This window comes from Primulina eburnea, chromosome 4 (assembly GCF_022965805.1).
Source record: "Primulina eburnea isolate SZY01 chromosome 4, ASM2296580v1, whole genome shotgun sequence".
Classification (NCBI taxonomy): domain Eukaryota; kingdom Viridiplantae; phylum Streptophyta; class Magnoliopsida; order Lamiales; family Gesneriaceae; genus Primulina; species Primulina eburnea.
Window position 1 is genome coordinate 13,541,457 of NC_133104.1, and position 72,089 is coordinate 13,613,545.

Below are 72,089 nucleotides of genomic sequence, written 5' to 3' on the forward strand. Positions count from 1 at the left end.
TTTGAGGATGACAAGTAGTAGAAAACAACAATTTTGTGCCAAGTTTAGCCCATAAATTATTCCAAAAGTAACTCAAAAATTTAACATTGCGACGAGAAACAATAGTCCTAGGCATGCCATGCAACCTAGCGACTTCTCTAAAGAACAAATCCGCCATGTTTGAAGCATCATCGGTTTCATGACAATCTATAAAATGTGCCATCTTAGAGAATCTATCCACAACTACAAAAATAGAATCCCTCCTCTTCTTAGGCCTAGGCAACCCCAAACCAAAGTCCATAGAAATCTCAATCCAAGTTCTTTTTAAGAATAGCACGCAAAAGTGTTCCCAAAGTTTTATTGACAACTTCAGTTTGTCCATCTGTTTGAGAATGACAAGTAGTAGAAAACAACAATTTTGTGCCAAGTTTAGCCCGTAAATTTTTCCAAAAGTAACTCAAAAATGTAACATTGCGACGAGAAACAATAGTCCTAGGCATGCCATGCAACCTAGCGAATTCTATAAAGAACAAATCCGCAATGTTTGAAGCATCATCGGTTTCATGACAAGCTATAAAATGTGTCATCTTAGAGAATCTATCCACAACTACAAAAATAGAATCCCTCCTCTTCTTAGGCCTAGGCAACCCCAACTAAAGTCCATAGAAATGTCAATCCAAGTTCTTTTTAAGAATAGCACGCAAAAGTGTTCCCAAAGTTTTATTGACAACTTCAGTTTGTCCATCTGTTTGAGAATGACAAGTAGTAGAAAACAACAATTTTGTGCCAAGTTTAGACCATAAATTATTCCAAAAGTAACTCAAAAATCTAACATTGCGACGAGAAACAACAGTCCTAGGCATGCCATGCAACCTAGCGACTTCTCTAAAGAACAAATCCGCAATGTTTGAAGCATCATCGGTTTTATGACAAGCTATAAAATGTGCCATCTTAGATAATCTATCCACAACAACCCCAAAATAAAGTCCATAGAAATGTCAATCCAAGTTCTTTTTAAGAATAGCACGCAAAAGTGTTCCCAAAGTTATATTGACAACTTCAGTTTGTCCATCTGTTTGAGGATGACAAGTAGTAGAAAACAACAATTTTGTGCCAAGTTTAGCACATAAATTATTCCAAAAGTAACTCAAAAATTTAACATTGCGACGAGAAACAATAGTCCTAGGCATGCCATGCAACCTAGCGACTTCTCTAAAGAACAAATCCGTAATGTTTGAAGCATCATCGGTTTCATGACAAGCTATAAAATTTGTCATCTTAGAGAATCTATCCACAACTACAAATATAGAATCCCTCCTCTTCTTAGGCCTAGGCAACTCCAAAATAAAGTCCAAAGAAATGTCAATCCAAGTTCTTTTTAAGAATAGCACGCAAAAGTGTTCCCAAAGTTCTATTGACAACTTCAGTTTGTCCATCCGTTTGAGGATGACAAGTAGTAGAAAACAACAATTTTGTGCCAAGTTTAGCCCATAAATTATTCCAAAAGTAACTCAAAAATCTAACATTGCGACGAGAAACAATAGTCCTAGACATGCCATGCAACCTAGCGACTTCTCTAAAGAACAAATCCGCAATGTTTGAAGCATCATCGGTTTTATGACAAGCTATAAAATGTGCCATCTTAGAGAATCTATCCACAACAACCCCAAAATAAAGTCCATAGAAATGTCAATCCAAGTTCTTTTTAAGAATAGCACGCAAAAGTGTTCCCAAAGTTATATTGTCAACTTCAGTTTGTCCATCTGTTTGAGGATGACAAGTAGTAGAAAACAACAATTTTGTGCCAAGTTGATGAGCCCATAAATTATTCCAAAAGTAACTCAAAAATTTAACATTGCGACGAGAAACAATAGTCCTAGGCATGTCATGCAACCTAGCGACTTCTCTAAAGAACAAATCCGTATTGTTTGAAGCATCATCGGTTTCATGACAAGCTATAAAATGTGCCATCTTAGAGAATCTATCCACAACTACAAAAATAGAATCCCTCCTCTTCTGAGGCCTCGGCAACTCCTAAATAAAGTCCAGAGATATGTCAATCCAAGTTCTTTTTAAGAATAGCACGCAGAAGTGTTCCCAAAGTTCTATTGACAACTTCAGTTTGTCCATCCGTTTGAGGATGACAAGTAGTAGAAAACAACAATTTTGTGCCAAGTTTAGCCCATAAATTATTCCAAAAGTAACTCAAAAATCTAACATTGCGACGATAAACAATAGTCCTAGGCATGCCATGCAACCTAGCGACTTCTCTAACGAACAAATCCGCAATGTTTGAAGCATCATCGGTTTTATGACAAGCTATAAAATGTGCCATCTTAGAGAATCTATCCACAACAACCCCAAAATAAAGTCCATAGAAATGTCAATCCAAGTTCTTTTTAAGAATAGCACGCAAGAGTGTTCCCAAAGTTATATTGACAACTTCAGTTTGTCCATCTGTTTGAGGATGACAAGTAGTAGAAAACAACAATTTTGTGCCAAGTTTAGCCCATAAATTATTCCAAAAGTAACTCAAAAATCTAACATTGCGACGAGAAACAATAGTCCTAGGCATGCCATGCAACCTAGCGACTTCTCTAAAGAACAAATCCGCAATGTTTGAAGCATCATCGGTTTCATGACAATCTATAAAAGTGCCATCTTAGAGAATCTATCCACAACTACAAAAATAGAATCCCTTCTCTTCTTAGGCCTAGGCAACCCCAAACTAAAGTCCATAGAAATGTCAATCCAAGTTCTTTTTAAGAATAGCACGCAAAAGTGTTCCCAAAGTTTTATTGACAACTTCAGTTTGTCCATCTGTTTGAGAATGACAAGTAGTAGAAAACAACAATTTTGTGCCAAGTTTAGCCCGTAAATTTTTCCAAAAGTAACTCAAAAATTTAACATTGCGACGAGAAACAATAGTCCTAGGCATTCCATGCAACCTAGCGAATTCTCTAAAGAACAAATCCGCAATGTTTGAAGCATCATCGGTTTCATGACAAGCTATAAAATGTGTCATCTTAGAGAATCTATCCACAACTACAAAAATAGAATCCCTCCTCTTCTTAGGCCTAGGCAACCCCAACTAAAGTCCATAGAAATGTCAATCCAAGTTCTTTTTAAGAATAGCACGCAAAAGTGTTCCCAAAGTTTTATTGACAACTTCAGTTTGTCCATCTGTTTGAGAATGACAAGTAGTAGAAAACAACAATTTTGTGCCAAGTTTAGCCCATAAATTATTCCAAAAGTAACTCAAAAATTTAACATTGCGACGAGAAACAATAGTCCTAGGCATGCCATGCAACCTAGCGACTTCTCTAAAGAACAAATCCGTAATGTTTGAAGCATCATCGGTTTCATGACAAGCTATAAAATGTGCCATCTTTGAGAATCTATCCACAACTACAAAAATAGAATCCCTCATCTTCTTAGGCCTAGGCAACTCCAAAATAAAGTCTAGAGAAATGTCAATCCAAGTTCTTTTTAAGAATAGCACGCAAAAGTGTTCCCAAAGTTCTATTGACAACTTCAGTTTGTCCATCCGTTTGAGGATGACAAGTAGTAGAAAACAACAATTTTGTGCCAAGTTTAGCCCATAAATTATTCCAAAAGTAACTCAAAAATCTAACATTGCGACGAGAAACAATAGTCCTAGGCATGCCATGCAACCTAGCGACTTCTCTAAAGAACAAATCCGCAATGTTTGAAGCATCATCGGTTTTATGACAAGCTATAAAATGTGCCATCTTAGAGAATCTATCCACAACAACCCCAAAATAAAGTCCATAGAAATGTCAATCCAAGTTCTTTTTAAGAATAGCACGCAAAAGCGTTCCCAAAGTTATATTGACAACTTCAGTTTGTCCATCTGTTTGAGGATGACAAGTAGTAGAAAACAACAATTTTGTGCCAAGTTTAGCCCATAATTATTCCAAAAGTAACTCAAAAATTTAACATTGCGACGAGAAACAATAGTCCTAGGCATGCCATGCAACCTAGCGACTTCTCTAAAGAACAAATCCGTAATGTTTGAAGCATCATCGGTTTCATGACAAGCTATAAAATTTGCCATCTTAGAGAATCTATCCACAACTACAAATATAGAATCCCTCCTCTTCTTAGGCCTAGGCAACTCCAAAATAAAGTCCAGAGAAATGTCAATCCAAGTTCTTTTTAAGAATAGCACGCAAAAGTGTTCCCAAAGTTCTATTGACAACTTCAGTTTGTCCATCCGTTTGAGGATGACAAGTAGTAGAAAACAACATTTTTGTGCCAAGTTTAGCCCATAAATTATTCCAAAAGTAACTCAAAAATCTAACATTGCGACGAGAAACAATAGTCCTAGACATGCCATGCAACCTAGCGACTTCTCTAAATAACAAATCCGCAATGTTTGAAGCATCATCGGTTTTATGACAAGCTATAAAATGTGCCATCTTAGAGAATCTATCCACAACAACCCCAAAATAAAGTCCATAGAAATGTCAATCCAAGTTCTTTTTAAGAATAGCACGCAAAAGTGTTCCCAAAGTTATATTGTCAACTTCAGTTTGTCCATCTGTTTGAGGATGACAAGTAGTAGAAAACAACAATTTTGTGCCAAGTTGATGAGCCCATAAATTATTCCAAAAGTAACTCAAAAATTTAACATTGCGACGAGAAACAATAGTCCTAGGCATGTCATGCAACCTAGCGACTTCTCTAAAGAACAAATCCGTATTGTTTGAAGCATCATCGGTTTCATGACAAGCTATAAAATGTGCCATCTTAGAGAATCTATCCACAACTACAAAAATAGAATCCCTCCTCTTCTGAGGCCTCGGCAACTCCAAAATAAAGTTTAGAGAAATATCAATCCAAGTTCTTTTTAAGAATAGCACGCAGAAGTGTTCCCAAAGTTCTATTGACAACTTCAGTTTGTCCATCCGTTTGAGGATGACAAGTAGTAGAAAACAACAATTTTTTGCCAAGTTTAGCCCATAAATTATTCCAAAAGTAACTCAAAAATCTAACATTGCGACGATAAACAATAGTCCTAGGCATGCCATGCAACCTAGCGACTTCTCTAACGAACAAATCCGCAATGTTTGAAGCATCATCGGTTTTATGACAAGCTATAAAATGTGCCATCTTAGAGAATCTATCCACAACAACCCCAAAATAAAGTCCATAGAAATGTCAATCCAAGTTCTTTTTAAGAATAGCACGCAAGAGTGTTCCCAAAGTTATATTGACAACTTCAGTTTGTCCATCTGTTTGAGGATGACAAGTAGTAGAAAACAACAATTTTGTGCCAAGTTTAGCCCATAAATTATTCCAAAAGTAACTCAAAAATTTAACATTGCGACGAGAAACAATAGTCCTAGGCATGCCATGCAACCTAGCGACTTCTCTAAAGAACAAATCCGCAATGTTTGAAGCATCATCGGTTTCATGACAATCTATAAAATGTGCCATCTTAGAGAATCTATCCACAACTACAAAAATAGAATCCCTCCTCTTCTTAGGCCTAGGCAACCCCAAACTAAAGTCCATAGAAATGTCAATCCAAGTTCTTTTTAAGAATATCACGCAAAAGTGTTCCCAAAGTTTTATTGACAACTTCAGTTTGTCCATTTGTTTGAGAATGACAAGTAGTAGAAAACAACAATTTTGTGCCAAGTTTAGCCCGTAAATTTTTCCAAAAGTAACTCAAAAATTTAACATTGCGACGAGAAACAATAGTCCTAGGCATGCCATGCAACCTAGCGAATACTCTAAAGAACAAATCCGCAATGTTTGAAGCATCATCGGTTTCATGACAAGCTATAAAATGTGTCATCTTAGAGAATCTATCCACAACTACAAAAATAGAATCCCTCCTCTTCTTAGGCCTAGGCAACCCCAACTAAAGTCCATAGAAATGTCAATCCAAGTTCTTTTTAAGAATAGCACGCAAAAGTGTTCCCAAAGTTTTATTGACAACTTCAGTTTGTCCATCTGTTTGAGAATGACAAGTAGTAGAAAACAACAATTTTTTGCCAAGTTTAGCCAATAAATTATTCCAAAAGTAACTCAAAAATTTAACATTGCGACGAGAAACAATAGTCCTAGGCATGCCATGCAACCTAGCGACTTCTCTAAAGAACAAATCCGCCATGTTTGAAGCATCATCGGTTTCATGACAATCTATAAAATGTGCCATCTTAGAGAATCTATCCACAACTACAAAAATAGAATCCCTCCTCTTCTTAGGCCTAGGCAACCCCAACTAAAGTCCATAGAAATGTCAATCCAAGTTCTTTTTAAGAATAGCACGCAAAAGTGTTCCCAAAGTTTTATTGACAACTTCAGTTTGTCCATCTGTTTGAGAATGACAAGTAGTAGAAAACAACAATTTTTTGCCAAGTTTAGCCAATAAATTATTCCAAAAGTAACTCAAAAATTTAACATTGCGAAGAGAAACAATAGTCCTAGGCATGCCATGCAACCTAGCGACTTCTCTAAAGAACAAATCCGCAATGTTTGAAGCATCATCGGTTTTATGACAAGCTATAAAATGTGCCATCTTAGAGATTCTATCCACAACAACCTCAAAATAAAGTCCATAGAAATGTCAATCCAAGTTCTTTTTAAGAATAGCACGCAAAAGTGTTCCCAAAGTTATATTGACAACTTCAGTTTGTCCATCTGTTTGAGGATGACAAGTAGTAGAAAACAACAATTTTGTGCCAAGTTTAGCCCATAAATTATTCCAAAAGTAACTCAAAAATCTAACATTGCGACGATAAACAATAGTCCTAGGCATGCCATGCAACCTAGCGACTTCTCTAACGAACAAATCCGCAATGTTTGAAGCATCATCGGTTTTATGACAAGCTATAAAATGTGCCATCTTAGAGAATCTATCCACAACAACCCCAAAATAAAGTCCATAGAAATGTCAATCCAAGTTCTTTTTAAGAATAGCACGCAAGAGTGTTCCCAAAGTTATATTGACAACTTCAGTTTGTCCATCTGTTTGAGGATGACAAGTAGTAGAAAACAACAATTTTGTGCCAAGTTTAGCCCATAAATTATTCCAAAAGTAACTCAAAAATCTAACATTGCGACGAGAAACAATAGTCCTAGGCATGCCATGCAACCTAGCGACTTCTCTAAAGAACAAATCCGCAATGTTTGAAGCATCATCGGTTTCATGACAATCTATAAAAGTGCCATCTTAGAGAATCTATCCACAACTACAAAAATAGAATCCCTTCTCTTCTTAGGCCTAGGCAACCCCAAACTAAAGTCCATAGAAATGTCAATCCAAGTTCTTTTTAAGAATAGCACGCAAAAGTGTTCCCAAAGTTTTATTGACAACTTCAGTTTGTCCATCTGTTTGAGAATGACAAGTAGTAGAAAACAACAATTTTGTGCCAAGTTTAGCCCGTAAATTTTTCCAAAAGTAACTCAAAAATTTAACATTGCGACGAGAAACAATAGTCCTAGGCATTCCATGCAACCTAGCGAATTCTCTAAAGAACAAATCCGCAATGTTTGAAGCATCATCGGTTTCATGACAAGCTATAAAATGTGTCATCTTAGAGAATCTATCCACAACTACAAAAATAGAATCCCTCCTCTTCTTAGGCCTAGGCAACCCCAACTAAAGTCCATAGAAATGTCAATCCAAGTTCTTTTTAAGAATAGCACGCAAAAGTGTTCCCAAAGTTTTATTGACAACTTCAGTTTGTCCATCTGTTTGAGAATGACAAGTAGTAGAAAACAACAATTTTGTGCCAAGTTTAGCCCATAAATTATTCCAAAAGTAACTCAAAAATTTAACATTGCGACGAGAAACAATAGTCCTAGGCATGCCATGCAACCTAGCGACTTCTCTAAAGAACAAATCCGTAATGTTTGAAGCATCATCGGTTTCATGACAAGCTATAAAATGTGCCATCTTTGAGAATCTATCCACAACTACAAAAATAGAATCCCTCATCTTCTTAGGCCTAGGCAACTCCAAAATAAAGTCCAGAGAAATGTCAATCCAAGTTCTTTTTAAGAATAGCACGCAAAAGTGTTCCCAAAGTTCTATTGACAACTTCAGTTTGTCCATCCGTTTGAGGATGACAAGTAGTAGAAAACAACAATTTTGTGCCAAGTTTAGCCCATAAATTATTCCAAAAGTAACTCAAAAATCTAACATTGCGACGAGAAACAATAGTCCTAGGCATGCCATGCAACCTAGCGACTTCTCTAAAGAACAAATCCGCAATGTTTGAAGCATCATCGGTTTTATGACAAGCTATAAAATGTGCCATCTTAGAGAATCTATCCACAACAACCCCAAAATAAAGTCCATAGAAATGTCAATCCAAGTTCTTTTTAAGAATAGCACGCAAAAGCGTTCCCAAAGTTATATTGACAACTTCAGTTTGTCCATCTGTTTGAGGATGACAAGTAGTAGAAAACAACAATTTTGTGCCAAGTTTAGCCCATAATTATTCCAAAAGTAACTCAAAAATTTAACATTGCGACGAGAAACAATAGTCCTAGGCATGCCATGCAACCTAGCGACTTCTCTAAAGAACAAATCCGTAATGTTTGAAGCATCATCGGTTTCATGACAAGCTATAAAATTTGCCATCTTAGAGAATCTATCCACAACTACAAATATAGAATCCCTCCTCTTCTTAGGCCTAGGCAACTCCAAAATAAAGTCCAGAGAAATGTCAATCCAAGTTCTTTTTAAGAATAGCACGCAAAAGTGTTCCCAAAGTTCTATTGACAACTTCAGTTTGTCCATCCGTTTGAGGATGACAAGTAGTAGAAAACAACATTTTTGTGCCAAGTTTAGCCCATAAATTATTCCAAAAGTAACTCAAAAATCTAACATTGCGACGAGAAACAATAGTCCTAGACATGCCATGCAACCTAGCGACTTCTCTAAAGAACAAATCCGCAATGTTTGAAGCATCATCGGTTTTATGACAAGCTATAAAATGTGCCATCTTAGAGAATCTATCCACAACAACCCCAAAATAAAGTCCATAGAAATGTCAATCCAAGTTCTTTTTAAGAATAGCACGCAAAAGTGTTCCCAAAGTTATATTGTCAACTTCAGTTTGTCCATCTGTTTGAGGATGACAAGTAGTAGAAAACAACAATTTTGTGCCAAGTTGATGAGCCCATAAATTATTCCAAAAGTAACTCAAAAATTTAACATTGCGACGAGAAACAATAGTCCTAGGCATGTCATGCAACCTAGCGACTTCTCTAAAGAACAAATCCGTATTGTTTGAAGCATCATCGGTTTCATGACAAGCTATAAAATGTGCCATCTTAGAGAATCTATCCACAACTACAAAAATAGAATCCCTCCTCTTCTGAGGCCTCGGCAACTCCAAAATAAAGTTTAGAGAAATATCAATCCAAGTTCTTTTTAAGAATAGCACGCAGAAGTGTTCCCAAAGTTCTATTGACAACTTCAGTTTGTCCATCCGTTTGAGGATGACAAGTAGTAGAAAACAACAATTTTGTGCCAAGTTTAGCCCATAAATTATTCCAAAAGTAACTCAAAAATCTAACATTGCGACGATAAACAATAGTCCTAGGCATGCCATGCAACCTAGCGACTTCTCTAACGAACAAATCCGCAATGTTTGAAGCATCATCGGTTTTATGACAAGCTATAAAATGTGCCATCTTAGAGAATCTATCCACAACAACCCCAAAATAAAGTCCATAGAAATGTCAATCCAAGTTCTTTTTAAGAATAGCACGCAAGAGTGTTCCCAAAGTTATATTGACAACTTCAGTTTGTCCATCTGTTTGAGGATGACAAGTAGTAGAAAACAACAATTTTGTTCCAAGTTTAGCCCATAAATTATTCCAAAAGTAACTCAAAAATTTAACATTGCGACGAGAAACAATAGTCCTAGGCATGCCATGCAACCTAGCGACTTCTCTAAAGAACAAATCCGCAATGTTTGAAGCATCATCGGTTTCATGACAATCTATAAAATGTGCCATCTTAGAGAATCTATCCACAACTACAAAAATAGAATCCCTCCTCTTCTTAGGCCTAGGCAACCCCAAACTAAAGTCCATAGAAATGTCAATCCAAGTTCTTTTTAAGAATAGCACGCAAAAGTGTTCCCAAAGTTTTATTGACAACTTCAGTTTGTCCATTTGTTTGAGAATGACAAGTAGTAGAAAACAACAATTTTGTGCCAAGTTTAGCCCGTAAATTTTTCCAAAAGTAACTCAAAAATTTAACATTGCGACGAGAAACAATAGTCCTAGGCATGCCATGCAACCTAGCGAATACTCTAAAGAACAAATCCGCAATGTTTGAAGCATCATCGGTTTCATGACAAGCTATAAAATGTGTCATCTTAGAGAATCTATCCACAACTACAAAAATAGAATCCCTCCTCTTCTTAGGCCTAGGCAACCCCAACTAAAGTCCATAGAAATGTCAATCCAAGTTCTTTTTAAGAATAGCACGCAAAAGTGTTCCCAAAGTTTTATTGACAACTTCAGTTTGTCCATCTGTTTGAGAATGACAAGTAGTAGAAAACAACAATTTTTTGCCAAGTTTAGCCAATAAATTATTCCAAAAGTAACTCAAAAATTTAACATTGCGACGAGAAACAATAGTCCTAGGCATGCCATGCAACCTAGCGACTTCTCTAAAGAACAAATCCGCCATGTTTGAAGCATCATCGGTTTCATGACAATCTATAAAATGTGCCATCTTAGAGAATCTATCCACAACTACAAAAATAGAATCCCTCCTCTTCTTAGGCCTAGGCAACCCCAAACCAAAGTCCATAGAAATGTCAATCCAAGTTCTTTTTAAGAATAGCACGCAAAAGTGTTCCCAAAGTTTTATTGACAACTTCAGTTTGTCCATCTGTTTGAGAATGACAAGTAGTAGAAAACAACAATTTTGTGCCAAGTTTAGCCCGTAAATTTTTCCAAAAGTAACTCAAAAATGTAGCATTGCGACGAGAAACAATAGTCCTAGGCATGCCATGCAACCTAGTGAATTCTCTAAAGAACAAATCCGCAATGTTTGAAGCATCATCGGTTTCATGACAAGCTATAAAATGTGTCATCTTAGAGAATCTATCCACAACTACAAAAATAGAATCCCTCCTCTTCTGAGGCCTCGGCAACTCCAAAATAAAGTCCAGAGAAATGTCAATCCAAGTTCTTTTTAAGAATAGCACGCAGAAGTGTTCCCAAAGTTCTATTGACAACTTCAGTTTGTCCATCCGTTTGAGGATGACAAGTAGTAGAAAACAACAATTTTGTGCCAAGTTTAGCCCATAAATTATTCCAAAAGTAACTCAAAAATCTAACATTGCGACGATAAACAATAGTCCTAGGCATGCCATGCAACCTAGCGACTTCTCTAACGTACAAATCCGCAATGTTTGAAGCATCATCGGTTTTATGACAAGCTATAAAATGTGCCATCTTAGAGAATCTATCCACAACAACCCCAAAATAAAGTCCATAGAAATGTCAATCCAAGATCTTTTTAAGAATAGCACGCAAGAGTGTTCCCAAAGTTATATTGACAACTTCAGTTTGTCCATCTGTTTGAGGATGACAAGTAGTAGAAAACAACAATTTTGTGCCAAGTTTAGCCCATAAATTATTCCAAAAGTAACTCAAAAATTTAACATTGCGACGAGAAACAATAGTCCTAGGCATGCCATGCAACCTAGCGACTTCTCTAAAGAACAAATCCGCAATGTTTGAAGCATCATCGGTTTCATGACAATCTATAAAATGTGCCATCTTAGAGAATCTATCCACAACTACAAAAATAGAACCCTCCTCTTCTTAGGCCTAGGCAACCCCAAACTAAAGTCCATAGAAATGTCAATCCAAGTTCTTTTTAAGAATAGCACGCAAAAGTGTTCCCAAAGTTTTATTGACAACTTCAGTTTGTCCATCTGTTTGAGAATGACAAGTAGTAGAAAACAACAATTTTGTGCCAAGTTTAGCCCGTAAATTTTTCCAAAAGTAACTCAAAAATTTAACATTGCGATGAGAAACAATAGTCCTAGGCATGCCATGCAACCTAGCGAATTCTCTAAAGAACAAATCCGCAATGTTTGAAGCATCATCGGTTTCATGACAAGCTATAAAATGTGTCATCTTAGAGAATCTATCCACAACTACAAAAATAGAATCCCTCCTCTTCTTAGGCCTAGGCAACCCCAACTAAAGTCCATAGAAATGTCAATCCAAGTTCTTTTTAAGAATAGCACGCAAAAGTGTTCCCAAAGTTTTATTGACAACTTCAGTTTTTCCATCTGTTTGAGAATGACAAGTAGTAGAAAACAACAATTTTTTGCCAAGTTTAGCCAATAAATTATTCCAAAAGTAACTCAAAAATTTAACATTGCGACGAGAAACAATAGTCCTAGGCATGCCATGCAACCTAGCGACTTCTCTAAAGAACAAATCCGTAATGTTCGAAGCATCATCGGTTTCATGACAAGCTATAAAATGTGCCATCTTTGAGAATATATCCACAACTACAAAAATAGAATCCCTCATCTTCTTAGGCCTAGGCAACTCCAAAATAAAGTCCAGAGAAATGTCAATCCAAGTTCTTTTTAAGAATAGCACGCAAAAGTGTTCCCAAAGTTCTATTGACAACTTCAGTTTGTCCATCCGTTTGAGGATGACAAGTAGTAGAAAACAACAATTTTGTGTCAAGTTTAGCCCATAAATTATTCCAAAAGTAACTCAAAAATCTAACATTGCGACGAGAAACAATAGTCCTAGGCATGCCATGCAACCTAGCGACTTCTCTAAAGAACAAATCCGCAATGTTTGAAGCATCATCGGTTTTATGACAAGCTATAAAATGTGCCATCTTAGAGATTCTATCCACAACAACCTCAAAATAAAGTCCATAGAAATGTCAATCCAAGTTCTTTTTAAGAATAGCACGCAAAAGTGTTCCCAAAGTTATATTGACAACTTCAGTTTGTCCATCTGTTTGAGGATGACAAGTAGTAGAAAACAACAATTTTGTGCCAAGTTTAGCCCATAAATTATTCCAAAAGTAACTCAAAAATTTAACATTGCGACGAGAAACAATAGTCCTAGGCATGCCATGCAACCTAGCGACTTCTCTAAAGAACAAATCCGTAATGTTTGAAGCATCATCGGTTTCATGACAAGCTATAAAATTTGCCATCTTAGAGAATCTATCCACAACTACAAATATAGAATCCCTCCTCTTCTTAGGCCTAGGCAACTCCAAAATAAAGTCCAGAGAAATGTCAATCCAAGTTCTTTTTAAGAATAGCACGCAAAAGTGTTCCCAAAGTTCTATTGACAACTTCAGTTTGTCCATCCGTTTGAGGATGACAAGTAGTAGAAAACAACAATTTTGTGCCAAGTTTAGCCCATAAATTATTCCAAAAGTAACTCAAAAATCTAACATTGCGACGAGAAACAATAGTCCTAGGCATGCCATGAAACCTAGCGACTTCTCTAAATATAAAATCCGCAATGTTTGAAGCATCATCGGTTTTATGACAAGCTATAAAATGTGCCATCTTAGAGAATATATCCACAACAACCCCAAAATAAAGTCCATAGAAATGTCAATCCAAGTTCTTTTTAAGAATAGCACGCAAGAGTGTTCCCAAAGTTATATTGACAACTTCAGTTTGTCCATCTGTTTGAGGATGATAAGTAGTAGTAAACAACAATTTTGTGCCAAGTTTAGCCCATAAATTATTCCAAAAGTAACTCAAAAATTTAACATTGCGACGAGAAACAATAGTCCTAGGCATGCCATGCAACCTAGCGACTTCTCTAAAGAATAAATCCGCAATGTTTGAAGCATCATCGGTTTCATGACAAGCTATAAAATGTGCCATCTTAGAGAATCTATCCACAACTACAAAAATAGAATCCCTCCTCTTCTAAGGCCTAGGCAACCCCAAATAAAGTCCATAGATATGTCAATCCAAGTTCTTTTTAAGAATAGCACGCAAAAGTGTACCCAAAGTTTTATTGACAACTTCAGTTTGTCAATCTGTTTGAGAATGACAAGTAGTAGAAAACAACAATTTTGTGCCAAGTTTAGCCCATAAATTATTCCAAAAATAACTCAAAAATTTAACATTGCGACGAGAAACAATAGTCCTAGGCATGCCATGCAACCTAGCGACTTCTCTAAAGAACAAATCCGTAATGTTTGAATTGAAGCATCATCGGTTTCATGACAAGCTATAAAATGTGCCATCTTTGAGAATCTATCCACAACTACAAAAATAGAATCCCTCCTCTTCTTAGGCCTAGGCAACTTCAAAATCAAGGCCAGAGAAATGTCAATCCAAGTTCTTTTTAAGAATAGCACGCAAAAGTGTTCCCAAAGTTCTATTGACAACTTCAGTTTGTCCATCCGTTTGAGGATGACAAGTAGTAGAAAACAACAATTTTGTGCCAAGTTTAGCCCATAAATTATTCCAAAAGTAACTCAAAAATCTAACATTGCGACGAGAAACAATAGTCCTAGGCATGCCATGCAACCTAGCGACTTCTCTAAAAAACAAATCCGCAATGTTTGAAGCATCATCGGTTTTATGACAAGCTATAAAATGTGCCATCTTAGAGAATCTATCCACAACAACCCCAAAATAAAGTCCATAGAAATGTCAATCCAAGTTCTTTTTAAGAATAGCACGCAAAAGTGTTCCCAAAGTTATATTGACAACTTCAGTTTGTCCATCTGTTTGAGGATTACAAGTAGTAGAAAACAACAATTTTGTGCCAAGTTTAGCCCATAAATTATTCCAAAAGTAACTCAAAAATTTAAAATTGCGACGAGAAACAATAGTCCTAGGCATGCCATGCAACCTAGCGACTTCTCTAAAGAACAAATCCGTAATGTTTGAAGCATCATCGGTTTCATGACAAGCTATAAAATTTGCCATCTTAGAGAATCTATCCACAACTACAAATATAGAATCCCTCCTCTTCTTAGGCCTAGGCAACTCCAAAATAAAGCCCAGAGAAATGTCAATCCAAGTTCTTTTTAAGAATAGCACGCAAAAGTGTTCCCAAAGTTCTATTGACAACTTCAGTTTGTCCATCCGTTTGAGGATGACAAGTAGTAGAAAACAACAATTTTGTGCCAAGTTTAGCCCATAAATTATTCCAAAAGTAACTCAAAAATCTAACATTGCGACGAGAAACAATAGTCCTAGGCATGCCATGCAACCTAGCGACTTCTCTAAAGAACAAATCCACAATGTTTGAAGCATCATTGGTTTTATGACAAGCTATAAAATGTGCCATCTTAGAGAATCTATCCACAACAACCCCAAAATAAAGTCCATAGAAATGTCAATCCAAGTTCTTTTTAAGAATAGCACGCAAGAGTGTTCCCAAAGTTATATTGACAACTTCAGTTTGTCCATCTGTTTGAGGATGACAAGTAGTAGAAAACAACAATTTTGTGCCAAGTTTAGCCCATAAATTATTCCAAAAGTAACTCAAAAATTTAACATTGCGACGAGAAACAATAGTCCTAGGCATGCCATGCAACCTAGCGACTTCTCTAAAGAACAAATACGTAATGTTTGAAGCATCATCGGTTTCATGACAAGCTATAAAATTTGCAATCTTAGAGAATCTATCCACAACTACAAATTTAGAATCCCTCCTCTTCTTAGGCCTAGGCAACTCCAAAATAAAGTCCAGAGAAATGTCAATCCAAGTTCTTTTTAAGAATAGCACGCAAAAGTGTTCCCAAAGTTCTATTGACAACTTCAGTTTGTCCATCCGTTTGAGGATGACAAGTAGTAGAAAACAACAATTTTGTGCCAAGTTTAGCCCATAAATTATTCCAAAAGTAACTCAAAAATCTAACATTGCGACGAGAAACAATAGTCCTAGGCATGCCATGCAACCTAGCGACTTCTCTAAAGAACAAATCCGCAATGTTTGAATCATCATCGGTTTTATGACAAGCTATAAAATGTGTCATCTTAGAGATTCTATCCACAAAAACCCCAAAATAAAGTCCATAGAAATGTCAATCCAAGTTCTTTTTAAGAATAGCACGCAAGAGTGTTCCCAAAGTTATATTGACAACTTCAGTTTGTCCATCTGTTTGAGGATGACAAGTAGTAGAAAACAACAATTTTGTGCCAAGTTTAGCCCATAAATTATTCCAAAAGTAACTCAAAAATTTAACATTGCGACGAGAAACAATAGTCCTAGGCATGCCATGCAACCTAGCGACTTCTCTAAAGAACAAATCCGTAATGTTTGAAGCATCATCGGTTTCATGACAAGCTATAAAATTTGCCATCTTAGAGAATCTATCCACAACTACAAATATAGAATCCCTCCTCTTCTTAGGCCTAGGCAACTCCAAAATAAAGTCCAGAGAAATGTCAATCCAAGTTCTTTTTAAGAATAGCACGCAAAAGTGTTCCCAAAGTTCTATTGACAACTTCAGTTTGTCCATCCGTTTGAGGATGACAAGTAGTAGAAAACAACAATTTTGTGCCAAGTTTAGCCCATAAATTATTCCAAAAGTAACTCAAAAATCTAACATTGCGACGAGAAACAATAGTCCTAGGCATGCCATGCAACCTAGCGACTTCTCTAAAGAACAAATCCGCAATGTTTGAAGCATCATCGGTTTTATGACAAGCTATAAAATGTGCCATCTTAGAGAATCTATCCACAACAACCCCAAAATAAAGTCCATAGAAATGTCAATCCAAGTTCTTTTAAAAAATAGCACGCAAGAGTGTTCCCAAAGTTATATTGACAACTTCAGTTTGTCCATCTGTTTGAGGATGACAAGTAGTAGAAAACAACAATTTTGTGCTAAGTTTAGCCCATAAATTATTCCAAAAGTAACTCAAAAATTTAACATTGCGACGAGAAACAATAGTCCTAGGCATGCCATGCAACCTAGCGACTTCCCTAAAGAACAAATCCGCAATGTTTGAAGCATCATCGGTTTCATGACAAGCTATAAAATGTGCCATCTTAGAGAATCTATCCACAACTACAAAAATAGAATCCCTCCTCTTCTTAGGCCTTGGCAACCCCAACTAAAGTCCATAGAAATGTCAATCCAAGTTCTTTTTAAGAATAGCACGCAAAAGTGTTCCCAAAGTTTTATTGACAACTTCAGTTTGTCCATCTGTTTGAGAATGACAAGTAGTAGAAAACAACAATTTTGTGCCAAGTTTAGCCCATAAATTATTTCAAAAGTAACTCAAAAATTTAACATTGCGACGAGAAACAATAGTCCTAGGCATGCCATGCAACCTAGCGACTTCTCTAAAGAACAAATCCGTAATGTTTGAAGCATCATCGGTTTCATGACAAGCTATAAAATTTGCCATCTTAGAGAATCTATCCACAACTACAAATATAGAATCCCTCCTCTTCTTAGGCCTAGGCAACTCCAAAATAAAGTCCAGAGAAATGTCAATCCAAGTTCTTTTTAAGAATAGCACGCAAAAGTGTTCCCAAAGTTCTATTGAAAACTTCAGTTTGTCCATCCGTTTGAGGATGACAAGTAGTAGAAAACAACAATTTTGTGCCAAGTTTAGCCCATAAATTATTCCAAAAGTAACTCAAAAATCTAACATTGCGACGAGAAACAATAGTCCTAGGCATGCCATGCAACCTAGCGACTTCTCTAAAGAACAAATCCGCAATGTTTGAAGCATCATCGGTTTTAGACAAGCTATAAAATGTGCCATCTTAGAGAATCTATCCACAACAACCCCAAAATAAAGTCCATAGAAATGTCAATCCAAGTTCTTTTTAAGAATAGCACGCAAGAGTGTTCCCAAAGTTATATTGACAACTTCAGTTTGTCCATCTGTTTGAGGATGATAAGTAGTAGAAAACAACAATTTTGTGCCAAGTTTAGCCCATAAATTATTCCAAAAGTAACTCAAAAATTTAACATTGCGACGAGAAACAATAGTCCTAGGCATGCCATGCAACCTAGCGACTTCTCTAAAGAATAAATCCGCAATTTTTGAAGCATCATCGGTTTCATGACAAGCTATGAAATGTGCCATCTTAGAGAATCTATCCACAACTAAAAAAATAGAATCCCTCCTCTTCTAAGGCCTAGGCAACCCCAAATAAAGTCCATAGATATGTCAATCCAAGTTCTTTTTAAAAATAGCACGCAAAAGTGTTCCCAAAGTTTTGTTGACAACTTCTGTTTGTCCATCTGTTTGAGAATGACAAGTAGTAGAAAACAACAATTTTGTGCCAAGTTTAGCCCATAAATTATTCCAAAAGTAACTCAAAAATTTAACATTGCGACGAGAAACAATAGTCCTAGGCATGCCATGCAACCTAGCGACTTCTCTAAAGAACAAATCCGTAATGTTTGAAGCATCATCGGTTTCATGACAAGCTATAAAATGTGCCATCTTTGAGAATCTATCCACAACTACAAAAATAGAATCCCTCCTCTTCTTAGGCCTTGGCAACTTCAAAATAAAGTCCAGAGAAATGTCAATCCAAGTTCTTTTTAAGAATAGCACGCAAAAGTGTTCCCAAAGTTCTATTGACAACTTCAGTTTGTCCATCCGTTTGAGGATGACAAGTAGTAGAAAACAACAATTTTGTGCCAAGTTTAGCCCATAAATTATTCCAAAAGTAACTCAAAAATCTAACATTGCGACGAGAAACAATAGTCCTAGGCATGCCATGCAACCTAGCGACTTCTCTAAAAAAAATCCGCAATGTTTGAAGCATCATCGGTTTTATGACAAGCTATAAAATGTGCCATCTTAGAGAATCTATCCACAACAACCCCAAAATAAAGTCCATAGAAATGTCAATCAAAGTTCTTTTTAAGAATAGCACGCAAAAGTGTTCCCAAAGTTATATTGACAACTTCAGTTTGTCCATCTGTTTGAGGATTACAAGTAGTAGAAAACAACAATTTTGTGCCAAGTTTAGCCCATAAATTATTCCAAAAGTAACTCAAAAATTTAACATTGCGACGAGAAACAATAGTCCTAGGCATGCCATGCAACCTAGCGACTTCTCTAAAGAACAAATCCGTAATGTTTGAAGCATCATCGGTTTCATGACAAGCTATAAAATTTGCCATCTTAGAGAATCTATCCACAACTACAAATATAGAATCCCTCCTCTTCTTAGGCCTAGGCAACTCCAAAATAAAGTCCAGAGAAATGTCAATCCAAGTTCTTTTTAAGAATAGCACGCAAAAGTGTTCCCAAAGTTCTATTGACAACTTCAGTTTGTCCATCCGTTTGAGAATGACAAGTAGTAGAAAACAACAATTTTTTCCAAGTTTAGCCCATAAATTATTCCAAAAGTAACTCAAAAATCTAACATTGCGACGAGAAACAATAGTCCTAGGCATGCCATGCAACCTAGCGACTTCTCTAAAGAACAAATCCGCAATGTTTGAAGCATCATCGGTTTTATGACAAGCTATAAAATGTGCCATCTTAGAGAATCTATCCAGAACAACCCCAAAATAAAGTCCATAGAAATGTCAATCCAAGTTCTTTTTAAGAATAGCACGCAAGAGTGTTCCCAAAGTTATATTGACAACTTCAATTTGTCCATCTGTTTGAGGATGACAAGTAGTAGAAAACAACAATTTTGTGCCAAGTTTAGCCCATAAATTATTCCAAAAGTAACTCAAAAATTTAACATTGCGACGAGAAACAATAGTCCTAGGCATGCCATGCAACCTAGCGACTTCTCTAAAGAACAAATCCGTAATGTTTGAAGCATCATCGGTTTCATGACAAGCAATAAAATTTGCCATCTTAGAGAATCTATCCACAACTACAAATATAGAATCCCTCCTCTTCTTAGGCCTAGGCAACTCCAAAATAAAGTCCAGAGAAATGTCAATCCAAGTTCTTTTTAAGAATAGCACGCAAAAGTGTTCCCAAAGTTCTATTGACAACTTCAGTTTGTCCATCCGTTTGAGGATGACAAGTAGTAGAAAACAACAATTTTGTGCCAAGTTTAGCCCATAAATTATTCCAAAAGTAACTCAAAAATCTAACATTGCGACGAGAAACAATAGTCCTAGGCATGCCATGCAACCTAGCGACTTCTCTAAAGAACAAATCCGCAATGTTTGAAGCATCATCGGTTTTATGACAAGCTATAAAATGTGCCATCTTAGAGAATCTATCCACAACAACCCCAAAATAAAGTCCATAGAAATGTCAATCCAAGTTCTTTTTAAGAATAGCACGCAAGAGTGTTCCCAAAGTTATATTGACAACTTCAGTTTGTCCATCTGTTTGAGGATGATAAGTAGTAGAAAACAACAATTTTGTGCCAAGTTTAGCCCATAAATTATTCCAAAAGTAACTCAAAAATTTAACATTGCGACGAGAAACAATAGTCCTAGGCATGCCATGCAACCTAGCGACTTCTCTAAAGAACAAATCCACAATGTTTGAAGCATCATTGGTTTTATGACAAGCTATAAAATGTGCCATCTTAGAGAATCTATCCACAACAACCCCAAAACAAAGTCCATAGAAATGTCAATCCAAGTTCTTTTTAAGAATAGCACGCAAGAGTGTTCCCAAAGTTATATTGACAACTTCAGTTTGTCCATCTGTTTGAGGATGACAAGTAGTAGAAAACAACAATTTTGTGCCAAGTTTAGCCCATAAATTATTCCAAAAGTAACTCAAAAATTTAACATTGCGACGAGAAACAATAGTCCTAGGCATGCCATGCAACCTAGCGACTTCTCTAAAGAACAAATACGTAATGTTTGAAGCATCATCGGTTTCATGACAAGCTATAAAATTTGCAATCTTAGAGAATCTATCCACAACTACAAATTTAGAATCCCTCCTCTTCTTAGGCCTAGGCAACTCCAAAATAAAGTCCAGAGAAATGTCAATCCAAGTTCTTTTTAAGAATAGCACGCAAAAGTGTTCCCAAAGTTCTATTGACAACTTCAGTTTGTCCATCCGTTTGAGGATGACAAGTAGTAGAAAACAACAATTTTGTGCCAAGTTTAGCCCATAAATTATTCCAAAAGTAACTCAAAAATCTAACATTGCGACGAGAAACAATAGTCCTAGGCATGCCATGCAACCTAGCGACTTCTCTAAAGAACAAATCCGCAATGTTTGAATCATCATCGGTTTTATGACAAGCTATAAAATGTGCCATCTTAGAGATTCTATCCACAAAAACCCCAAAATAAAGTCCATAGAAATGTCAATCCAAGTTCTTTTTAAGAATAGCACGCAAGAGTGTTCCCAAAGTTATATTGACAACTTCAGTTTGTCCATCTGTTTGAGGATGACAAGTAGTAGAAAACAACAATTTTGTGCCAAGTTTAGCCCATAAATTATTCCAAAAGTAACTCAAAAATTTAACATTGCGACGAGAAACAATAGTCCTAGGCATGCCATGCAACCTAGCGACTTCTCTAAAGAACAAATCCGTAATGTTTGAAGCATCATCGGTTTCATGACAAGCTATAAAATTTGCCATCTTAGAGAATCTATCCACAACTACAAATATAGAATCCCTCCTCTTCTTAGGCCTAGGCAACTCCAAAATAAAGTCCAGAGAAATGTCAATCCAAGTTCTTTTTAAGAATAGCACGCAAAAGTGTTCCCAAAGTTCTATTGACAACTTCAGTTTGTCCATCCGTTTGAGGATGACAAGTAGTAGAAAACAACAATTTTGTGCCAAGTTTAGCCCATAAATTATTCCAAAAGTAACTCAAAAATCTAACATTGCGACGAGAAACAATAGTCCTAGGCATGCCATGCAACCTAGCGACTTCTCTAAAGAACAAATCCGCAATGTTTGAAGCATCATCGGTTTTATGACAAGCTATAAAATGTGCCATCTTAGAGAATCTATCCACAACAACCCCAAAATAAAGTCCATAGAAATGTCAATCCAAGTTCTTTTTAAGAATAGCACGCAAGAGTGTTCCCAAAGTTATATTGACAACTTCAGTTTGTCCATCTGTTTGAGGATGAAAAGTAGTAGAAAACAACAATTTTGTGCTAAGTTTAGCCCATAAATTATTCCAAAAGTAACTCAAAAATTTAACATTGCGACGAGAAACAATAGTCCTAGGCATGCCATGCAACCTAGCGACTTCCCTAAAGAACAAATCCGCAATGTTTGAAGCATCATCGGTTTCATGACAAGCTATAAAATGTGCCATCTTAGAGAATCTATCCACAACTACAAAAATAGAATCCCTCCTCTTCTTAGGCCTAGGCAACCCCAACTAAAGTCCATAGAAATGTCAATCCAAGTTCTTTTTAAGAATAGCACGCAAAAGTGTTCCCAAAGTTTTATTGACAACTTCAGTTTGTCCATCTGTTTGAGAATGACAAGTAGTAGAAAACAACAATTTTGTGCCAAGTTTAGCCCATAAATTATTTCAAAAGTAACTCAAAAATTTAACATTGCGACGAGAAACAATAGTCCTAGGCATGCCATGCAACCTAGCGACTTCTCTAAAGAACAAATCCGTAATGTTTGAAGCATCATCGGTTTCATGACAAGCTATAAAATTTGCCATCTTAGAGAATCTATCCACAAATACAAATATAGAATCCCTCCTCTTCTTAGGCCTAGGCAACTCCAAAATAAAGTCCCGAGAAATGTCAATCCAAGTTCTTTTTAAGAATAGCACGCAAAAGTGTTCCCAAAGTTCTATTGACAACTTCAGTTTGTCCATCCGTTTGAGGATGACAAGTAGTAGAAAACAACAATTTTGTGCCAAGTTTAGCCCATAAATTATTCCAAAAGTAACTCAAAAATCTAACATTGCGACGAGAAACAATAGTCCTAGGCATGCCATGCAACCTAGCGACTTCTCTAAAGAACAAATCCGCAATGTTTGAAGCATCATCGGTTTTATGACAAGCTATAAAATGTGCCATCTTAGAGAATCTATCCACAACAACCCCAAAATAAAGTCCATAGAAATGTCAATCCAAGTTCTTTTTAAGAATAGCACGCAAGAGTGTTCCCAAAGTTATATTGACAACTTCAGTTTGTCCATCTGTTTGAGGATGATAAGTAGTAGAAAACAACAATTTTGTGCCAAGTTTAGCCCATAAATTATTCCAAAAGTAACTCAAAAATTTAACATTGCGACGAGAAACAATAGTCCTAGGCATGCCATGCAACCTAGCGACTTCTCTAAAGAATAAATCCGCAATTTTTGAAGCATCATCGGTTTCATGACAAGCTATAAAATGTGCCATCTTAGAGAATCTATCCACAACTAAAAAAATAGAATCCCTCCTCTTCTAAGGCCTAGGCAACCCCAAATAAAGTCCATAGATATGTCAATCCAAGTTCTTTTTAAGAATAGCACGCAAAAGTGTTCCCAAAGTTTTGTTGACAACTTCAGTTTGTCCATCTGTTTGAGAATGACAAGTAGTAGAAAACAACAATTTTGTGCCAAGTTTAGCCCATAAATTATTCCAAAAGTAACTCAAAAATTTAACATTGCGACGAGAAACAATAGTCCTAGGCATGCCATGCAACCTAGCGACTTCTCTAAAGAACAAATCCGTAATGTTTGAAGCATCATCGGTTTCATGACAAGCTATAAAATGTGCCATCTTTGAGAATCTATCCACAACTACAAAAATAGAATCCCTCCTCTTCTTAGGCCTTGGCAACTTCAAAATAAAGTCCAGAGAAATGTCAATCCAAGTTCTTTTTAAGAATAGCACGCAAAAGTGTTCCCAAAGTTCTATTGACAACTTCAGTTTGTCCATCCGTTTGAGGATGACAAGTAGTAGAAAACAACAATTTTGTGCCAAGTTTAGCCCATAAATTATTCCAAAAGTAACTCAAAAATCTAACATTGCGACGAGAAACAATAGTCCTAGGCATGCCATGCAACCTAGCGACTTCTCTAAAGAACAAATCCGCAATGTTTGAAGCATCATCGGTTTTATGACAAGCTATAAAATGTGCCATCTTAGAGAATCTATCCACAACAACCCCAAAATAAAGTCCATAGAAATGTCAATCCAAGTTCTTTTTAAGAATAGCACGCAAAAGTGTTCCCAAAGTTATATTGACAACTTCAGTTTGTCCATCTGTTTGAGGATTACAAGTAGTAGAAAACAACAATTTTGTGCCAAGTTTAGCCCATAAATTATTCCAAAAGTAACTCAAAAATTTAACATTGCGACGAGAAACAATAGTCCTAGGCATGCCATGCAACCTAGCGACTTCTCTAAAGAACAAATCCGTAATGTTTGAAGCATCATCGGTTTCATGACAAGCTATAAAATTTGCCATCTTAGAGAATCTATCCACAACTACAAATATAGAATCCCTCCTCTTCTTAGGCCTAGGCAACTCCAAAATAAAGTCCAGAGAAATGTCAATCCAAGTTCTTTTTAAGAATAGCACGCAAAAGTGATCCCAAAGTTCTATTGACAACTTCAGTTTGTCCATCCGTTTGAGGATGACAAGTAGTAGAAAACAACAATTTTTTCCAAGTTTAGCCCATAAATTATTCCAAAAGTAACTCAAAAATCTAACATTGCGACGAGAAACAATAGTCCTAGGCATGCCATGCAACCTAGCGACTTCTCTAAAGAACAAATCCACAATGTTTGAAGCATCATCGGTTTTATGACAAGCTATAAAATGTGCCATCTTAGAGAATCTATCCAGAACAACCCCAAAATAAAGTCCATAGAAATGTCAATCCAAGTTCTTTTTAAGAATAGCACGCAAGAGTGTTCCCAAAGTTATATTGACAACTTCAGTTTGTCCATCTGTTTGAGGATGACAAGTAGTAGAAAACAACAATTTTGTGCCAAGTTTAGCCCATAAATTATTCTAAAAGTAACTCAAAAATTTAACATTGCGACGAGAAACAATAGTCCTAGGCATGCCATGCAACCTAGCGACTTCTCTAAAGAACAAATCCGTAATGTTTGAAGCATCATCGGTTTCATGACAAGCAATAAAATTTGCCATCTTAGAGAATCTATCCACAACTACAAATATAGAATCCCTCCTCTTCTTAGGCCTAGGCAACTCCAAAATAAAGTCCAGAGAAATGTCAATCCAAGTTCTTTTTAAGAATAGCACGCAAAAGTGTTCCCAAAGTTCTATTGACAACTTCAGTTTGTCCATCCGTTTGAGGATGACAAGTAGTAGAAAACAACAATTTTGTGCCAAGTTTAGCCCATAAATTATTCCAAAAGTAACTCAAAAATCTAACATTGCGACGAGAAACAATAGTCCTAGGCATGCCATGCAACCTAGCGACTTCTCTAAAGAACAAATCCGCAATGTTTGAAGCATCATGAGTTTTATGACAAGCTATAAAATGTGCCATCTTAGAGATTCTATCCACAACAACCCCAAAATAAAGTCCATAGAAATGTCAATCCAAGTTCTTTTCAAGAATAGCACGCAAGAGTGTTCCTAAAGTTATATTGACAACTTCAGTTTGTCCATCTGTTTGAGGATGACAAGTAGTAGAAAACAACAATTTTGTGCCAAGTTTAGCCCATAAATTATTCCAAAAGTAACTCAAAAATTTAACATTGCGACGAGAAACAATAGTCCTAGGCATGCCATGCAACCTAGCGACTTCTCTAAAGAACAAATCCGTAAGGTTTGAAGCATCATCGGTTTCATGACAAGCTATAAAATTTGCCATCTTAGAGAATCTATCCACAACTACAAATATATAATCCCTCCTCTTCTTAGGCCTAGGCAACTCCAAAATAAAGTCCAGAGAAATGTCAATCCAAGTTCTTTTTAAGAATAGCACGCAAAAGTGTTCCCAAAGTTCTATTGACAACTTCAGTTTGTCCATCCGTTTGAGGATGACAAGTAGTAGAAAACAACAATTTTGTGTCAAGTTTAGCCCATAAATTATTCCAAAAGTAACTCAAAAATCTAACATTGTGACGAGAAACAATAGTCTTAGGCATGCCATGCAACCTAGCGACTTCTCTAAAGAACAAATCCGCAATGTTTAGAAGCATCATCGGTTTTATGACAAGCTATAAAATGTGCCATCTTAGAGAATCTATCCACAACAACCCCAAAATAAAGTCCATAGAAATGTCAATCCAAGTTCTTTTTAAGAATAGCACGCAAGAGTGTTCCCAAAGTTATATTGAAAACTTCAGTTTGTCCATCTGTTTGAAGATGACAAGTAGTAGAAAACAACAATTTTGTGCTAAGTTTAGCCCATAAATTATTCCAAAAGTAACTCAAAAATTTAACATTGCGACGAGAAACAATAGTCCTAGGCATGCCATGCAACCTAGCGACTTCCCTAAAGAACAAATCCGCAATGTTTGAAGCATCATCGGTTTCATGACAAGCTATAAAATGTGCCATCTTAGAGAATCTATCCACAACTACAAAAATAGAATCCCTCCTCTTCTTAGGCCTAGGCAACCCCAACTAAAGTCCATAGAAATGTCAATCCAAGTTCTTTTTAAGAATAACACGCAAAAGTGTTCCCAAAGTTTTATTGACAACTTCAGTTTGTCCATCTGTTTGAGGATGACAAGTAGTAGAAAACAACAATTTTGTGCCAAGTTTAGCCCATAAATTATTCCAAAAGTAACTCAAAAATTTAACATTGCGACGAGAAACAATAGTCCTAGGCATGCCATGCAACCTAGCGCCTTCTCTAAAGAACAAATTCGTAATGTTTGAAGCATCATCGGTTTCATGACAAGCGATAAAATGTGCCATCTTTGAGAATCTATCCACAACTACAAAAATAGAATCCCTCCTCTTCTTAGGCCTAGGCAACTCCAAAATAAAGTCCAGAGAAATGTCAATCCAAGTTCCTTTTAAGAATAGCACGCAAAAGTGTTCCCAAAGTTCTATTGACAACTTCAGTTTGTCCTTCCGTTTGAGGATGACAAGTAGTAGAAAACAACAATTTTGTGCCAAGTTTAGCCCATAAATTATTCCAAAAGTAACTCAAAAATCTAACATTGCGACGAGAAACAATAGTCCTAGGCATTCCATGCAACCTAGCGACTTCTCTAAAAAACAAATCCGCAATGTTTGAAGCATCATCGGTTTTATGACAAGCTATAAAATGTGCCATCTTAGAGAATCTATCCACAACAACCCCAAAATAAAGTCCATAGAAATGTCAATCCAAGTTCTTTTTAAGAATAGCACGCAAAAGTGTTCCCAAAGTTATATTGACAACTTCAGTTTGTCCATCTGTTTGAGGATTACAAGTAGTAGAAAACAACAATTTTGTGCCAAGTTTAGCCCATAAATTATTCCAAAAGTAACTCAAAAATTTAACATTGCGACGAGAAACAATAGTCCTAGGCATGCCATGCAACCTAGCGACTTCTCTAAAGAACAAATCCGTAATGTTTGAAACATCATCGGTTTCATGACAAGCTATAAAATTTGCCATCTTAGAGAATCTATCCACAACTACAAATATAGAATCCCTCCTCTTCTTAGGCCTAGGCAACTCCAAAATAAAGTCCAGAGAAATGTCAATCCAAGTTCTTTTTAAGAATAGCACGCAAAAGTGTTCCCAAAGTTCTATTGACAACTTCAGTTTGTCCATCCGTTTGAGGATGACAAGTAGTAGAAAACAACAATTTTGTGCCAAGTTTAGCCCATAAATTATTCCAAAAGTAACTCAAAAATCTAACATTGCGACGAGAAACAATAGTCCTAGGCATGCCATGCAACCTAGCGACTTCTCTAAAGAACAAATCCGCAATGTTTGAAGCATCATCGGTTTTATGACAAGCTATAAAATGTGCCATCTTAGAGAATCTATCCACAACAACCCCAAAATAAAGTCCATAGAAATGTCAATCCAAGTTCTTTTTAAGAATAGCACGCAAAAGTGTTCCCAGAGTTATATTGACAACTTCAGTTTGTCCATCTGTTTGAGGATTACAAGTAGTAGAAAACAACAATTTTGTGCCAAGTTTAGCCCATAAATTATTCCAAAAGTAACTCAAAAATTTAACATTGCGACGAGAAACAATAGTCCTAGGCATGCCATGCAACCTAGCGACTTCTCTAAAGAACAAATCCGTAATGTTTGAAGCATCATCGGTTTGATGACAAGCTATAAAATTTGCCATCTTAGAGAATCTATCCACAACTACAAATATAGAATCCCTCCTCTTCTTAGGCCTAGGCAACTCCAAAATAAAGTCCAGAGAAATGTCAATCCAAGTTCTTTTTAAGAATAGCACGCAAAAGTGTTCCCAAAGTTCTATTGACAACTTCAGTTTGTCCATCCGTTTGAGGATGACAAGTAGTAGAAAACAACAATTTTGTGCCAAGTTTAGCCCATAAATTATTCCAAAAGTAACTCAAAAATCTAACATTGCGACGAGAAACAATAGTCCTAGGCATGCCATGCAACCTAGCGACTTCTCTAAAGAACAAATCCGCAATGTTTGAAGCATCATCGGTTTTATGACAAGCTATAAAATGTGCCATCTTAGAGATTCTATCCACAACAACCCCAAAATAAAGTCCATAGAAATGTCAATCCAAGTTCTTTTTAAGAATAGCACGCAAGAGTGTTCCCAAAGTTATATTGACAACTTCAGTTTGTCCATCTGTTTGAAGATGACAAGTAGTAGAAAACAACAATTTTGTGCTAAGTTTAGCTCATAAATTATTCCAAAAGTAACTCAAAAATTTAACATTGCGACGAGAAACAATAGTCCTAGGCATGCCATGCAACCTAGCGACTTCCCTAAAGAACAAATCCGCAATGTTTGAAGCATCATCGGTTTCATGACAAGCTATAAAATGTGCCATCTTAGAGAATCTATCCACAACTACAAAAATAGAATCCCTCCTCTTCTTAGGCCTAGGCAACCCCAACTAAAGTCCATAGAAATGTCAATCCAAGTTCTTTTTAAGAATAACACGCAAAAGTGTTCCCAAAGTTTTATTGACAACTTCAGTTTGTCCATCTGTTTGAGAATGACAAGTAGTAGAAAACAACAATTTTGTGCCAAGTTTAGCCCATAAATTATTTCAAAAGTAACTCAAAAATTTAACATTGCGACGAGAAACAATAGTCCTAGGCATGCCATGCAACCTAGCGACTTCTCTAAAGAACAAATCCGTAATGTTTGAAGCATCATCGGTTTCATGACAAGCTATAAAATTTGCCATCTTAGAGAATCTATCCACAACTACAAATATAGAATCCCTCCTCTTCTTAGGCCTAGGCAACTCCAAAATAAAGTCCAGAGAAATGTCAATCCAAGTTCTTTTTAAGAATAGCACGCAAAAGTGTTCCCAAAGTTCTATTGACAACTTCAGTTTGTCCATCCGTTTGAGGATGACAAGTAGTAGAAAACAACAATTTTTTCCAAGTTTAGCCCATAAATTATTCCAAAAGTAACTCAAAAATCTAACATTGCGACGAGAAACAATAGTCCTAGGCATGCCATGCAACCTAGCGACTTCTCTAAAGAACAAATCCGCAATGTTTGAAGCATCATCGGTTTTATGACAAGCTATAAAATGTGCCATCTTAGAGAATATATCCAGAACAACCCCAAAATAAAGTCCATAGAAATGTCAATCCAAGTTCTTTTTAAGAATAGCACGCAAGAGTGTTCCCAAAGTTATATTGACAACTTCAGTTTGTCCATCTGTTTGAGGATGACAAGTAGTAGAAAACAACAATTTTGTGCCAAGTTTAGCCCATAAATTATTCTAAAAGTAACTCAAAAATTTAACATTGCGACGAGAAACAATAGTCCTAGGCATGCCATGCAACCTAGCGACTTCTCTAAAGAACAAATCCGTAATGTTTGAAGCATCATCGGTTTCATGACAAGCAATAAAATTTGCCATCTTAGAGAATCTATCCACAACTACAAATATAGAATCCCTCCTCTTCTTAGGCCTAGGCAACTCCAAAATAAAGTCCAGAGAAATGTCAATCCAAGTTCTTTTTAAGAATAGCACGCAAAAGTGTTCCCAAAGTTCTATTGACAACTTCAGTTTGTCCATCCGTTTGAGGATGACAAGTAGTAGAAAACAACAATTTTGTGCCAAGTTTAGCCCATAAATTATTCCAAAAGTAACTCAAAAATCTAACATTGCGACGAGAAACAATAGTCCTAGGCATGCCATGCAACCTAGCGACTTCTCTAAAGAACAAATCCGCAATGTTTGAAGCATCATGAGTTTTATGACAAGCTATAAAATGTGCCATCTTAGAGATTCTATCCACAACAACCCCAAAATAAAGTCCATAGAAATGTCAATCCAAGTTCTTTTCAAGAATAGCACGCAAGAGTGTTCCTAAAGTTATATTGACAACTTCAGTTTGTCCATCTGTTTGAGGATGACAAGTAGTAGAAAACAACAATTTTGTGCCAAGTTTAGCCCATAAATTATTCCACAAGTAACTCAAAAATTTAACATTGCGACGAGAAACAATAGTCCTAGGCATGCCATGCAACCTAGCGACTTCTCTAAAGAACAAATCCGTAAGGTTTGAAGCATCATCGGTTTCATGACAAGCTATAAAATTTGCCATCTTAGAGAATCTATCCACAACTACAAATATATAATCCCTCCTCTTCTTAGGCCTAGGCAACTCCAAAATAAAGTCCAGAGAAATGTCAATCCAAGTTCTTTTTAAGAATAGCACGCAAAAGTGTTCCCAAAGTTCTATTGACAACTTCAGTTTGTCCATCCGTTTGAGGATGACAAGTAGTAGAAAACAACAATTTTGTGTCAAGTTTAGCCCATAAATTATTCCAAAAGTAACTCAAAAATCTAACATTGCGACGAGAAACAATAGTCCTAGGCATGCCATGCAACCTAGCGACTTCTCTAAAGAACAAATCCGCAATGTTTGAAGCATCATCAGTTTTATGACAAGCTATAAAATGTGCCATCTTAGAGAATCTATCCACAACAACCCCAAAATAAAGTCCATAGAAATATAAATCCAAGTTCTTTTTAAGAATAGCACGCAAAAGTGTTCCCAAAGTTATATTGACAACTTCAGTTTGTCCATCTGTTTGAGGATGACAAGTAGTAGAAAACAACAATTTTGTGGCAAGTTTAGCCCATAAATTATTCCAAAAGTAACTCAAAAATTTAACATTGCGACGAGAAACAATAGTCCTAGGCATGCCATGCAACCTAGCGACTTCCCTAAAGAACAAATCCGCAATGTTTGAAGCATCATCGGTTTCATGACAAGCTATAAAATGTGCCATCTTAGAGAATCTATCCACAACTACAAAAATAGAATCCCTCCTCTTCTTAGGCCTAGGCAACCCCAACTAAAGTCCATAGAAATGTCAATCCAAGTTCTTTTTAAGAATAACACGCAAAAGTGTTCCCAAAGTTTTATTGACAACTTCAGTTTGTCCATCTGTTTGAGAATGACAAGTAGTAGAAAACAACAATTTTGTGCCAAGTTTAGCCCATAAATTATTTCAAAAGTAACTCAAAAATTTAACATTGCGACGAGAAACAATAGTCCTAGGCATGCCATGCAACCTAGCGACTTCTCTAAAGAACAAATTCGTAATGTTTGAAGCATCATCGGTTTCATGACAAGCGATAAAATGTGCCATCTTTGAGAATCTATCCACAACTACAAAAATAGAATCCCTCCTCTTCTTAGGCCTAGGCAACTCCAAAATAAAGTCCAGAGAAATGTCAATCCAAGTTCCTTTTAAGAATAGCACGCAAAAGTGTTCCCAAAGTTCTATTGACAACTTCAGTTTGTCCTTCCGTTTGAGGATGACAAGTAGTAGAAAACAACAATTTTGTGCCAAGTTTAGCCCATAAATTATTCCAAAAGTAACTCAAAAATCTAACATTGCGACGAGAAACAATAGTCCTAGGCATGCCATGCAACCTAGCGACTTCTCTAAAAAACAAATCCGCAATGTTTGAAGCATCATCGGTTTTATGACAAGCTATAAAATGTGCCATCTTAGAGAATCTATCCACAACAACCCCAAAATAAAGTCCATAGAAATGTCAATCCAAGTTCTTTTTAAGAATAGCACGCAAAAGTGTTCCCAAAGTTATATTGACAACTTCAGTTTGTCCATCTGTTTGAGGATTACAAGTAGTAGAAAACAACAATTTTGTGCCAAGTTTAGCCCATAAATTATTCCAAAAGTAACTCAAAAATTTAACATTGCGACGAGAAACAATAGTCCTAGGCATGCCATGCAACCTAGCGACTTCTCTAAAGAACAAATCCGTAATGTTTGAAACATCATCGGTTTCATGACAAGCTATAAAATTTGCCATCTTAGAGAATCTATCCACAACTACAAATATAGAATCCCTCCTCTTCTTAGGCCTAGGCAACTCCAAAATAAAGTCCAGAGAAATGTCAATCCAAGTTCTTTTTAAGAATAGCACGCAAAAGTGTTCCCAAAGTTCTATTGACAACTTCAGTTTGTCCATCCGTTTGAGGATGACAAGTAGTAGAAAACAACAATTTTGTGCTAAGTTTAGCCCATAAATTATTCCAAAAGTAACTCAAAAATCTAACATTGCGACGAGAAACAATAGTCCTAGGCATGCCATGCAACCTAGCGACTTCTCTAAAGAACAAATCCGCAATGTTTGAAGCATCATCGGTTTTATGACAAGCTATAAAATGTGCCATCTTAGAGAATCTATCCACAACAACCCCAAAATAAAGTCCATAGAAATGTCAATCCAAGTTCTTTTTAAGAATAGCATGCAAAAGTGTTCCCAGAGTTATATTGACAACTTCAGTTTGTCCATCTGTTTGAGGATTACAAGTAGTAGAAAACAACAATTTTGTGCCAAGTTTAGCCCATAAATTATTCCAAAAGTAACTCAAAAATTTAACATTGCGACGAGAAACAATAGTCCTAGGCATGCCATGCAACCTAGCGACTTCTCTAAAGAACAAATCCGTAATGTTTGAAGCATCATCGGTTTGATGACAAGCTATAAAATTTGCCATCTTAGAGAATCTATCCACAACTACAAATATAGAATCCCTCCTCTTCTTAGGCCTAGGCAACTCCAAAATAAAGTCCAGAGAAATGTCAATCCAAGTTCTTTTTAAGAATAGCACGCAAAAGTGTTCCCAAAGTTCTATTGACAACTTCAGTTTGTCCATCCGTTTGAGGATGACAAGTAGTAGAAAACAACAATTTTGTGCCAAGTTTAGCCCATAAATTATTCCAAAAGTAACTCAAAAATCTAACATTGCGACGAGAAACAATAGTCCTAGGCATGCCATGCAACCTAGCGACTTCTCTAAAGAACAAATCCGCAATGTTTGAAGCATCATCGGTTTTATGACAAGCTATAAAATGTGCCATCTTAGAGATTCTATCCACAACAACCCCAAAATAAAGTCCATAGAAATGTCAATCCAAGTTCTTTTTAAGAATAGCACGCAAGAGTGTTCCCAAAGTTATATTGACAACTTCAGTTTGTCCATCTGTTTGAAGATGACAAGTAGTAGAAAACAACAATTTTGTGCTAAGTTTAGCCCATAAATTATTCCAAAAGTAACTCAAAAATTTAACATTGCGACGAGAAACAATAGTCCTAGGCATGCCATGCAACCTAGCGACTTCCCTAAAGAACAAATCCGCAATGTTTGAAGCATCATCGGTTTCATGACAAGCTATAAAATGTGCCATCTTAGAGAATCTATCCACAACTACAAAAATAGAATCCCTCCTCTTCTTAGGCCTAGGCAACCCCAACTAAAGTCCATAGAAATGTCAATCCAAGTTCTTTTTAAGAATAACACGCAAAAGTGTTCCCAAAGTTTTATTTACAACTTCAGTTTGTCCATCTGTTTGAGAATGACAAGTAGTAGAAAACAACAATTTTGTGCCAAGTTTAGCCCATAAATTATTTCAAAAGTAACTCAAAAATTTAACATTGCGACGAGAAACAATAGTCCTAGGCATGCCATGCAAACTAGCGACTTCTCTAAAGAACAAATCCGTAATGTTTGAAGCATCATCGGTTTCATGACAATCTATAAAATTTGCCATCTTAGAGAATCTATCCACAACTACAAATATAGAATCCCTCCTCTTCTTAGGCCTAGGCAACTCCAAAATAAAGTCCAGAGAAATGTCAATCCAAGTTCTTTTTAAGAATAGCACGCAAAAGTGTTCCCAAAGTTCTATTGACAACTTCAGTTTGTCCATCCGTTTGAGGATGACAAGTAGTAGAAAACAACAATTTTTTCCAAGTTTAGCCCATAAATTATTCCAAAAGTAACTCAAAAATCTAACATTGCGACGAGAAACAATAGTCCTAGGCATGCCATGCAACCTAGCGACTTCTCTAAAGAACAAATCCGCAATGTTTGAAGCATCATCGGTTTTATGACAAGCTATAAAATGTGCCATCTTAGAGAATCTATCCAGAACAACCCCAAAATAAAGTCCATAGAAATGTCAATCCAAGTTCTTTTTAAGAATAGCACGCAAGAGTGTTCCCAAAGTTATATTGACAACTTCAGTTTGTCCATCTGTTTGAGGATGACAAGTAGTAGAAAACAACAATTTTGTGCCAAGTTTAGCCCATAAATTATTCTAAAAGTAACTCAAAAATTTAACATTGCGACGAGAAACAATAGTCCTAGGCATGCCATGCAACCTAGCGACTTCTCTAAAGAACAAATCCGTAATGTTTGAAGCATCATCGGTTTCATGACAAGCAATAAAATTTGCCATCTTAGAGAATCTATCCACAACTGCAAATATAGAATCCCTCCTCTTCTTAGGCCTAGGCAACTCCAAAATAAAGTCCAGAGAAATGTCAATCCAAGTTCTTTTTAAGAATAGCACGCAAAAGTGTTCCCAAAGTTCTATTGACAACTTCAGTTTGTCCATCCGTTTGAGGATGACAAGTAGTAGAAAACAACAATTTTGTGCCAAGTTTAGCCCATAAATTATTCCAAAAGTAACTCAAAAATCTAACATTGCGACGAGAAACAATAGTCCTAGGCATGCCATGCAACCTAGCGACTTCTCTAAAGAACAAATCCGCAATGTTTGAAGCATCATGAGTTTTATGACAAGCTATAAAATGTGCCATCTTAGAGATTCTATCCACAACAACCCCAAAATAAAGTCCATAGAAATGTCAATCCAAGTTCTTTTCAAGAATAGCACGCAAGAGTGTTCCTAAAGTTATATTGACAACTTCAGTTTGTCCATCTGTTTGAGGATGACAAGTAGTAGAAAACAACAATTTTGTGCCAAGTTTAGCCCATAAATTATTCCAAAAGTAACTCAAAAATTTAACATTGCGACGAGAAACAATAGTCCTAGGCATGCCATGCAACCTAGCGACTTCTCTAAAGAACAAATCCGTAAGGTTTGAAGCATCATCGGTTTCATGACAAGCTATAAAATTTGCCATCTTAGAGAATCTATCCACAACTACAAATATATAATCCCTCCTCTTCTTAGGCCTAGGCAACTCCAAAATAAAGTCCAGAGAAATGTCAATCCAAGTTCTTTTTAAGAATAGCACGCAAAAGTGTTCCCAAAGTTCTATTGACAACTTCAGTTTGTCCATCCGTTTGAGGATGACAAGTAGTAGAAAACAACAATTTTGTGTCAAGTTTAGCCCATAAATTATTCCAAAAGTAACTCAAAAATCTAACATTGCGACGAGAAACAATAGTCCTAGGCATGCCATGCAACCTAGCGACTTCTCTAAAGAACAAATCCGCAATGTTTGAAGCATCATCGGTTTTATGACAAGCTATAAAATGTGCCATCTTAGAGAATCTATCCACAACAACCCCAAAATAAAGTCCATAGAAATGTCAATCCAAGTTCTTTTTAAGAATAGCACGCAAGAGTGTTCCCAAAGTTATATTGAAAACTTCAGTTTGTCCATCTGTTTGAAGATGACAAGTAGTAGAAAACAACAATTTTGTGCTAAGTTTAGCCCATAAATTATTCCAAAAGTAACTCAAAAATTTAACATTGCGACGAGAAACAATAGTCCTAGGCATGCCATGCAACCTAGCGACTTCCCTAAAGAACAAATCCGCAATGTTTGAAGCATCATCGGTTTCATGACAAGCTATAAAATGTGCCATCTTAGAGAATCTATCCACAACTACAAAAATAGAATCCCTCCTCTTCTTAGGCCTAGGCAACCCCAACTAAAGTCCATAGAAATGTCAATCCAAGTTCTTTTTAAGAATAACACGCAAAAGTGTTCCCAAAGTTTTATTGACAACTTCAGTTTGTCCATCTGTTTGAGAATGACAAGTAGTAGAAAACAACAATTTTGTGCCAAGTTTAGCCCATAAATTATTTCAAAAGTAACTCAAAAATTTAACATTGCGACGAGAAACAATAGTCCTAGGCATGCCATGCAACCTAGCGACTTCTCTAAAGAACAAATTCGTAATGTTTGAAGCATCATCGGTTTCATGACAAGCGATAAAATGTGCCATCTTTGAGAATCTATCCACAACTACAAAAATAGAATCCCTCCTCTTCTTAGGCCTAGGCAACTCCAAAATAAAGTCCAGAGAAATGTCAATCCAAGTTCCTTTTAAGAATAGCACGCAAAAGTGTTCCCAAAGTTCTATTGACAACTTCAGTTTGTCCTTCCGTTTGAGGATGACAAGTAGTAGAAAACAACAATTTTGTGCCAAGTTTAGCCCATAAATTATTCCAAAAGTAACTCAAAAATCTAACATTGCGACGAGAAACAATAGTCCTAGGCATGCCATGCAACCTAGCGACTTCTCTAAAAAACAAATCCGCAATGTTTGAAGCATCATCGGTTTTATGACAAGCTATAAAATGTGCCATCTTAGAGAATCTATCCACAACAACCCCAAAATAAAGTCCATAGAAATGTCAATCCAAGTTCTTTTTAAGAATAGCACGCAAAAGTGTTCCCAAAGTTATATTGACAACTTCAGTTTGTCCATCTGTTTGAGGATTACAAGTAGTAGAAAACAACAATTTTGTGCCAAGTTTAGCCCATAAATTATTCCAAAAGTAACTCAAAAATTTAACATTGCGACGAGAAACAATAGTCCTAGGCATGCCATGCAACCTAGCGACTTCTCTAAAGAACAAATCCGTAATGTTTGAAACATCATCGGTTTCATGACAAGCTATAAAATTTGCCATCTTAGAGAATCTATCCACAACTACAAATATAGAATCCCTCCTCTTCTTAGGCCTAGGCAACTCCAAAATAAAGTCCAGAGAAATGTCAATCCAAGTTCTTTTTAAGAATAGCACGCAAAAGTGTTCCCAAAGTTCTATTGACAACTTCAGTTTGTCCATCCGTTTGAGGATGACAAGTAGTAGAAAACAACAATTTTGTGCCAAGTTTAGCCCATAAATTATTCCAAAAGTAACTCAAAAATCTAACATTGCGACGAGAAACAATAGTCCTAGGCATGCCATGCAACCTAGCGACTTCTCTAAAGAACAAATCCGCAATGTTTGAAGCATCATCGGTTTTATGACAAGCTATAAAATGTGCCATCTTAGAGAATCTATCCACAACAACCCCAAAATAAAGTCCATAGAAATGTCAATCCAAGTTCTTTTTAAGAATAGCACGCAAAAGTGTTCCCAGAGTTATATTGACAACTTCAGTTTGTCCATCTGTTTGAGGATTACAAGTAGTAGAAAACAACAATTTTGTGCCAAGTTTAGCCCATAAATTATTCCAAAAGTAACTCAAAAATTTAACATTGCGACGAGAAACAATAGTCCTAGGCATGCCATGCAACCTAGCGACTTCTCTAAAGAACAAATCCGTAATGTTTGAAGCATCATCGGTTTGATGACAAGCTATAAAATTTGCCATCTTAGAGAATCTATCCACAACTACAAATATAGAATCCCTCCTCTTCTTAGGCCTAGGCAACTCCAAAATAAAGTCCAGAGAAATGTCAATCCAAGTTCTTTTTAAGAATAGCACGCAAAAGTGTTCCCAAAGTTCTATTGACAACTTCAGTTTGTCCATCCGTTTGAGGATGACAAGTAGTAGAAAACAACAATTTTGTGCCAAGTTTAGCCCATAAATTATTCCAAAAGTAACTCAAAAATCTAACATTGCGACGAGAAACAATAGTCCTAGGCATGCCATGCAACCTAGCGACTTCTCTAAAGAACAAATCCGCAATGTTTGAAGCATCATCGGTTTTATGACAAGCTATAAAATGTGCCATCTTAGAGATTCTATCCACAACAACTCCAAAATAAAGTCCATAGAAATGTCAATCCAAGTTCTTTTTAAGAATAGCACGCAAGAGTGTTCCCAAAGTTATATTGACAACTTCAGTTTGTCCATCTGTTTGAGGATGACAAGTAGTAGAAAACAATAATTTTGTGCCAAGTTTAGCCCATAAATTATTCCAAAAGTAACTCAAAAATTTAACATTGCGACGAGAAACAATAGTCCTAGGCATGCCATGCAACCTAGCGACTTCTCTAAAGAACAAATCCGTAATGTTTGAAGCATCATCGGTTTGATGACAAGCTATAAAATTTGCCATCTTAGAGAATCTATCCACAACTACAAATATAGAATCCCTCCTCTTCTTAGGCCTAGGCAACTCCAAAATAAAGTCCAGAGAAATGTCAATCCAAGTTCTTTTTAAGAATAGCACGCAAAAGTGTTCCCAAAGTTCTATTGACAACTTCAGTTTGTCCATCCGTTTGAGGATGACAAGTAGTAGAAAACAACAATTTTGTGCCAAGTTTAGCCCATAAATTATTCCAAAAGTAACTCAAAAATCTAACATTGCGACGAGAAACAATAGTCCTAGGCATGCCATGCAACCTAGCGACTTCTCTAAAGAACAAATCCGCAATGTTTGAAGCATCATCGGTTTTATGACAAGCTATAAAATGTGCCATCTTAGAGATTCTATCCACAACAACCCCAAAATAAAGTCCATATAAATGTCAATCCAAGTTCTTTTTAAGAATAGCACGCAAGAGTGTTCCCAAAGTTATATTGACAACTTCAGTTTGTCCATCTGTTTGAGGATGACAAGTAGTAGAAAACAACAATTTTGTGCCAAGTTTAGCCCATAAATTATTCCAAAAGTAACTCAAAAATTTAACATTGCGACGAGAAACAATAGTCCTAGGCATGCCATGCAACCTAGCGACTTCTCTAAAGAACAAATCCGTAATGTTTGAAGCATCATCGGTTTCATGACAAGCTATAAAATTTGCCATCTTAGAGAATCTATCCACAACTACAAATATAGAATCCCTCCTCTTCTTAGGCCTAGGCAACTCCAAAATAAAGTCCAGAGAAATGTCAATCCAAGTTCTTTTTAAGAATAGCACGCAAAAGTGTTCCCAAAGTTCTATTGACAACTTCAGTTTGTCCATCCGTTTGAGGATGACAAGTAGTAGAAAACAACAATTTTGTGCCAAGTTTAGCCCATAAATTATTCCAAAAGTAACTCAAAAATCTAACATTGCGACGAGAAACAATAGTCCTAGGCATGCCATGCAACCTAGCGACTTCTCTAAAGAACAAATCCGCAATGTTTGAAGCATCATCGGTTTTATGACAAGTTATAAAATGTGCCATCTTAGAGAATCTATCCACAACAACCCCAAAATAAAGTCCATAGAAATGTCAATCCAAGTTCTTTTTAAGAATAGCACGCAAGAGTGTTCCCAAAGTTATATTGACAACTTCAGTTTGTCCATCTGTTTGAGGATGACAAGTAGTAGAAAACAACAATTTTGTGCTAAGTTTAGCCCATAAATTATTCCAAAAGTAACTCAAAAATTTAACATTGCGACGAGAAACAATAGTCCTAGGCATGCCATGCAACCTAGCGACTTCCCTAAAGAACAAATCCTCAATGTTTGAAGCATCATCGGTTTCATGACAAGCTATAAAATGTGCCATCTTAGAGAATCTATCCACAACTACAAAAATAGAATCCCTCCTCTTCTTAGGCCTAGGCAACCCCAACTAAAGTCCATAGAAATGTCAATCCAAGTTCTTTTTAAGAATAACACGCAAAAGTGTTCTCAAAGTTTTATTGACAACTTCAGTTTGTCCATCTGTTTGAGAATGACAAGTAGTAGAAAACAACAATTTTGTGCCAAGTTTAGCCCATAAATTATTTCAAAAGTAACTCAAAAATTTAACATTGCGACGAGAAACAATAGTCCTAGGCATGCCATGCAACCTAGCGACTTCTCTAAAGAACAAATCCGTAATGTTTGAAGCATCATCGATTTCATGACAAGCTATAAAATGTGCCATCTTTGAGAATCTATCCACAACTACAAAAATAGAATCCCTCCTCTTCTTAGGCCTAGGCAACTCCAAAATAAAGTCCAGAGAAATGTCAATCCAAGTTCCTTTTAAGAATAACACGCAAAAGTGTTCCCAAAGTTCTATTGACAACTTCAGTTTGTCCTTCCGTTTGAGGATGACAATTAGTAGAAAACAACAATTTTGTGCCAAGTTTAGCCCATAAATTATTCCAAAAGTAACTCAAAAATCTAACACTGCGACGAGAAACAATAGTCCTAGGCATGCCATGCAACCTAGCGACTTCTCTAAAGAACAAATCCGCAATGTTTGAAGCATCATCGGTTTTATGACAAGCTATAAAATGTGCCATCTTAGAGAATCTATCCACAACAACCCCAAAATAAAGTCGATAGAAATGTCAATCCAAGTTCTTTTTAAGAATAGCACGCAAAAGTGTTCCCAAAGTTATATTGACAACTTCAGTTTTGTAACGACCCATTACAGGCCCAGTGGACCGCCCATACGGCCCACTGCCCCGATCGACCCAAGGCTATCCCGATCTTGGGGTCCCTCTATGGGGCCTTGTCCCTCACGGGCTTTCCATAGGCGTACGGTTACTCATAGGATCTCCCCTCCCTACCAAGGGGTTTCTTTCGCCTCCCCAGGAATCGATCCCATGACCTATAGGATAAGTACATAGAGTCTTGAAACCTGGTACCAATTGAGCTACTCTAAATGTGGCACCCTGACCCGTAACATTAAAAATACAGCGGAAATAAAATTTTCTTTTAAAATATGGAAGGAGTTTCAAAATACATTTCATAAAAATGTTTACAAAATAATCACATGATCATTCAAATGACGTACAAAATACAAAACAATCATTCTTATGATCATGTCCCAAAATGATGCAAAACAATCTTCCTTCCAACGGTGTATGCATATGACTCCCATCCACGATCACTGTCCTGGTCGGTCACTCTTATCTGCATCACATGAAAATAACTGAAATGAGAATAAATCTCAGCAAGTGGAACTCTACATAGCAATGATACAATATACTCTGTAAATCATGACTTTGAAATCATAAATACCATCAACTCTGAAACATGAATACTGTAGCAATAACTGTAGCAATAACATAGCAATAGATAGCAATAAGATGGTATTCTCTTTTCTCTGGTTGGATTGATATCAATAGTATCTCTGTCTGTGGTTGCAAATATCCCATCGATATAAATACCGATAACTGTGAGGGATAAAAGCCTATGGTCGATGATCATCTAATTGCATGCAATGCTCTGACTATGATTAATCAATCCAATAAAACATTTGAACTCTGAATAGCATTTAAAGCCGTCGTTTCGCAATCTCTATCTTTTGTATTCCCTTTTTAACAATAGTGAGACATACAATGCCTCCAATAGATAATCAATGAAATCAATACATAACAATGAATCAATTGAAGGGAATATCACTTTAAAATCTTTAAAACACAATACATATAACATCATGTGAGCAAAAGGATGAAATTCCACTTACAAACCAATAGAACACCTCAAACTTAGCTCTTGGTCACCACCTACAACAATAATCCATAAACAACACCAAAATCAACTCTATATCCAAAAATACAAGTCAAATATCCCATTAAACCAACAATAACAACACCCTATAACAACTCATCTCCAAAAACCATGCTAGAATCGCACCAAAAACTTACCTAAGCTTCCTTATACCACGGAGAACGTCGATCTCAAGTCGGAAATCCAAATAACTCCAAGAATCAAAGGTAGGAAGCAAAAGAAATGGAGGAAACCCTTGGTAGATGAGAGGAAATCTCGAAAAAGGTAGATAGGATAGGATAAGATAACTCCAAAAAGTAGCTAGATAACTCGCCCATACTTACACCGCGGGTGCGGTCACACAAGCACCGCGGGTGCGCTATGCCTTCGGCCAACCAAAATAAATCCCATGCACGAACACCGCGGGTGCGGTGCTACAATTACCGCGGGTGCGGTGCACACCGCGGGTGCGGTCCTTGCACTGCCGCGGGTGCGGTGATGCCACGGCCTTCAAATTCCAAAATGATGAACAGTACACCGCGGGGGCACTCCTCTAAGAGCGCGGGTGCACTCAAGCCACGGCAATGAACAGTACTAAATCAACTAAAATCGATCCGAAACGCTGAAACGAACAATCAACACCAACTAACACCTCAATAAAATAATAACCAATAATACTATAGCCCAAAACACAACTCTAAACATCTAATCACATAACCCAAATAACATACGAAACTTAAATCATACCGTACACCGGGCTCGGCTATTACAAGTTTGTCCATCTGTTTGAGGATGACAAGTAGTAGAAAACAACAATTTTGTGCCAAGTTTAGCCCATAAATTATTCCAAAAGTAACTCAAAAATTTAACATTGCGACGAGAAACAATAGTCCTAGGCATGCCATGCAACCTAACGACTTCTCTAAAGAACAAATCCGTAATGTTTGAAGAATCATCGGTTTCATGACAAGCTATAAAATTTGCCATTTTAGAGAATCTATCCACAACTACAAATATAGAATCCCTCCACTTCTTAGGCCTAGGCAACTCCAAAATAAAGTCCAGAGAAATGTCAATCCAAGTTCTTTTTAAGAATAGCACGCAAAAGTGTTCCCAAAGTTCTATTGACAACTTCAGTTTGTCCATCCGTTTGAGGATGACAAGTAGTAGAAAACAACAATTTTGTGCCAAGTTTAGTCCATAAATTATTCCAAAAGTAACTCAAAAATCTAACATTGCGACGAGAAACAATAGTCCTAGGCATGCCATGCAACCTAGCGACTTCTCTAAAGAACAAATCCGCAATGTTTGAAGCATCATCGGTTTTATGACAAGCTATAAAATGTGCCATCTAAGAGAATCTATCCACAACAACCCCAAAATAAAGTCCATAGAAATGTCAACCCAAGTTATTTTTAAGAATAGCACGCAAAAGTGTTCCCAAAGTTATATTGACAACTTCAGTTTGTCCATCTGTTTGAGGATGACAAGTAGGAGAAAACAACAATTTTGTGCCAAGTTTAGCCCATAAATTATTCCAAAAGTAACTCAAAAATCTAACATTGCGACGAGAAACAATAGTCCTAGGTATGCCATGCAACCTAGCGACTTCTCTAAAGAACAAATCCGCAATGTTTGAAGCTTCATCGATTTTATGACAAGCTATAAAATGTGCCATCTAAGAGAATCTATCCACAACAACCCCAAAATAAAGTGCATAGAAATGTCAACCCAAGTTATTTTTAAGAATAGCACGCAAAAGTGTTCCCAAAGTTATATTGACAACTTCAGTTTGTCCATCTGTTTGAGGATGACAAGTAGTAGAAAACAACAATTTTGTGCCAAGTTTAGCCCATAAATTATTCCAAAAGTAACTCAAAAATCTAACATTGTGACGAGAAACAATAGTCCTAGGTATGCCATGCAACCTAGCGACTTCTCTAAAGAACAAATCCGCAATGCTTGAAGCATCATCGGTTTTATGACAAGCTATAAAATGTGCCATCTTAGAGAATCTATCCACAACAACCCCAAAATAAAGTCCATAGAAATGTCAATCCAAGTTCTTTTTAAGAATAGCACGCAAGAGAGTTCCCAAAGTTATATTGACAACTTCAGTTTGTCCATCTGTTTGAGGATGACAAGTAGTAGAAAACAACAATTTTGTGCCAAGTTTAGCCCATAAATTATTCCAAAAGTAACTCAAAAATTTAACATTGCGACGAGAAACAATAGTCCTAGGCATGCCATGCAACCTAGCGACTTCTCTAAAGAACAAATCCGTAATGTTTGAAGCATCATCGGTTTCATGACAAGCTATAAAATGTGCCATCTTAGAGAATCTATCCACAACTACAAAAATAGAATCCCTCCTCTTCTTAGGCCTAGGCAACCCCAACTAAAGTCCATAGAAATGTCACTCCAAGTTCTTTTTAAGAATAGCACGCAAAAGTGTTCCCAAAGTTTTATTGACAACTTCAGTTTGTCCATCTGTTTGATAATGACAAGTAGTAGAAAACAACAATTTTGTGCCAAGTTTAGCCCATAAATTATTCCAAAAGTAACTCAAAAATTTAACATTGCGACGAGAAACAATAGTCCTAGGCATACCATGCAACCTAGCGACTTCTCTAAAGAACAAATCCGTAATGTTTGAAGCATCATCGGTTTCATGACAAGCTATAAAATGTGCCATCTTTTAAAATCTATCCACAACTACAAAAATAGAATCCCTCCTCTTCTTAGGCCTAGGCAACTCCAAAATAAAGTCCAGAGAAATGTCAATCCAAGTTCTTTTTAAGAATAGCACGCAAAAGTGTTCCCAAAGTTCTATTGACAACTTCAGTTTGTCCATCCGTTTGAGGATGACAAGTAGTAGAAAACAACAATTTTGTGCCAAGTTTAGCCCATAAATTATTCCAAAAGTAACTCAAAAATCTAACATTGCGACGAGAAACAATAGTCCTAGGCATGCCATACAACCTAGCGACTTCTCTAAAGAACAAATCCGCAATGTTTGAAGCATCATCGGTTTTATGACAAGCTATAAAATGTGCCATCTTAGAGAATCTATCCACAACAACCCCAAAATAAAGTCCATAGAAATGTCAATCCAAGTTCTTTTTAAGAATAGCACGCAAAAGTGTTGTGACACCCTGACCCGTTACAATTAAAATACAGCGGAATTTAAAATTTTTCTTTCAAACGGAAGGAGTTTCAAAATACATTTTATAAAAGTGTTTACAAAATAACAACATGATCATTCCAATGACATAACAAAATTCAAAATATCATTAGTGTGATCATGTTACAAAATGGTACAAAATAATCATCCTTCCAATCTTCGTATGCATATGACCCCCATCCACAGTCAACGTCCCGGTCCGTCGCTCTTATCTGCATCACATGAAAATAACTGAAATGAGAATAAATCTCAGCAAGTGGAACTCTTACATAGCAATGATACATAGTATACTCTGTAAAACATGGCTTTTAAATCATAAATACCATCGACTCTGAAACATGAATAACGTAGCAATAACTGTAGCAATAGCAATAGCAATAGATAGCAATACGATGGTATTTCTCTTTTCTATGGTTGGATTGATATCAATAGTATCTGTGACTGTGGTTGCCAATATCCCATCGATATAAATCGATAACTGTGAGGGGATAAAAGCCTATGGTCGATGATCATCTAATTGCATGCAATGCTATGGCTATGATTAATCAATCCAATAAAACATTTGAATTCTCAATAGCATTTAAGGCCGTCGTTTCGCAATCTCATAATATCTCTTGTATTCCCTTTTTAACAATAGTGAGACATCAATGCCTCCAATAGATAATCAATGAAATCAATACATAACAATGGATCAATGGAAGGGAATAACACTTTGAAACCTTTAAAACACAATACATATAATATCATGTGAGCACAAGGGAGGAAATTCCACTTACAAACCAATAGAACACCTCCAACTATACTCTTGGTACACCACCTACAACAATAATCCATAAATAACACCAATATCAAGACTAAATCCAAGAGTCCATGCAAAATAATCCATAGAACCATCAAAACATCAAATCCAAAATAACCCTTAACTCGAAACCTCATTAGAATCGCACCAAAAACTTACCTAAGCTTCCTTATACCACGGAGAACGTTGATCTCAAGTCGGAAATCCAAATAACTCCAAGAAACAAAGATAGGAAGCAAAAGAAATGGAGAAAACCCTTGCCAAAAGGAGAGAAAATCTCGAAAAGAAGATAAGATAAGGTATGGAATGAAGTCAACTCAATCAAAAAGGTACTAAATATCTCGCCCATACTTACACCGCGGGTGCGGTCACACAAGCACCGCGGGTGCGCTAAGCTCACGGCAACAAAAATAAATCCCATGCACGATCACCGCGGGTGCGGTGCTACAAATACCGCGGGTGCGGTCTCACCGCGGGTGCGGTCCTTGCACTGCCGCGGGTGCGGTGATGCCACGGCCCTCCAAATCCAAAATCATGAATAGTACACCGCGGGGGCACTCATCTAAGAGCGCGGGTGCACTCTACTCACGGCAATGAACAGTAACAAAACAACTAAAATCGATTCGAAACGCTGAAACGAACAATCAACACCAACTAACACCTCAAATAAATAATAACCAATAATACTATAGCCCAAAACACAACTATAATCATCTAATCACATAACCCAATTAACACAATAAAGCTTAAACCGTACCGTACACCGGGCTCGGCTATTACAATCTCCCCTCCTTAGAGGAATTTCGTCCTCGAAATTGACGTCACGGCACGAACAACTCAGGATACCTCTCTCTCATCTCAGTCTCTGGTTCCCACGTAGCCTCCTCAATCAAATGGTTCCTCCAAAGGACTTTAACGATGCCGATCTCTTTGTTCCTCAGAACTCTAACTGTGCGATCAAGAATCTGAATCGGAATCTCATGGTAAGTCAGACTCGGCGTGAAGTCCAATGGCTCATGGCGAAGAACATGGGAAGGATCTGCAACATACTTCCTGAGCATCGATACGTGAAACACATTATGGACTCTGTCAAGATCGGGCGGTAGGGCTAATCTGTAGGCTCGGTCACCCACTCTGTCCAATATCTCGAATGGACCAATGAATCTAGGGCTCAACTTGCCCTTCTTGCCAAATCGCATCACACCCTTGAGAGGTGCTATCTTCAGAAAAACATGATCGCCAACCTCGAACTGCAAAGGTCTACGACGAACGTCTGCATAGCTCTTCTGTCTGGACTGAGCAGTCTTCATCCTCTCTCTGATAACTGCAACAACATCGGCAGTCTGTTGGACCAACTCGGGACCCAACATCTTCCTCTCTCCAACCTCATCCCAAAACAAAGGGGATCTGCACTTCCTGCCATAAAGTGCCTCATACGGTGCCATGCCAATCGTCGCCTGGTAGCTATTGTTGTACGTAAACTCCACAAGAGGCAACTTGGAATCCCAGCTACCAGAATAGTCAATAGTACAAGCTCTGAGCATATCCTCCAGAATCTGAATGACTCTCTCTGACTGACCGTCGCTCTGAGGATGATAAGCTGTACTGAAAGCTAATCGAGAACCCATAGCTCTGTGCAAACTCTTCCAAAACTCTGAGGTAAACCTGGGGTCACGATCAGACACAATCGACACGGGCACACCATGAAGTCTAACAATCTCTGCAATGTAATCCTCGGCATACTGAGACATCGAATACGTCGTCTTGACTGGAAGAAAGTGCGCTGACTTGGTCAATCTATCAACAATAACCCAAATGGAATTGAAACCCTTCTGCGTCCTGGGTAAACCAGTCACGAAATCCATAGTGATATGCTCCCACTTCCACTGAGGAATCGGCAAAGAAAGCAATGTCCCAGCAGGTCTCTGGTGCTCAATCTTTACCTGCTGACAAGTAAGGCACTGAGAAATGAACAAAGCAATATCTCTCTTCATACCTGGCCACCAGTAGAGTCGATGAAGATCCTGATACATCTTCGTACTGCCTGGATGAATCGAATAAGGTGCGGTATGAGCCTCTGTCAAGACATCTCTACGAATATCGTCGCCAGAAGGAACACAAATGCGGCCTCTGAAAGTTACCAAATCATCACCATTCAAACTAAACTCTGAATTCCCTCTAGCCTCGGCTCTAGCTCTCAACTCTGCCAACTGAACATCAGTCGACTGCTCTCTACGGATCCAGTCCGTCAATGTAGATCGAATGACCAACGCTGAAAAGCGAGCAATGGTCCCTGGAATCACCAGATCAATCTCCTCTCTCTGCAAATCCATCAACAATGGCCTCTGAATCAAAGAACTCAATGAAGCACTCGACTTGCGGCTCAAAGCATCAGCCACAACATTCGCCTTCCCTGGGTGATAACTGATCGTCACATCGTAATCCTTGACAAGCTCTAACCACCTCCTCTGTCGCATATTGAGCTCTTTCTGCGAGAACAGATACTTCAAACTCTTGTGGTCTGTGAAGATCTCACACTTTTCGCCATACAGATAATGTCTCCAAATCTTAAGGGCGAAAACCACAGCTGCAAGCTCCAAATCGTGCGTCGGATAATTCTTCTCATAATCCTTCAACTGGCGAGACGCATAGGCAATGACCTTACCTCGCTGCATCAACACTGCACCAAGGCCTCTCTTCGACGCATCGGTATAGACCACAAAATCCTCTGAACCACTGGGCAAAGAAAGAACAGGAGCTGTCGTCAATCTGTCCTTCAACTCCTGAAATGCACTCTGGCAATCGATAGACCACTCGAACTTCACAGTCTTCCTCGTCAGATTGGACAATGGCAGGGCAATCTTGGAGAAACCTGAAATGAAACGACGATAGTAACCCGCCAAACCAAGGAAACTGCGTACCTCAGAAACAGTGGTAGGAATAGGCCAACTCCGAATCGCCTCTATCTTCAACGGATCAACAGCAATGCCATCTCTCGAAACCACATGGCCTAGAAAAGAAATCTGATCCAGCCAAAACTCACACTTCTTCAACTTGGCAAACAACCTCTTCTCTCGCAACAACTGAAGCACCACTCTGAGATGCTCTGCATGAAGCTCTCTGGATTTGGAATAGATCAAGATATCGTCGATGAAAACAATGACAAAGCTATCCAGATAAGGCTTGAACACACGGTTCATCAGATCCATGAAGACTGAAGGGGCATTGGTCAAACCAAAAGACATGACAAGAAACTCATAGTGACCGTACCTGGTCCGGAAAGCTGTCTTAGGGATATCAGACTCCCTAACCTTCAACTGATAGTAGCCAGACCGAAGATCAATCTTCGAGAACATAGTAGCACCATGGAGCTGATCAAACAAATCATCTATCCGAGGCAACGGATACTTGTTCTTGACAGTTACCTTGTTAAGCTCCCTGTAGTCGATACACAGTCGCAAAGAACCATCCTTCTTCTTGACAAATAGAACCGGAGCTCTCCAAGGCGAAGAACTCGGACGAATAAAACCCTTGTCTAAAAGATCCTGCAACTGAGTCTTCAACTCCTTCATCTCGGTAGGGGCCATCCGGTACGGAGCCTTAGAAATAGGAACCGTACCTGGAGCTAAATCGATCACAAACTCAACATCTCTATCCGGCGGCAAACCCGGAACATCATCCTCAAACACATCAGCAAACTCCCTCACCACATCAATATCATCTACATTCAACTTAATCAATCTATCAACATCCACAATAGAAGCAAGAAACCCATCGCAACCTCTACACAACAATCTCTCAGCCTCAAAGCAAGAAATAAAAGGAAGGACCAGCGAAGTACCTGTGCTGGCGAGCGCTCCTCCCTGGCCATCATCTGCAAAAGTCACCTTCTTAGCAACACAATCGATAACTGCACGGTAAGTCGAAAGCCAATCCATGCCAAGAATAACATCGAAGGCAACCATAGGGATAACAATCAAATCAGCGAATACAACTCGCTCCTCAATACGAACAGGGCACGCAAAGACAATTGATGTCGGGCACAAGACATCTCCCGAAGGTAAAACAACATTAAGCTGAATGGGAAGAACAGAAGGAACTATACCCAAAGATCTCAAAAATAATTCAGACATAAAAGAATGAGTAGCACCAGTATCAATCAAAGTAGTAGCTACTCTGCCTGAAATCAAAATAGTACTAGAGATCAATGAAGAATCACGATTAATACCTTCCTTGGTCATCGCAAAGATACGACCCTGCACCTTCCCTTGGCTATCTCCCCTCGGGCAATTCCTAGCAACGTGGCCCGCCGCGCCACAACGAAAACAAGTATGAGTGCCCAATCTGCACTCTCCTCGATGATGCTTACCACACTTTGGACACAGTGGCTTCTCGGGATCAAATGGAACTGGCGGTGGTCTAGAACTCGGCTCCATCTTGCCCTTGCCCTTGAAACGATCCCTGCCCCTCTGATTCGAACCCTGGCCTCTCTGAGCAATGGCCTGGTGTCTCTCCTGCCTCTCCCTGGCGATGTCCTTCTCGTCTTGCTCGGCCAACAATGCTTTGGACACAATCTCCTTGAAAGTAACAGCTTTAGACATGTTGATATCACGACGAATCTCAGCTCTAAGGCCTCGAATGAAATGAGCGCCCTTGTCCTTGTCGTTCGAAGCAATATACGGAGCAAATAGGCAACCCTCCTCGAACTTCAGAATATACTGGCCAACATCCAAGCTCCCCTGTCGAAGTTCCAAGAACTCCGTAACCTTCCTCGCTCGAAGTGCGTCGGGGAAATACTTGTCGTAGAACAAGTCAGTGAACTCTGACCACTTCAGTGTCGCAACATCAACTCCAACTTTCGTAGCATTCCACCAAATGCGGGCAGCCTTAACCAACATGAAAATGGCACAACTAATCCTGTCTTTGTCCTCATACTGGAGATGATCAAAGATAGCTTCAAGCGCCTTGACCCACTCGACAGCAACTAGAGGATCGGAACTGCCTGCGAATTCCGGTGGATCCATTATCTTGAAAGCAGAAAAGACGGCATCAGTGCCAACAGCCTGAGCAACTTGACCTCTCACTTGGCCTCGACCCTGTCCTGCTCCTTGCAATCGGAGCAACTGTTGAATCTGATCGCTATGCACCTTAGCCTGCTCCTTAAGCAACTTGCCGAACTCGTCGACAACTCTCGAGGAAGAACTATCCTCACCCTCTGTCGCCTTACGCTTAGGAGGCATACTCTACAATTGCTCACAAGACACCAATCAATATATATAACAATGGATAGATGCAAGAAAACATACCCGGACAGTTGAAAGTAGACGAAGTCATATGCATTGGTCCGAAGAACACCGCTCTGATACCACTAAATGTGACACCCTGACCCGTTACAATTAAAATACAGCGGAATTTAAAATTTTTCTTTCAAACGGAAGGAGTTTCAAAATACATTTTATAAAAGTGTTTACAAAATAACAACATGATCATTCCAATGACATAACAAAATACAAAATATCATTAGTGTGATCATGTTACAAAATGGTACAAAATAATCATCCTTCCAATCTTCGTATGCATATGACCCCCATCCACAGTCAACGTCCCGGTCCGTCGCTCTTATCTGCATCACATGAAAATAACTGAAATGAGAATAAATCTCAGCAAGTGGAACTCTTACATAGCAATGATACATAGTATACTCTGTAAAACATGGCTTTTAAATCATAAATACCATCGACTCTGAAACATGAATAACGTAGCAATAACTGTAGCAATAGCAATAGCAATAGATAGCAATACGATGGTATTTCTCTTTTCTATGGTTGGATTGATATCAATAGTATCTGTGACTGTGGTTGCCAATATCCCATCGATATAAATCGATAACTGTGAGGGGATAGAAGCCTATGGTCGATGATCATCTAATTGCATGCAATGCTATGGCTATGATTAATCAATCCAATAAAACATTTGAATTCTCAATAGCATTTAAGGCCGTCGTTTCGCAATCTCATAATATATCTTGTATTCCCTTTATAACAATGGTGAGACATACAATGCCTCCAATAGATAATCAATGAAACGAATACATAGCAATGGATCAATGGAAGGGAATAACGCTTTGAAACCTTTAAAACACAATACATATAATATCATGTGAGCAAAAAGGATGAAATTCCACTTACAAACCAATAGAACACCTCCAACTATACTCTTGGTACACCACCTACAACAATAATCCATAAATAACACCAATATCAAGACTAAATCCAAGAGTCCATGCCAAATAATCCATAGAACCATCAAAACATCAAATCCAAAATAACCCTTAACTCGAAACCTCATTAGAATCGTACCAAAAACTTACCTAAGCTTCCTTATACCACGGAGAACGTTGATCTCAAGTCGGAAATCCAAATAACTCCAAGAAACAAAGATAGGAAGCAAAAGAAATGGAGAAAACCCTTGCCAAAAGGAGAGAAAATCTCGAAAAGAAGATAAGATAAGGTATGGAATCAAGTCAACTCAATCAAAAAGGTACTAAATATCTCGCTCATACTTACACCGCGGGTGCGGTCACACAAGCACCGCGGGTGCGCTAAGCTCACGGCAACCAAAATAAATCCCATGCACGATCACCGCGGGTGCGGTGCTACAAATACCGCGGGTGCGGTCTCACCGCGGGTGCGGTCCTTGCACTGCCGCGGGTGCGGTGATGCCACGGCCCTCCAAATCCAAAATCATGAATAGTACACCGCGGGGGCACTCATCTAAGAGCGCGGGTGCACTCTACTCACGGCAATGAACAGTAACAAAACAACTAAAATCGATTCGAAACGCTGAAACGAACAATCAACACCAACTAACACCTCAAATAAATAATAACCAATAATACTATAGCCCAAAACACAACTATAATCATCTAATCACATAACCCAATTAACACAATAAAGCATAAACCGTACCGTACACCGGGCTCGGCTATTACAAGTGTTCCCAAAGTTATATTGACTACTTCAGTTTGTCCATCTGTTTGAGGATGACAAGTAGTAGAAAACAACAATTTTGTGTCAAGTTTAGCCCATAAATTATTCCAAAAGTAACTCAAAAATTTAACATTGCGACGAGAAACAATAGTCCTAGGCATGCCATTCAACCTAGCGACTTCTCTAAAGAACAAATCCGCAATGTTTGAAGCATCATCGGTTTCATGACAAGCTATAAAATGTGCCATCTTAGAGAATCTATCCACAACTACAAAAATAGAATCCCTCCTCTTCTTAGGCCTAGGCAACCCCAACTAAAGTCCATAGAAATGTCAATCCAAGTTCTTTTTAAGAATAGCACGCAAAAGTGTTCCCAAAGTTTTATTGACAACTTCAGTTTGTCCATCTGTTTGATAATGACAAGGAGTAGAAAACAACAATTTTGTGCCAAGTTTAGCCCATAAATTATTCCAAAAGTAACTCAAAAATTTAACTTGCGACGAGAAACAATAGTCCTAGGCATGCCATGCAACCTAGCGACTTCTCTAAAGAACAAATCCGTAATGTTTGAAGCATCATAGGTTTCATGACAAGCTATAAAATGTGCCATATTAGAGAATCTATCCACAACTACAAAAATAGAATCCCTCCTCTTCTTAGGCCTAGGCAACCCCAACTAAAGTCCATAGAAATGTCAATCCAAGTTCTTTTTAAGAATAGCACGCAAAAGTGTTCCCAAAGTTTTATTGACAACTTCAGTTTCTCCATCTGTTTGATAATGACAAGTAGTAGAAAACAACAATTTTGTGCCAAGTTTAGCCCATAAATTATTCCAAAAGTAACTCAAAAATTTAACATTGCGACGAGAAACAATAGTCCTAGGCATGCCATGCAACCTAGCGACTTCTCTAAAGAACAAATCCGTAATGTTTGAAGCATCATCGGTTTCATGACAAGCTATAAAATGTGCCATCTTCGAGAATCTATCCACAACTACAAAAATAGAATCCCTCCTCTTCTTAGGCCTATGCAACTCCAAAATAAAGTCCAGAGAAATGTCAATCCAAGTTCTTTTTAAGAATAGCACGCAAAAGTGTTCCCAAAGTTCTATTGACAACTTCAGTTTGTCCATCCGTTTGAGGATGACAAGTAGTAGAAAACAACAATTTTGTGCCAAGTTTAGCCCATAAATTATTCCAAAAGTAACTCAAAAATCTAACATTGCGACGAGAAACAATAGTCCTAGGCATGCCATACAACCTAGCGACTTCTCTAAAGAACAAATCCGCAATGTTTGAAGCATCATCGGTTTTATGACAAGCTATAAAATGTGCCATCTTAGAGAATCTATCCACAACAACCCCAAAATAAAGTCCATAGAAATGTCAATCCAAGTTCTTTTTAAGAATAGCACGCAAAAGTGTTCCCAAAGTTATATTGACTACTTCAGTTTGTCCATCTGTTTGAGGATGACAAGTAGTAGAAAACAACAATTTTGTGCCAAGTTTAGCCCATAAATTATTCCAAAATTAACTCAAAAATTTAACATTGCGACGAGAAACAATAGTCCTAGGCATGCCATGCAACCTAGCGACTTCTCTAAAGAACAAATCCGTAATGTTTGAAGCATCATCGGTTTCATGACAAGCTATAAAATGTGCCATCTTAGAGAATCTATCCACAACTACAAAAATAGAATCCCTCCTCTTCTTAGGCCTAGGCAACTCCAAAATAAAGTCCAGATAAATGTCAATCCAAGTTCTTTTTAAGAATAGCACGCAAAAGTGTTCCCAAAGTTCTATTGACAACTTCAGTTTGTCCATCCGTTTGAGGATGACAAGTAGTAGAAAACAACAATTTTGTGCCAAGTTCAGCCCATAAAGTCTTCCAAAAGTAACTCAAGAATTTAACATCGCGACCAGAAACAATAGTCCTAGGCATGCCAAGCAACCTAGCGACTTCTCTAAAGTACAAATCTGCAATGTTTGAAGCATCATCGGTTTTATGACAAGCTATAAAATGTTCCCAAAGTTATATTGACAACTTCAGTTTGTCCATCCGTTTGAAGATGACAAGTAGTAGAAAACAACAATTTTGTGCCAAGTTCAGCCCATAAAGTCTTCCAAAAGTAACTCAAGAATTTAACATCGCGACCAGAAACAATAGTCCTAGGCATGACAAGCAACCTAGCGACTTCTCTAAAGAACAAATCCGCAATGTTTGAAGCATCATCTGTTTCATGGCAAGCTATAAAATGTGCCATCTTAGAGAATCTATCCACAACTACAAAAATAGAATCCCTCCTCTTCTTAGGCCTAGGCAACCCCAACTAAAGTCCATAGAAATGTCAATCCAAGTTTTTTTTAAGAATAGCACGCAAAAGTGTTCCCAAAGTTTTATTGACAACTTCAGTTTGTCCATCTGTTTGATAATGACAAGTAGTAGAAAACAACAATTTTGTGCCAAGTTTAGCCCATAAATTATTCCAAAAGTAACTCAAAAATTTAACTTGCGACGAGAAACAATAGTCCTAGGCATGCCATGCAACCTAGCGACTTCTCTAAAGAACAAATCCGTAATGTTTGAAGCATCATCGGTTTCATGACAAGCTATAAAATGTGCCATCTTAGAGAATCTATCCACAACTACAAAAATAGAATCCCTCCTCTTCTTAGGCCTAGGCAACCCCAACTAAAGTCCATAGAAATGTCAATCCAAGTTCTTTTTAAGAATAGCACGCAAAAGTATTCCCAAAGTTTTATTGACAACTTCAGTTTGTCCATCTGTTTGATAATGACAAGTAGTAGAAAACAACAATTTTGTGCCAAGTTTAGCCCATAAATTATTCCAAAAGTAACTCAAAAATTTAACATTGCGACGAGAAACAATAGTCCTAGGCATGCCATGCAACCTAGCGACTTCTCTAAAGAACAAATCCGTAATGTTTGAAGCATCATCGGTTTCATGACAAGCTATAAAATGTGCCATCTTCGAGAATCTATCCACAACTACAAAAATAGAATCCCTCCTCTTCTTAGGCCAAGGCAACTCCAAAATAAAGTCTAGAGAAATGTCAATCCAAGTTCTTTTTAAGAATAGCACGCAAAAGTGTTCCCAAATTTCTATTGACAACTTCAGTTTTTCCATCCGTTAGAGGATGACATGTAGTAGAAAACAACAATTTTGTGCCAAGTTTAGCCCATAAATTATTCCAAAAGTAACTCAAAAATCTAACATTGCGACGAGAAACAATAGTCCTAGGCATGCCATACAACCTAGCGACTTCTCTAAAGAACAAATCCGCAATGTTTGAAGCATCATCGGTTTTATGACAAGCTATAAAATGTGCCATCTTAGAGAATCTATCCACAACAACCCCAAAATAAAGTCCATAGAAATGTCAATCCAAGTTCTTTTTAAGAATAGCACGCAAAAGTGTTCCCAAAGTTATATTGACTACTTCAGTTTGTCCATCTGTTTGAGGATGACAAGTAGTAGAAAACAACAATTTTGTGCCAAGTTTAGCCTATAAATTATTCCAAAATTAACTCAAAAATTTAACATTGCGACGAGAAACAATAGTCCTAGGCATGCCATGCAACCTAGCGACTTCTCTAAAGAACAAATCCGTAATGTTTGAAGCATCATCGGTTTCATGACAAGCTATAAAATGTGCCATCTTAGAGAATCTATCCACAACTACAAAAATAGAATCCCTCCTCTTCTTAGGCCTAGGCAACTCCAAAATAAAGTCCAGATAAATGTCAATCCAAGTTCTTTTTAAGAATAGCACGCAAAAGTGTTCCCAAAGTTCTATTGACAACTTCAGTTTGTCCATCCGTTTGAGGATGACAAGTAGTAGAAAACAACAATTTTGTGCCAAGTTCAGCCCATAAAGTCTTCCAAAAGTAACTCAAGAATTTAACATCGCGACCAGAAACAATAGTCCTAGGCATGCCAAGCAACCTAGCGACTTCTCTAAAGTACAAATCTGCAATGTTTGAAGCATCATCGGTTTTATGACAAGCTATAAAATGTTCCCAAAGTTATATTGACAACTTCAGTTTGTCCATCCGTTTGAAGATGACAAGTAGTAGAAAACAACAATTTTGTGCCAAGTTCAGCCCATAAAGTCTTCCAAAAGTAACTCAAGAATTTAACATCGCGACCAGAAACAATAGTCCTAGGCATGCCAAGCAACCTAGCGACTTCTCTAAAGAACAAATCCGCAATGTTTGAAGCATCATCTGTTTCATGGCAAGCTATAAAATGTGCCATCTTAGAGAATCTATCCACAACAACAAAAATAGAATACATCCCCTTCTTAGTCCTAGGAAACCCCAAAATAAAGTCCACAGAAATGTCAATCCAAGTTCTTTTTAAGAATAGCACGGAAAAGTGTTCCCAAAGTTCTATTGACAACTTCAGTTTGTCCATCCGTTTGAGGATGACAAGTAGTAGAAAACAACAATTTTGTGCCAAGTTTAGCCCATAAATTATTCCAAAAGTAACTCAAAAATTTAACATTGCGACGAGAAACAATAGTCCTAGGCATGCCATGCAACCTAGCGACTTCTCTAAAGAACAAATCCGCAATGTTTGAAGCATCATCGGTTTTATGACAAGCTATAAAATGTGTCATCTTAGAGAATCTATCCACAACAACCCCAAAATAAAGTCCATAGAAACGTCAATCCAAGTTCTTTTTAAGAATAGCACGCAAAAGTGTTCCCAAAGTTATATTGACAACTTCAGTTTGTCCATCCGTTTGAGGATGACAAGTAGTAGAAAACAACAATTTTGTGCCAAGTTTAGCCCATAAATTATTCCAAAAGTAACTCAAAAATCTAACATTGCGACGAGAAACAATAGTCCTAGGTATGCCATGCAACCTAGCGACTTCTCTAAAGAACAAATCCGCAATGTTTGAAGCATCATCGGTTTTATGACAAGCTATAAAATGTGCCATCTTAGAGAATCTATCCACAACAACCCCAAAATAAAGTCCATAGAAATGTCAATCCAAGTTCTTTTTAAGAATAGCACGCAAGAGTGTTCCCAAAGTTATATTGACAACTTCAGTTTGTCCATCTGTTTGAGGATGACAAGTAGTAGAAAACAACAATTTTGTGCCAAGTTTAGCCCATAAATTATTCTAAAAGTAACTCAAAAATTTAACATTGCGACGAGAAACAATAGTCCTAGGCATGCCATGCAACCTAGCGACTTTTCTAAAGAACAAATCCGTAATGTTTGAAGCATCATCGGTTTCATGACAAGCTATAAAATGTGTCATCTTAGAGAATCTATCCACAACTACAAAAATAGAATCCCTCCTCTTCTTAGGCCTAGGCAACCCCAACTAAAGTCCATAGAAATGTCAATCCAAGTTCTTTTTAAGAATAGCACGCAAAAGTGTTCCCAAAGTTTTATTGACAACTTCAGTTTGTCCATCTGTTTGATAATGACAAGTAGTAGAAAACAACAATTTTGTGCCAAGTTTAGCCCATAAATTATTCCAAAAGTAACTCAAAAATTTAACATTGCGACGAGAAACAATAGTCCTAGGCATGCCATGCAACCTAGCGACTTCTCTAAAGAACAAATCCGTAATGTTTGAAGCATCATCGGTTTCATGACAAGCTATAAAATGTGCCATCTTTGAGAATCTATCCACAACTACAAAAATAGAATCCCTCCTCTTCTTAGGCCTAGGCAACTCCAAAATAAAGTCCAGAGAAATGTCAATCCAAGTTCTTTTTAAGAATAGCACGCAAAAGTGTTCTCAAAGTTCTTTTGACAACTTCAGTTTGTCCATCCGTTAGAGGATGACAAGTAGTAGAAAACAACAATTTTGTGCCAAGTTTAGCCCATAAATTATTCCAAAAGTAACTCAAAAATCTAACATTGCGACGAGAAACAATAGTCCTAGGCATGCCATACAACCTAGCGACTTCTCTAAAGAACAAATCCGCAATGTTTGAAGCATCATCGGTTTTATGACAAGCTATAAAATGTGCCATCTTAGAGAATCTATCCACAACAACCCCAAAATAAAGTCCATAGAAATGTCAATCCAAGTTCTTTTTAAGAATAGCACGCAAAAGTGTTCCCAAAGTTATATTGACTACTTCAGTTTGTCCATCTGTTTGAGGATGACAAGTAGTAGAAAACAACAATTTTGTGCCAAGTTTAGCCCATAAATTATTCCAAAATTAACTCAAAAATTTAACATTGCGACGAGAAACAATAGTCCTAGGCATGCCATGCAACCTAGCGACTTCTCTAAAGAACAAATCTGTAATGTTTGAAGCATCATCGGTTTCATGACAAGCTATAAAATGTGCCATCTTAGAGAATCTATCCACAACTACAAAAATAGAATCCCTCCTCTTCTTAGGCCTAGGCAACTCCAAAATAAAGTCCAGATAAATGTCAATCCAAGTTCTTTTTAAGAATAGCACGCAAAAGTGTTCCCAAAGTTCTATTGACAACTTCAGTTTGTCCATCCGTTTGAGGATGACAAGTAGTAGAAAACAACAATTTTGTGCCAAGTTTAGCCCATAAATTATTCCAAAAGTAACTCAAAAATCTAACATTGCGACGAGAAACAATAGTCCTAGGTATGCCATGCAACCTAGCGACTTCTCTAAAGAACAAATCCGCAATGTTTGAAGCATCATCGGTTTTATGACAAGCTATAAAATGTGCCATCTTAGAGAATCTATCCACAACAACCCCAAAATAAAGTCCATAGAAATGTCAATCCAAGTTCTTTTTAAGAATAGCACGCAAAAGTGTTCCCAAAGTTATATTGACAACTTCAGTTTGTCCATCTGTTTGAGGATGACAAGTAGTAGAAAACAACAATTTTGTGCCAAGTTTAGCCCATAAATTATTCCAAAAGTAACTCAAAAATTTAACATTGCGACGAGAAACAATAGTCCTAGGCATGCCATGCAACCTAGCGACTTCTCTAAAGAACAAATCCGGAATGTTTGAAGCATCATCGGTTTCATGACAAGCTATAAAATGTGCCATCTTAGAGAATCTATCCACAACTACAAAAATAGAATCCCTCCTCTTCTTAGGCCTAGGCAACTCCAAAATAAAGTGCAGAGAAATATAAATCCAAGTTCTTTTTAAGAATAGCACGCAAAAGTGTTCCCAAAGTTCTATTGACAACTTCAGTTTGTCCATCCGTTTGAGGATGACAAGTAGTAGAAAACAACAATTTTGTGCCAAGTTCAGCCCATAAAGTCTTCCAAAAGTAACTCAAGAATTTAACATCGCGACCAGAAACAATAGTCCTAGGCATGCCAAGCAACCTAGCGACTTCTCTAAAGTACAAATCTGCAATGTTTGAAGCATCATCGGTTTTATGACAAGATATAAAATGTTCCCAAAGTTATATTGACAACTTCGTTTTGTCCATCCGTTTGAGGATGACAAGTAGCAGAAAACAACAATTTTGTGCCAAGTTCAGCCCATAAAGTCTTCCAAAAGTAACTCAAGAATTTAACATCGCGACCAGAAACAATAGTCCTAGGCATGCCAAGCAACCTAGCGACTTCTCTAAAGAACAAATCCGCAATGTTTGAAGCATCATCGGTTTTATGACAAGCTATAAAATGTGCCATCTTAGAGAATCTATCCACAAAAACAAAAATAGAATACATCCCCTTCTTAGTCCTAGGAAACCCCAAAATAAAGTCCACAGAAATGTCAATCCAAGTTCTTTTTAAGAATAGCACGGAAAAGTGTTCCCAAAGTTCTATTGACAACTTCAGTTTGTCCATCCGTTTGAGGAAGACAAGTAGTAGAAAACAACAATTTTGTGCCAAGTTTAGCCCATAAATTATTCCAAAAGTAACTCAAAAATTTAACGTTGCGACGAGAAACAATTGTCCTAGGCATGCCATGCAACCTAGCGACTTCTCTAAAGAACAAATCCGCAATGTTTGAAGCATCATCACTTTTATGACAAGCTATAAAATGTGCCATCTTAGAGAATCTATCCACAACAACCCCAAAATAAAGTCCATAGAAATGTCAATCCAAGTTCTTTTTAAGAATAGCACGCAAAAGTGTTCCCAAAGTTATATTGACAACTTCAGTTTGTCCATCCGTTTGAGGATGACAAGTAGTAGAAAACAACAATTTTGTTCCAAGTTTAGCCCATAAATTATTCCAAAAGTAACTCAAAAATTTAACATTGTGACGAGAAACAATAGTCCTAGCCATGCCATGCAACCTAGCGACTTCTCTAAAGAACAAATCCGCAATGTTTGAAGCATCATCGGTTTTATGACAAGCTATAAAATGTACCATCTTAGAGAATCTATCCACAACAACCCCAAAATAAAGTCCATAGAAATGTCAATCCAAGTTCTTTTTAAGAATAGCACGCAAGAGTGTTCCCAAAGTTATATTGACAACTTCAGTTTGTCCATCTGTTTGAGGATGACAAGTAGTAGAAAACAACAATTTTGTGCCAAGTTTAGCCCATAAATTATTCCAAAAGTAACTCAAAAATTTAACATTGCGACGAGAAACAATAGTCCTAGGCATGCCATGCAACCTAGCGACTTCTCTAAAGAACAAATCCGTAATGTTTGAAGCATCATCGGTTTCATGACAAGCTATAAAATGTGCCATCTTAGAGAATCTATCCACAACTACAAAAATAGAATCCCTCCTCTTCTTAGGCCTAGGCAACCCCAACTAAAGTCCATAGAAATGTCAATCCAAGTTCTTTTTAAGAATAGCACGCAAAAGTGTTCCCAAAGTTTTATTGACAACTTCAGTTTGTCCATCTGTTTGATAATGACAAGTAGTAGAAAACAACAATTTTGTGCCAAGTTTAGCCCATAAATTATTCCAAAAGTAACTCAAAAATTTAACATTGCGACGAGAAACAATAGTCCTAGGCATGCCATGCAACCTAGCGACTTCTCTAAAGAACAAATCCGTAATGTTTGAAGCATCATCGGTTTCATGACAAGCTATAAAATGTGCCATCTTTGAGAATCTATCCACAACTACAAAAATAGAATCCCTCCTCTTCTTAGGCCTAGGCAACTCCAAAATAAAGTCCAGAGAAATGTCAATCCAAGTTCTTTTTAAGAATAGCACGCAAAAGTGTTCCCAAAGTTCTATTGACAACTTCAGTTTGTCCATCCGTTTGAGGATGACAAGTAGTAGAAAACAACAATTTTGTGCCAAGTTTAGCCCATAAATTATTCCAAAAGTAACTCAAAAATCTAACATTGCGACGAGAAACAATAGTCCTAGGCATGCCATACAACCTAGCGACTTCTCTAAAGAACAAATCCGCAATGTTTGAAGCATCATCGGTTTTATGACAAGCTATAAAATGTGCCATCTTAGAGAATCTATCCACAACAACCCCAAAATAAAGTCCATAGAAATGTCAATCCAAGTTCTTTTTAAGAATAGCACGCAAAAGTGTTCCCAAAGTTATATTGACTACTTCAGTTTGTCCATCTGTTTGAGGATGACAAGTAGTAGAAAACAACAATTTTGTGCCAAGTTTAGCCCATAAATTATTCCAAAATTAACTCAAAAATTTAACATTGCGACGAGAAACAATAGTCCTAGGCATGCCATGCAACCTAGCGACTTCTCTATAGAACAAATCTGTAATGTTTGAAGCATCATCGGTTTCATGACAAGCTATAAAATGTGCCATCTTAGAGAATCTATCCACAACTACAAAAATAGAATCCCTCCTCTTCTTAGGCCTAGGCAACTCCAAAATAAAGTCCAGATAAATGTCAATCCAAGTTCTTTTTAAGAATAGCACGCAAAAGTGTTCCCAAAGTTCTATTGACAACTTCAGTTTGTCCATCCGTTTGAGGATGACAAGTAGTTGAAAACAACAATTTTGTGCCAAGTTTAGCCCATAAATTATTCCAAAAGTAACTCAAAAATCTAACATTGCGACGAGAAACAATAGTCCTAGGTATGCCATGCAACCTAGCGACTTCTCTAAATAACAAATCCGCAATGTTTGAAGCATCATCGGTTTTATGACAAGCTATAAAATGTGCCATCTTAGAGAATCTATCCACAACAACCCCAAAATAAAGTCCATAGAAATGTCAATCCAAGTTCTTTTTAAGAATAGCACGCAAAAGTGTTCCCAAAGTTATATTGACAACTTCAGTTTGTCCATCTGTTTGAGGATGACAAGTAGTAGAAAACAACAATTTTGTGCCAAGTTTAGCCCATAAATTATTCCAAAAGTAACTCAAAAATTTAACATTGCGACGAGAAACAATAGTCCTAGGCATGCCATGCAACCTAGCGACTTCTCTAAAGAACAAATCCGGAATGTTTGAAGCATCATCGGTTTCATGACAAGCTATAAAATGTGCCATCTTAGAGAATCTATCCACAACTACAAAAATAGAATCCCTCCTCTTCTTAGGCCTAGACAACTCCAAAATAAAGTGCAGAGAAATATAAATCCAAGTTCTTTTTAAGAATAGCACACAAAAGTGTTCCCAAAGTTCTATTGACAACTTCAGTTTGTCCATCCGTTTGAGGATGACAAGTAGTAGAAAACAACAATTTTGTGCCAAGTTCAGCCCATAAAGTCTTCCAAAAGTAACTCAAGAATTTAACATCGCGACCAGAAACAATAGTCCTAGGCATGCCAAGCAACCTAGCGACTTCTCTAAAGTACAAATCTGCAATGTTTGAAGCATCATCGGTTTTATGACAAGCTATAAAATGTTCCCAAAGTTATATTGACAACTTCAGTTTGTCCATCCGTTTGAGGATGACAAGTAGTAGAAAACAACAATTTTGTGCCAAGTTCAGCCCATAAAGTCTTCCAAAAGTAACTCAAGAATTTAACATCGCGACCAGAAACAATAGTCCTAGGCATGCCAAGCAACCTAGCGACTTCTCTAAAGAACAAATCCGCAATGTTTGAAGCATCATCGGTTTTATGACAAGCTATAAAATGTGCCATCTTAGAGAATCTATCCACAACAACAAAAATAGAATACATACCCTTCTTAGTCCTAGGAAACCCCAAAATAAAGTCCACAGAAATGTCAATCCAAGTTCTTTTTAAGAATAGCACGGAAAAGTGTTCCCAAAGTTCTATTGACAACTTCAGTTTGTCCATCCGTTTGAGGATGACAAGTAGTAGAAAACAACAATTTTGTGCCAAGTTTAGCCCATAAATTATTCCAAAAGTAACTCAAAAATTTAACATTGCGACGAGAAACAATAGTCCTAGGCATGCCATGCAACCTAGCGACTTCTCTAAAGAACAAATCCGCAATGTTTGAAGCATCATCGGTTTTATGACAAGCTATAAAATGTGCCATCTTAGAGAATCTATCCACAACAACCCCAAAATAAAGTCCATAGAAATGTAAATCCAAGTTCTTTTTAAGAATAGCACGCAAGAGTGTTCCCAAAGTTATATTGACAACTTCAGTTTGTCCATCCGTTTGAGGATGACAAGTAGTAGAAAACAACAATTTTGTGCCAAGTTTAGCCCATAAATTATTCCAAAAGTAACTCAAAAATCTAACATTGCGACGAGAAACAATAGTCCTAGGTATGCCATGCAACCTAGCGACTTCTCTAAAGAACAAATCCGCAATGTTTGAAGCATCATCGGTTTTATGACAAGCTATAAAATGTGCCATCTTAGAGAATCTATCCACAACAACCCCAAAATAAAGTCCATAGAAATGTCAATCCAAGTTCTTTTTAAGAATAGCACGCAAAAGTGTTCCCAAAGTTATATTGACAACTTCAGTTTGTCCATCTGTTTGAGGATGACAAGTAGTAGAAAACAACAATTTTGTGCCAAGTTTAGCCCATAAAATATTCCAAAAGTAACTCAAAAATTTAACATTGCGACGAGAAACAATAGTCCTAGGCATGCCATGCAACCTAGCGACTTCTCTAAAGAACAAATCCGGAATGTTTGAAGCATCATCGGTTTCATGACAAGCTATAAAATGTGCCATCTTAGAGAATCTATCCACAACTACAAAAATAGAATCCCTCCTCTTCTTAGGCCTAGACAACTCCAAAATAAAGTGCAGAGAAATATAAATCCAAGTTCTTTTTAAGAATAGCACACAAAAGTGTTCCCAAAGTTCTATTGACAACTTCAGTTTGTCCATCCGTTTGAGGATGACAAGTAGTAGAAAACAACAATTTTGTGCCAAGTTCAGCCCATAAAGTCTTCCAAAAGTAACTCAAGAATTTAACATCGCGACCAGAAACAATAGTCCTAGGCATGCCAAGCAACCTAGCGACTTCTGTAAAGTACAAATCTGCAATGTTTGAAGCATCATCGGTTTTATGACAAGCTATAAAATGTTCCCAAAGTTATAATTACAACTTCAGTTTGTCCATCCGTTTGAGGATGACAAGTAGTAGAAAACAACAATTTTGTGCCAAGTTCAGCCCATAAAGTCTTCCAAAAGTAACTCAAGAATTTAACATCGCGACCAGAAACAATAGTCCTAGGCATGCCAAGCAACCTAGCGACTTCTCTAAAGAACAAATCCGCAATGTTTGAAGCATCATCGGTTTTATGACAAGCTATAAAATGTGCCATCTTAGAGAATCTATCCACAACAACAAAAATAGAATACATCCCCTTCTTAGTCCTAGGAAACCCCAAAATAAAGTCCACAGAAATGTCAATCCAAGTTCTTTTTAAGAATAGCACGGAAAAGTGTTCCCAAAGTTCTATTGACAACTTCAGTTTGTCCATCCGTTTGAGGATGACAAGTAGTAGAAAACAACAATTTTGTGCCAAGTTTAGCCCATAAATTATTCCAAAAGTAACTCAAAAATTTAACATTGCGACGAGAAACAATAGTCCTAGGCATGCCATGCAACCTAGCGACTTCTCTAAAGAACAAATCCGCAATGTTTGAAGCATCATCGGTTTTATGACAAGCTATAAAATGTGCCATCTTAGAGAATCTATCCACAACAACCCCAAAATAAAGTCCATAGAAATGTAAATCCAAGTTCTTTTTAAGAATAGCACGCAAGAATGTTCCCAAAGTTATATTGACAACTTCAGTTTGTCCATCCGTTTGAGGATGACAAGTAGTAGAAAACAACAATTTTGTGCCAAGTTTAGCCCATAAATTATTCCAAAAGTAACTCAAAAATCTAACATTGCGACGAGAAACAATAGTCCTAGGTATGCCATGCAACCTAGCGACTTCTCTAAAGAACAAATCCGCAATGTTTGAAGCATCATCGGTTTTATGACAAGCTATAAAATGTGCCATCTTAGAGAATCTATCCACAACAACCCCAAAATAAAGTCCATAGAAATGTCAATCCAAGTTCTTTTTAAGAATAGCACGCAAAAGTGTTCCCAAAGTTATATTGACAACTTCAGTTTGTCCATCTGTTTGAGGATGACAAGTAGTAGAAAACAACAATTTTGTGCCAAGTTTAGCCCATAAATTATTCCAAAAGTAACTCAAAAATTTAACATTGCGACGAGAAACAATAGTCCTAGGCATGCCATGCAACCTAGCGACTTCTCTAAAGAACAAATCCGGATTGTTTGAAGCATCATCGGTTTCATGACAAGCTATAAAATGTGCCATCTTAGAGAATCTATCCACAACTACAAAAATAGAATCCCTCCTCTTCTTAGGCCTAGACAACTCCAAAATAAAGTGCAGAGAAATATAAATCCAAGTTCTTTTTAAGAATAGCACACAAAAGTGTTCCCAAAGTTCTATTGACAACTTCAGTTTGTCCATCCGTTTGAGGATGACAAGTAGTAGAAAACAACAATTTTGTGCCAAGTTCAGCCCATAAAGTCTTCCAAAAGTAACTCAAGAATTTAACATCGCGACCAGAAACAATAGTCCTAGGCATGCCAAGCAACCTAGCGACTTCTCTAAAGTACAAATCTGCAATGTTTGAAGCATCATCGGTTTTATGACAAGCTATAAAATGTTCCCAAAGTTATATTGACAACTTCAGTTTGTCCATCCGTTTGAGGATGACAAGTAGTAGAAAACAACAATTTTGTGCCAAGTTCAGCCCATAAAGTCTTCCAAAAGTAACTCAAGAATTTAACATCGCGACCAGAAACAATAGTCCTAGGCATGCCAAGCAACCTAGCGACTTCTCTAAAGAACAAATCCGCAATGTTTGAAGCATCATCGGTTTTATGACAAGCTATAAAATGTGCCATCTTAGAGAATCTATCCACAACAACAAAAATAGAATACATCCCCTTCTTAGTCCTAGGAAACCCCAAAATAAAGTCCGCAGAAATGTCAATCCAAGTTCTTTTTAAGAATAGCACGGAAAAGTGTTCCCAAAGTTCTATTGACAACTTCAGTTTGTCCATCCGTTTGAGGATGACAAGTAGTAGAAAACAACAATTTTGTGCCAAGTTTAGCCCATAAATTATTCCAAAAGTAACTCAAAAATTTAACATTGCGACGAGAAACAATAGTCCTAGGCATGCCATGCAACCTAGCGACTTCTCTAAAGAACAAATCCGCAATGTTTGAAGCATCATCAGTTTTATGACAAGCTATAAAATGTGCCATCTTAGAGAATCTATCCACAAGAACCCCAAAATAAAGTCCATAGGAATGTCAATCCAAGTTCTTTTTAAGAATAGCACGCAAAAGTGTTCCCAAAGTTATATTGACAACTTCAGTTTGTCCATCCGTTTGAGGATGACAAGTAGTAGAAAACAACAATTTTGTTCCAAGTTTAGCCCATAAATTATTCCAAAAGTAACTCAAAAATTTAACATTGCGACGAGAAACAATAGTCCTTGGCATGCCATGCAACCTAGCGACTTCTCTAAAGAACAAATCCTTAATGTTTGAAGCATAATCGGTTTCATGACAAGCTATAAAATGTGCCATCTTTGAGAATCTATCCACAACTACAAAAATAGAATCCCTCCTCTTCTTAGGCCTAGGCAACTCCAAAATAAAGTCCAGAGAAATGTCAATCCAAGTTCTTTTTAAGAATAGCACGCAAAAGTGTTCCCAAAGTTCTATTGACAACTTCAGTTTATCCATCCGTTTGAGGATGACAAGTAGTAGAAAACAACAATTTTGTGCCAAGTTTAGCCCATAAATTATTCCAAAAGTAACTCAAAAATCTAACATTGCGACGAGAAACAATAGTCCTAGGCATGCCATGCAACCTAGCGACTTCTCTAAAGAACAAATCCGCAATGTTTGAAGCATCATCGGTTTTATGACAAGCTATAAAATGTGCCATCTTAGAGAATCTATCCACAACAACCCCAAAATAAAGTCCATAGAAATGTCAATCAAAGTTCTTTTTAAGAATAGCACGCAAAAGTGTTCCCAAAGTTATATTGACAACTTCAGTTTGTCCATCTGTTTGAGGATGACAAGTAGTAGAAAACTACAATTTTGTGCCAAGTTTAGCCATAAATTATTCCAAAAGTAACTCAAAAATTTAACATTGCGACGAGAAACAATAGTCCTAGGCATGCCATGCAACTTAGCGACTTCTCTAAAGAACAAATCCGTAATGTTTGAAGCATCATCGGTTTCATGACAAGCTATAAAATTTGCCATCTTAGAGAATCAATCCACAACTACAAATATAGAATCCATCCTCTTCTTAGGCCTATGCAACTCCAAAATAAAGTCCAGAGAAATGTCAATCCAAGTTCTTTTTAAGGATAGCACGCAAAAGTGTTCCCAAAGTTCTATTGACAACTTCAGTTTGTCCATCCGTTTGAGGATGACAAGTAGTAGAAAACAACAATTTTGTGCCAAGTTTAGCCCATAAATTATTCCAAAAGTAACTCAAAAATCTAACATTGCGACGAGAAACAATAGTCCTAGGCATGCCATACAACCTAGCGACTTCTCTAAAGAACAAATCCGCAATGTTTGAAGCATCATCGGTTTTATGACAAGCTATAAAATGTGCCATCTTAGAGAATCTATCCACAACAACCCCAAAATAAAGTCCATAGAAATGTCAATCCAAGTTCTTTTTAAGAATAGCACGCAAAAGTGTTCCCAAAGTTATATTGACTACTTCAGTTTGTCCATCTGTTTGAGGATGACAAGTAGTAGAAAACAACAATTTTGTGCCAAGTTTAGCCCATAAATTATTCCAAAATTAACTCAAAAATTTAACATTGCAACGAGAAACAATAGTCCTAGGCATGCCATGCAACCTAGCGACTTCTCTAAAGAACAAATCCGTAATGTTTGAAGCATCATCGGTTTCATGACAAGCTATAAAATGTGCCATCTTAGAGAATCTATCCACAACTACAAAAATAGAATCCCTCCTCTTCTTAGGCCTAGGCAACTCCAAAATAAAGTCCAGATAAATGTCAATCCAAGTTCTTTTTAAGAATAGCACGCAAAAGTGTTCCCAAAGTTCTATTGACAACTTCAGTTTGTCCATCCGTTTGAGGATGACAAGTAGTAGAAAACAACAATTTTGTGCCAAGTTTAGCCCATAAATTATTCCAAAAGTAACTCAAAAATCTAACATTGCGACGAGAAACAATAGTCCTAGGTATGCCATGCAACCTAGCGACTTCTCTAAATAACAAATCCGCAATGTTTGAAGCATCATCGGTTTTATGACAAGCTATAAAATGTGCCATCTTAGAGAATCTATCCACAACAACCCCAAAATAAAGTCCATAGAAATGTCAATCCAAGTTCTTTTTAAGAATAGCACGCAAAAGTGTTCCCAAAGTTATATTGACAACTTCAGTTTGTCCATCTGTTTGAGGATGACAAGTAGTAGAAAACAACAATTTTGTGCCAAGTTTAGCCCATAAATTATTCCAAAAGTAACTCAAAAATTTAACATTGCGACGAGAAACAATAGTCCTAGGCATGCCATGCAACCTAGCGACTTCTGTAAAGAACAAATCCGGAATGTTTGAAGCATCATCGGTTTCATGACAAGCTATAAAATGTGCCATCTTAGAGAATCTATCCACAACTACAAAAATAGAATCCCTCCTCTTCTTAGGCCTAGACAACTCCAAAATAAAGTGCAGAGAAATATAAATCCAAGTTCTTTTTAAGAATAGCACACAAAAGTGTTCCCAAAGTTCTATTGACAACTTCAGTTTGTCCATCCGTTTGAGAATGACAAGTAGTAGAAAACAACAATTTTGTGCCAAGTTCAGCCCATAAAGTCTTCCAAAAGTAACTCAAGAATTTAACATCGCGACCAGAAACAATAGTCCTAGGCATGCCAAGCAACCTAGCGACTTCTCTAAAGTACAAATCTGCAATGTTTGAAGCATCATCGGTTTTATGACAAGCTATAAAATGTTCCCAAAGTTATATTGACAACTTCAGTTTGTCCATCCGTTTGAGGATGACAAGTAGTAGAAAACAACAATTTTGTGCCAAGTTCAGCCCATAAAGTCTTCCAAAAGTAACTCAAGAATTTAACATCGCGACCAGAAACAATAGTCCTAGGCATGCCGAGCAACCTAGCGACTTCTCTAAAGAACAAATCCGCAATGTTTGAAGCATCATCGGTTTTATGACAAGCTATAAAATGTGCCATCTTAGAGAATCTATCCACAACAACAAAAATAGAATACATCCCCTTCTTAGTCCTAGGAAACCCCAAAATAAAGTCCACAGAAATGTCAATCCAAGTTCTTTTTAAGATTAGCACGGAAAAGTGTTCCCAAAGTTCTATTGACAACTTCAGTTTGTCCATCCGTTTGAGGATGACAAGTAGTAGAAAACAACAATTTTGTGCCAAGTTTAGCCCATAAATTATTCCAAAAGTAACTCAAAAATTTAACATTGCGACGAGAAACAATAGTCCTAGGCATGCCATGCAACCTAGCGACTTCTCTAAAGAACAAATCCGCAATGTTTGAAGCATCATCGGTTTTATGACAAGCTATAAAATGTGCCATCTTAGAGAATCTATCCACAACAACCCCAAAATAAAGTCCATAGAAATGTAAATCCAAGTTCTTTTTAAGAATAGCACGCAAGAGTGTTCCCAAAGTTATATTGACAACTTCAGTTTGTCCATCCGTTTGAGGATGACAAGTAGTAGAAAACAACAATTTTGTGCCAAGTTTAGCCCATAAATTATTCCAAAAGTAACTCAAAAATCTAACATTGCGACGAGAAACAATAGTCCTAGGTATGCCATGCAACCTAGCGACTTCTCTAAAGAACAAATCCGCGATGTTTGAAGCATCATCGGTTTTATGACAAGCTATAAAATGTGCCATCTTAGAGAATCTATCCACAACAACCCCAAAATAAAGTCCATAGAAATGTCAATCCAAGTTCTTTTTAAGAATAGCACGCAAAAGTGTTCCCAAAGTTATATTGACAACTTCAGTTTGTCCATCTGTTTGAGGATGACAAGTAGTAGAAAACAACAATTTTGTGCCAAGTTTAGCCCATAAATTATTCCAAAAGTAACTCAAAAATTTAACATTGCGACGAGAAACAATAGTCCTAGGCATGCCATGCAACCTAGCGACTTCTCTAAAGAACAAATCCGGAATGTTTGAAGCATCATCGGTTTCATGACAAGCTATAAAATGTGCCATCTTAGAGAATCTATCCACAACTACAAAAATAGAATCCCTCCTCTTCTTAGGCCTAGACAACTCCAAAATAAAGTGCAGAGAAATATAAATCCAAGTTCTTTTTAAGAATAGCACACAAAAGTGTTCCCAAAGTTCTATTGACAACTTCAGTTTGTCCATCCGTTTGAGGATGACAAGTAGTAGAAAACAACAATTTTGTGCCAAGTTCAGCCCATAAAGTCTTCCAAAAGTAACTCAAGAATTTAACATCGCGACCAGAAACAATAGTCCTAGGCATGCCAAGCAACCTAGCGACTTCTCTAAAGTACAAATCTGCAATGTTTGAAGCATCATCGGTTTTATGACAAGCTATAAAATGTTCCCAAAGTTATATTGACAACTTCAGTTTGTCCATCCGTTTGAGGATGACAAGTAGTAGAAAACAACAATTTTGTGCCAAGTTCAGCCCATAAAGTCTTCCAAAAGTAACTCAAGAATTTAACATCGCGACCAGAAACAATAGTCCTAGGCATGCCAAGCAACCTAGCGACTTCTCTAAAGAACAAATCCGCAATGTTTGAAGCATCATCGGTTTTATGACAAGCTATAAAATGTGCCATCTTAGAGAATCTATCCACAACAACAAAAATAGAAT